The sequence below is a fragment of the Diceros bicornis genome, chromosome 29 (assembly GCF_020826845.1).
Source record: "Diceros bicornis minor isolate mBicDic1 chromosome 29, mDicBic1.mat.cur, whole genome shotgun sequence".
NCBI lineage: Eukaryota > Metazoa > Chordata > Mammalia > Perissodactyla > Rhinocerotidae > Diceros > Diceros bicornis.
In genome coordinates, this window is record NC_080768.1 from 27,196,205 (window position 1) to 27,268,079 (window position 71,875).

General features: G+C 46.5%; 1 protein-coding gene across 1 annotated transcript; it reads right to left on the minus strand.

Moving 5' to 3' along the window:
- Positions 1-2,453: 2,453 nt before the first annotated feature.
- Positions 2,454-17,241, minus strand: DUSP4 (dual specificity phosphatase 4). The gene is made up of 4 exons (XM_058525142.1): positions 16,348-17,241; positions 6,255-6,400; positions 4,973-5,192; positions 2,454-4,339 (listed from the first exon to the last, which is right to left on the minus strand). The coding sequence occupies exons 1-4, from the start codon at positions 16,778-16,780 to the stop codon at positions 3,954-3,956; spliced, it is 1,185 nt and encodes a 394-aa protein (XP_058381125.1). The 5' UTR covers positions 16,781-17,241; the 3' UTR covers positions 2,454-3,953.
- Positions 17,242-71,875: the final 54,634 nt, after the last annotated feature.

Genomic DNA, 71,875 nt, shown 5'->3' on the forward strand with positions numbered 1-71,875 from the left:
CAACACAGTTTTCAAGGAAAGGATAAACCAAGCCAGAGGTGGTTGGAAATGTATTTATTTTTCTTCAAATGATCTTTTTCAAGCAATAAATAAAAACAGACATGTTGACTTTTCTAAAAAACAAAACCAAACAAAAAAATTCCCTAAACTATATACATCCTACAGAAATACAAGCATATCAAATGTAGAAATGACATCACTCTGAAAGATGGGGCTATTTACAGAAGTTACAAGTATTGCATTGCTCTGTCTTGAAGAAGCCTCTTCCTCGTATGACTCATAAACTCTAAGGAAGGACACGGTGCTCCCGGGGGAGGAGGGGTATCTTCAAAGAGGTAAAACTCTCCATCCTTCTTGATAGACAAGGAAATGTTCAAGGAAAAACAACAACATCCAGACACTGTATTCAGCTCCCTAGCAATGCCCACAGATCAGCTGACTTTCAAGGAGCATGAAAGGGCGCTCCATTCAGGAGGTCACATGCTCCTTGAGCTCCTGAGAGAAAGCATCTTGTCCCTCAGCGAGGCTGGGACTCGCAGTGAGGCCATGCTGAGCCAGTGATGAGCCCCAGCTGCGGTTTCTGCGAGACAAGCCAGCTCGGTGTTATCAAGACCAGGCCTCCAACAGCACATTGCCATCCAGAAAGCAGTTTCCCAAATTGGAAAGCACTTGGGGCGCTCTGAAACGTACTGATGCCTGGGTCCCTCCTCCAGAAATCCTGGTTTAATTGGTCTGGGAGAGCCTGGTAGCAGGGTTTTCAAAGCTCCCCAGCTGATGCTGATGGGCAGCCAAGATGAACCGCTGCCCTAATACTACGGGCTCGGTGGCCAACTCCCCATCTAACGGCCCCTCCCCCTCACATGTGAATCAACCGTCCTATCTCCCTCTGTCCACCTTCCCAAGGATTTTACATTTCTTCTCATGGCTTCCCAACTTTATCGAAAACTCTGGAATCTGGCTGGAATGAGCACCTGAGGAAAATGGCCCCAGGAAGGGATGACTGAAGCTGGGAGCTCCCGGCCACCTGCTCACGGGCAGCTTCAGCCTAATACTGCTCCACGGGAGAGGAGGCCCATGTCCCTTGGTGCCCCACCAACATCCTTGGGTCACGCAAGATTCCTGGAGGGAACTGGCAGCACTCCTCAGTCTCTATAGAAAGATCCTGTGAGTCTACGGCCTTTTGTAGCCAACAGCACAGCTGATAATCAGTGCAAGTGGCAATGCTTTCTGGCCATTACAGAAATTTCACATCACCATAAGTCACTCCATGGGAGGGATGCCTATCGAAACCCACTGGCCATGTGGACTGACCCTGCAGTAGTGTCTTCATTAGAGCCATTCCAAGTCATCCAAGGGGCTTTTGATGGGAGGATAAGGACCAAAAATCCCCTTTTCCAATCAAGCCAATTTCCTATTTTATTCCTAAGAGTTTTGGGACTGATACTGTTACCAAGTACAAAGAGAATGGCTTTATAAATAGCAGTTCGACGTTGTGATAGAAGACTTGAATTGGAAAGCAGGGGAAAGACATGTCTGGGGCTGGTCCTGAGCTCCGACGGTCCGTGTGGTGGGAATTCAGTCTGGGAAAGCAGGATACGCAGGTTTTGGCAAATGTGCACTCATTCTATAAAAACTGAATCTGTTCCAGGCTTCTTGCCCTCCCCCTCGAGCAGCCCCTCCTCCCAGGCCTCTCTGCTGCTGGAACCCATAGCTCTTTCAGCTGCAGAACCCACTTGACTGCATTGATCACAAAACATGAAGCGACTTCCAGGAATCAAGGATAAAGTGGGAACATGCAACCGTCCTGTCTCTAAACAGGTCCATTGTCCAGGAACCCCAACTCCTCCACACCTCACCCCTCACTATTCGGCCAAGCAGCTCCCGGGAAAGGAGGGAGCCTTAGGCTTTTCTAGAAACAGGAAGTGGGAACTACGACCTCACCCAGAGAGAGGGCTTGACAAAGGCAGGACAAATGATGCCAACACAGGTTTATGTTTATGGAAGGAAATGTAACAAACCTAGTCCTGTCTGGGATGCTAGGATGAGAAAGAGCATTCCAACACTAATCTGACATTGAGGCTTGAAGTTATTTATGGGTGAGCAAAAATGTTCATTTAGATCTAGCTTCTCAAAGGGCTAAAAAAACACGCTCTCGTTTCTAGACAAGTTTGCAATTACCTCTAATCCGGCACTCCATAACAATGCTGTTCCACAGTACTACAAATGAAATTACAGGTGGCTTGTTCCCTCCCCCCTCCCCTCAAGCCCCACCCACAGAAAACATCCTTCTCCCTCCAAAAGCCATTCCTCCATTTGGAAAGGTCCCTTAAAATGGCGTTATCCCAAGAAAGGATGCTGCAGTGGCACCCGAGTACCCCGGACACCCATCACAGGAGCCCCGCAGCCAGCTCCCAAGGCAAGAGTCTGCCTGACTCCTCACGCACACTCTCTAGACCTCAAGAAGACCTGGGATGTGGTGTCTACTCCCTTCTTTTTATTCAAAAGAGGGCCTTTAAAAATATTCACCTAAACCAGGAATTTCAAGAACATAAGAATTTGTTGGTGTACTTCAAGTAAACCCCCTAAAATTAAAAACTCCCATTTATGCAAAAGAGAAAAGATGGCGGGCCGGCCCCATGGCGAAGGGGTTAAGTGCGTGCGCTCTGCTGCTGGCGGCCAGGGTTCGGATCCAGGGCGCGCACCGACGCACCACTTGTCAGGCCACGCTGTGGCGGCATCCTATATAAAGTGGAGGAAGATGGGCACGGATGTTAGCCCAGGGCCGGTCTTCCTCAGCAAAAAGAGGAGGATTGGCATGGATGTTAGCTCAGGGCTGATCTTCCTCACAAAAAAAAAAAGAGAAAAGATGGTGCTTCCACTTACAAAAGGATCCATTTCAGGTCTGTCTCTAGTTAGCTGGTTTCCCCAATGGCCTTGCCAAATGATTTGCTGTAGGAAAATCTGAGTTGCACCCAATTTTTCAGGAGCACCATATATGATATGGCATTTATCACAGATGATGATATACAAGTCCTCAGGCAGGCCTATGAGAAAAATGCTCCCACCACCAAATTGAATTACTGATCATCAGAGAGAAAAGGTGGCATTGCGGTTTAACATCGCTTCAGTGGTCTGTGTGCCCAGGAACCAGCTTCGAAAGTAATTAAAATGTATTCCTTTCCTTTCTTCCTCCTCCCACCCCACCTGGCCTGCTTCTCAGTGGCAACAAATGCAGGTTGCTCATCATGCTAACTGGTCCACCAAGGAGAAACCACTTGCTCCCTAACTGCTCTGACATTTGCATGCTATTGTGCTCGGCTGATGGACATCAACATATATTCTAAATCCACGGTCACTAGACTCTTTGTACTTACATACTCCGAGGAAATTCTTAATAAATATTTTTATTTATTATTAAGCATAATTATTCACCTCTTGTTGACTTAGAAAGGAAAACCAGGTCCTAAAAGATTAAAAAAAAAAATTTCTCTAACTACAACAACAAACAAGGACCAAGCACAGAGAACCAGGCACTTGGGGCAGACCTGCTTTCTTCCTGTGGCCCCTTCCCTTCCCCCTCTCCCTCCCCTAAATCAAACCGGGTGGGCACATTTGCCAGGATCTGTGGGTTTCATAACTTCAAGCCTTACTGCTTACAAAAATGAGGTAAGAAATTCCTATCTGAAAAGCAAAACTGACACATAAACCAAACCGAGGGCTTCCCTGCCCACTGAGGCAGCCATTATTGCTCTAAGTTGGAGTGTTTTGTTTGCTTTTAATATGTAGTCAAAGTCCTTATTGCCATTCTAGCGGCCCCGTGGCTGGCCAAGGAGCAATGGATGGGAAGGAGCTTGGTGGTCCGCCCCCAGCTGGTCAGTCCCGACTGGCTGCCCACACACGGCCCACCCACCCCTGGCCGGAAGCTGACCGGCTTGGGGGTCCCCAGAGTGGCTCTAACAGCTGGGGGAGGTGGTGATGGGGCTGTGCAGGTACGGCAGGCTGCTGGGGGCCGAGTGCACCCCCACCGAGACCGGGAAGCTGAAGACGAACTGCGAGGTGGGCGTGGGGGTGGCCTTGCCGCGCTCGCGCAGGGGCCCGGAGGGGCTGGCGGCCTCCGCGGCGCAGGACGTGGCCAGCACCTGCGACTCGAACTGCAGCAGCTGCCCCATGAAGCTGAAGTTGGGCGAGATGATGCTCCGCCGCTGCTTGACGAACTCAAAGGCCTCCTCCAGCCTCACTCGCTTCTTCATCATCAGGTAGGCCAGGCAGATGGTGGCGGAGCGCGAGATGCCCGCCTGGCAGTGCACCAGCACCCGCCCGCGGCAGTCCTTCACCGCATCTGGGGCAGAGAGGGGACGCGGTTAGGGCCCTCGGCAGTCGCGGGCCTTCACCTGAGGGCAGGTGCAGGGGGCCTGAGCCAGAACGCCGGGGCGCGGGGAGGACCTGAGAAGTGCGGAGGATGGGCATCCCACTGAAGGAATCGCCATTCCAGGCTGAGGAGGGGAGGGAAGAAACTCACGTGGGAGGAACCAAAATATCCTAGAATTCCACCTGGTCTAGGATATTTTTGAGACTTAACCAAACAAATGGGCTACACTTGGGAAAAGCTTGTGCTAAAGCCAGTTAAACCCCAACCCACATTCAAGGATTTCTGTTGGCAGAAACAAAACCAATGACCTGTTTCTCCCTTTCTTTGCCTTCCTCCTCATCCCCAAAGCCTTATGGTCTAGGCAGCTGGAGACACCTAAGGAAAGGTTATTGGCTCTATAAGCCAACAGTATGGGCAGGTGTAAGGAGTTTGTCTTCCTACCCCCACCCAACACAACATCCAGTGGGCAAGCCTTCCTGTGGAGGAGGAGGGGAAATGGGTACACCCTACATACAGCATCTCCTAAGTCCCTCCTTCAACACATGGTTACAAGCCGGTCCCTCCCATCCTCCCAACCCGGCACCCCAGCCAGGGCCAGCCTACCGATATACTCTATGGCTTCCATGAACCAGGAGCTGATGTCGGCCTTGTGGTTGTCTTCCACCGGGATGCACTTGTACTGATAGTGTCCTTCAAAGTGGTTGGGACAGTCGGAGGAGACGTTCAACAGGGCCGTGATCCCCAGGGCGTCTAGCATGTCTCTCCGGGCAGCATGGTAGGCACTGCCGAGGTAGAGGAAGGGAAGGATCTCCACGGGACCCCCCTGCACCAGAAAGGGGAGACAAGGGCCCCCAGACATCATGAGTGTGGGCACCCAGGAAAAGGGCCGGGGTACTTGGGACAGGGGGAGGGAAGCCAGTCTGAGGTGTGCTCTGGGGAGAACACCTATGGACATAGCCCTTCCAGGTCTCCCCTTATCCACAGGGGCTTCTGGAGGGAGCAGTGGGCTCAATGGGATGTCTCGAGCCTTTACCCTCCATTCTGCTGTGGGCAGAGAAGCCAGGACAGGTAAAGCCCTGGGGGCCCCTCTGGTTCCAGCAGCCCCCTCCCCTGTGATAAACGGAGGGGCAGACACAATGATGGCTTGCCACACCATTTGTGACATTCAGAGCTTACACCTGCTAATCATCAAGCTATCTGTTGTGTGGTTTAGGGACTGACTTGGTTGGATAAGTCTTCACTTGGCACATCAAAAACAGATGCTATGTCAGCCTCACAGACAAGAAGAGGGATCTTGGTAAAATGAGATAATGTCAGCTTAAATTAATGACCATTTTCTGAGTCACATCAACTCGAGTGATCTGGGATTTGGGGAGCAGAGTTGCTGGACCCCATAAATTCACTCCCTCTCCATCTAAATGACAGGGCTGGAAGGGTGGGCTTGTAAGAACTACAGTGGCTTGAGCTGGTTTTCTTGGGGGAGGGTTGGTTGACCATTTATGTCCACTTGGCATTCACAGTTGGCTCGTACATGGGGGGCAGCCTGACTGTTGTGGATCGGGGCTGGGGTCCACAGGCCGCACCTTAGAAGATGGGTGTTCTCTCGGCTTCCGACAAGGCAGGCCACACACTTCCAGCTTCAGCCGGCCTCCTCACTTGTCTGCACATAACTCTGGAGGCTAATCAGGGAGTTACGTCTTATATTTTTTTCTTAAGTGAGGGTAATAAGAGAGGGAAGGGGAAGAGTTCCAAGGAACAAATGGAATTTATTCCTAACCTACCTAACATCCCACCCTATACTCGTGGTTCACCACATTCTCCCCACACTGAAGCACCGCATCCAAAGCCTTTGAAAAGCTGAGCTCTGAAAAGAACCCCTCCCAACCTGGTCGTGCAGGGGGGTCCCACAGGAGCTGCATCCCAGGTCCAGGGACTCGGCGGCGCTCGGGGGCACAGCAGGCGGGATGGCTGCCAGGGCCTTGGTTTTGGAACAGAATTCCGGGTATTCGGAGGAAAACCTCTCATAGCCACCTGTAAAGGAGAAAGAAGCAGGTTAATTGGGGTCACTAAGCCAGCAGGAAACCAGAAGGAACTTGAATCCTTTCCCGCCCGAGGAGAGCAGTTGGGAAGCTGGGGCTGGCTAGATCTACATTTGCCACTTGGTGGCGCTGTGGAGCCAGAGATAATGGCCATGGAGCATTTTCCAGAGACACAATCCACATTTGGCCAGGACTGCATCTTGAAGACTGGAAGGAAAGTTTTATGGATGAGACTTTGGTCTGGGATGCAGACACACAAAGCAAGATCTGCAGGGGGGATGCAGAAGGACGAGCTCCCTAAGGGTGATGACAAGGCATGAAAGACGGAATGGCCACTGTGGGTTTCCACGAGTACTGGGGCAGCCTGCAGCTGGGCCCCGGGACCAGCAAAGCTGTCCGTCATCCCCCAACTTCAGCCCTTCCTCTGGAGAGGTCCTCCAATGTGGGAGAGAAGAAAAACATATCCTGGCACCAGCCCTTCTGGATCTCAGCAGTGGAACAGATGCCAATCTCAAGGCCTCATGAACAGCTGTTCCATCAACGAGGGGCCAAAACAAGAGGAAACGGGCTTAAATCGACAGAAATCCCTCTTGCTACATACAGGTTTGGGGCAAAGGAGGATTTCCTGACCTGAGAGTTGCTAAGCCCTGGAATGGTCATCTGTGGGATCATCTTCCGGGGAAAGGAAACTTTTAAGTAAGAAAAGATGGCCAACTTCATCTGGAATAGTGTTAGTGCCAAGCAGAAAAGTGCCGGCTGAGCGGGGGTGGGCAGGGAAGCTCCGAGAAGAGACATGCTCAGCCTGTATCTCTGATTTTCTTGTGATCTCTGGGCCTTTACTCTTCGGGTAACTTAAAATTTACTGTCAATATTTGGCCCTGCTTGTATTTTTTACTTTTCAGTTTCTGTAGGACCAAGGGTGGATTATAAATTAATTCAGCAGGTGAAGGAGGTCAAAAGGTACAAACTTCCAGTTATAAAATAAGTCAGTCCTGGGGACGTAATATACAGCATGGTGACTACAGCTAATAATACTGTATTGCATATTTGAAAGTTGCTAAAAAAAAAAAAAGTTACTAAAAGAATAGATCTTAAAAGTTCTCCTCACAGGGGCAGCCCTGTGGCGGAAGCGGTTAAGTGCGTGCACTCCGCTTTGGTGGCCCGGGGTTCGCCGGTTCGGATCCTGGGCGCGCACCAACGAACACTGCTTGTCGAGCCATGCTGTGGACGTGTCCCATATAAAGTGGAGGAAGATGGGCACGGATGTTAGCCCAGGGCCAGTCTTCCTCAGAAAAGAAAAAGAGGAAGATTGGCAGATGTTAGCACAGGGCTGATCTCACACACACAAAAAAGTTCTCATCACAAGGAAAAAAAATTTTTTTTGACCATATATGGTGACGGGTGTTAACTAGACTTATTGTGGTGATCATTTTGCAACATATACAAAAACTGAATCATTATGTTGTTCACCTGAAATTAACAAAATGTTATATGTCAATTATACCTAAAAGAAACCAAAACAACCACAAACTTACTTAATAGTTATTAATTAATTCAGTAGGGCCTGCACGTTGTGGAACAACCACTCGAATGGACCCATTCAACTAACAGTCACATATGTAGCTGGCACCTTTAAATCTCTATGACAGATCTAGGTGGTGCCACTGTTCCCTGTTACGGTTCAGCGTCATCTTCGAACACGCAGACATGTGATGGTTAGTCAATTACTTGCCCTGAATCCCAGCCCTAGAAACCCCTGCCTCAGAGAGAGGGAGTGATTCTTTGCCAGATCATAAGGCTTACAGAAACAGGGCCGACATTTTTTCCTCTCTGACTGGAGGCTCCTCTCTTCCCCTCCACTCCCTCCCTCAGGATATAAATGGCTCTTTCTCTGGTCACAGGCCCCCGCTCCTGCTGAGTCATAATGACCAGCCTCCCCGGATGGAAAACCCGCTGGAGGGACCACCACTGCCCGTTTCAGACGTGCTGGTGCCCTTAGCGGTCAGCTCATCACAGGAGCAACCCTCCCTCCCATTATCACCCTGTCACCCGCCTTATAAAGCTGCAAACACTGCTGCCCCAAATGCAGTGAACAGAGCGTGGGGGAAGAAGAGCCAGCAAAGTCCCTACCACCGGCCTCTGGGCCAAGAAACTTCGGTAAACGCTCCCCTTTGGAGAAAGTGGGAGGGGAAATGGGTTGATCAATAAGCCGTTGTTGAATACCTATATAAAAGCCCATCACTTGTTACTCTAGAGACTTCTACAGGATTTGGAATTTTTTAAAGAAAATGATCCTTGTGTTAACTTGAGCTATTTTTTTTGTTTGTTTTTTGAGGACGATCAGTCCTGAGCTAACATCCGTGCCAATCCTCCTCTTTTTGCTGAGGAAGACTGGCCCTGGGCTAACATCTGTGCCCATCTTCCTCCACTTTATGTGGGACTCTGCCACAGCATGGCCTGACTGACAAGCAGTGTGTCAGTGCATGCCGGGATTCGAACCCAGGCCACCAGCAGCGGAGTGCGAGCACTTAACCGGTAGGCCACCGGGCCGGCCCCTAATTTGAGCTATTAAAACACATTTTTTTCAAAGAAATGTAAGGCATGAGTGGTGCCCTCCAAAACTCATCCCCTAGACAGGCAGATGATGGGACCACCCAGAAGCGAATGGTGAAGGCACAGGAGTGCCAGGGCCAGGCTCCAAGGTCACAGAGAAGGAGCACCTTGAGGGCAGCAGAAGGGGGAGGAGCCTCAGAGCGGTTGAGAGAATGTTCTTCCCGCCGCTGAGCACACAGCCTTTGCAGTCAGACTCACAGGTCTGAGTTGAATCCCAACCCTGTGAATCATCAGCTGTGCATCCTGGGGCTGTCACTGAACCTCTCTGAGCCTCCTCCTCATCTGTAAAATGTGATGAAACGTCCACACCCGAGTCCTTCAAGTGCTGCCTGGAACAGCCAGCGTTCTCCGCCTGGCCTCGGGGAGACACATGATGAAGGTTTCCTTTGGCACCTACAAGGGGACTCCATCATGACTGGTAAATTCCCAGACTTTGCACAGCCGTCTCCTCTTGGGCTTCACTCATTTTTGCCAGTCAGAGTCTTGAGACCTGCTAGTCAGAAGAAGGGTAGGTTCCGCCCTTCCTGAGCTCAGCGTCCTTCCCAGTCAGGGACATCCGCTGCCTCCCGGGTCGATCACCCGTCAATCCCGGGGAGCAGCAGGACCCTCATGGAGGGATCCCCGGCTGAACCCCAGGAGTGTGGCGTGTGGCAGTGGGCAGGACAGAGGTGACCCAGAGGCCAGACCAGGCCTAACGGGGGGCGTGTGTCGTCTCCCTCCAGGCTGCTCATAACAGGACAGAGAGACAGCAACGGTCGGAAAAGACACCATTTGAACGGAGCAGGAAAAGGATTACTGAAAAGTCAGTTCTCTCTGGCGGATCTTTAAAGAGCAAGCAGAAAGGAACTAAGGCAAGAAGCAGATTAGCCCAAGGGACAGGAGACCACTGGAAGGGTCGCATCCCTGACGGTGGCAGCAGTGAACAGGGTTTTTCCTCCTGAGCTGCTGCTGGCTTCTGAGGGTCTGTGGCTACGTGTTCCAAGGAGCATCCCCAAGGCAGCTCCTCTGGTGGGCGGGCCCACGAGCGGCACTGGGGCTGGGTCCTGGAAGGACTGGATTGTGCAATGACAGAGCAGGGGCAGGCGGGCAAGGGGGTACAGATGGAACGGGCAAGTTAGGAACCAGGCAAGTCCCACCCCACAAGGCCACCCCCCGGGAAGTCATCTCCCGGTATCAGATCCATGTTAATAACAATGATAGCCACTGTCGAGAGGCAGTGCTCACCACGTGGCAGGCTCTTTCCACACGTGTCCAACCAGTAGCCCTTGAGAAGGGCCTGACCAGCCCCAATTTTACAGAAGAGGGAACTGAGGTGCAGGGCAGCCCCCAAGTAAGAGCAGGGCCAGCAATCAGCCCACTGGCCTCAAAGCCAACTTCTAACCTGGCCGTCAGGAGCCCACCCAGCTGCCTGCCCATCTCTGCCTTCCTGGTGGTCCTTCTCCAGGACCGAGGCACCACCTGCTGGTTTGATCACATGAAGACAGACTTTCCATGCCAAAACAGAAAGGATCTGAAGAGGGCACTGCTGACATTTCGCCAAACTCGGCTTCTTTCCAGTGCTTTTCTAGTCATTAAGGAGTTGTGACCAGCATTTTTTATTTAATGAAATAGAACAGAAACTACCAGAATGCACTGTTTAAAGAGGGTATAATTTCATGGAATTCTGGTCCCAGGTGTGTCTGTATCCCTATTCTGGGTCATGATGGAGACCAGTAAGAACTAGATTTAGATCACCACGTTCTACCCAAAACTCATGAGAGGGAAAGCTTATTCCCACCACATACACAGGCTCCCCACAGGTGACATGCGGGTGGGAGTCCCAGCCCGGGCCCTGGGAGCTTGAGCAAGCACATTCCCTCCTAAACCCTATTTTGCCACGCTCAAAATGTAAGAGTTTCAGACTCTGTCATCTCTACGTTCCAATATTCTGTGATCTTAAATGTCCACGATCTACTTATTTGCAAACTACAAACTGATAGCACGTGCCCAATTCTGCATTTCTGTCTTCTGAATACAATTTCATAACAGACATGCCAACAAATTTCCACCTGTTTCTTTCTACGTCCTATTGAATGTGATTCCGTAACAGATATTCTAATTTTGACCTGTTTTTCCCATGTTCTTATTTAACACTAGATTTTCTAGTCCTAAAACTCCCATTTTCTCATCTTAATTTTGAAACTTAAATCTAGGGGGAAAGAAAGAAATATAATTTTTCACCCGACTGTCTTGAGGAGTAACTACATCTACAGTTCAACTCCATGGTCTCTTCTTTTTCTCATACACACTCACACAGCAAGGCAATTTTCAAAGTTTACTGAAAATGATGACCTCTGCTGGCCATGAGTCCAGCTGCCCGCCTCCCGCCCATGCAGGGGCAAGACAGAGTGTGTGTGAAATGGTTTTGGAAAGGGCAGACTGACTAGTGCTGATCAGACCACCATAGCAGGACTCTTAATGGGGTCTGTGATGGGGAAGACTATCTTTTGGTGGTGACTATGGTCATGGGATCTTAATGTGGCTGCCACTTTTTTCCCATGATGCTCTCAACACTCAGAATATCACCCGTTCACAGACAGGGCTCAAAGCCTTCATCTCCAGGGACATCTTAACAATGAAAGGCAAGCACTGCCCAGCAAGAAAGTCTGGGCTCATTTGAAGGTCATTTGGCTTTGAGAACTTCCCTTGATGTACATGTTGACTTAGTAAGCGCCCATGGAAATGCTGAGCAGTATTTAAAATTTACCTGAGTGGGCTTCTCGCCTTGGACTCCACGCACAGACCTCCTGTAGGTCTGGGCCAGCTGGCTGACACCTAAGGCCACGCTCAAGCTGGATCTTGTTCACAGTCCCTCCCAGTCCTTCTGTGCTATCCCAGTCCTTCTGTGCTATCGGCTGCATTCAGCAAGCTGACTTCCAGCATGCTGGCTTCCGTTTGAGAGTGAACTTTTCTTCCTGTCAAACTTCCTCTTTGGTAGGCAGAAACTACCTCCCAGCAAGGAAGCCAGCTATCTGGTTTCAGATGTTTTGATTTTTTGAAGGAATTTCTTGGCTCCTTAAAAAAGCCAACTGCACTCGGTTCTGTGCAGCCCATCGTGGTGGGGACAGCCCACCCCTCCTATAAGCATCGAGGACAAGCCCAAGGCAGCTGTGATGGGCTGAATAACAATCGGGTTTTCACTCTCAATTTACACCTACACCCTCTGTCTTTAGTTCTTTTGTTGGTTAGAAGCATCCAGTTCAAATGATGCAAAAGGAATGTGTTTGCTTCATTCGTTGTAATTCCTTAGTGAATTACAATAGGGGTTAGAAATTATCCTTAAGGCCTACCATTTTTTGTAATTCTAACACTCCCAGTCTTTGGCTGTCATAGCATTGTGGCATATCTGCAAGGAGAAAAGCCAGTCCTTTTCCCTTTGGGTGGAAGAAGTGTGCAATCTTAGCACACCCCCACCCGGGGCTATGCTGTTTGATGCCACTGACCTTCTGGGGAACTAGAATGTGTTGGACAAACCGGAATAGAGAGAGAAAAGACAGAAGAGAGTCACCAGAGTTGCCAGGGCTGCTGGTTGAGCCCCACCCCCCACCCACACAATTCATTACTGGCCTTAGTGGCTGTTTTCTACAGAAAGTGTAATGTCAGAGTCTGTATGGTCAGGCCTGGGGACTATAGGGTACAGGAGGTCCAACCTGGAGAGAGAACTTGGACTATCTAGTTGATCCTCCCAATTTCTCAAAACAGCTCCAAGACAGCTTTTAAATCAGAATTTGAATAAGAACTGACAAAGGTCATGAGCTGAGATGAATTTTAGACAGGAGGAAAGTGAGGTAATGTTTTTATACCTGAAATCTTACGTGTAACAGACTGACTTGTTATTTGGGGAATATGGGAGGTAAAGAATGACTTCTTTTTTTTTTTTTTTTTTAATTTTATTTATTTTTTTATTTATTTTTCCCCCAGGAGATAGTTGTATGTCATAGCTGCACATTCTTCTAGTTGCTGTATGTGGGACGCGGCCTCAGCATGGCCTGAGAAGCAGTGCGTCTGTGCGTGCCCGGGATCCGAACCCCGGGCCGCCTGCATCAGAGCGCACGCACTTAACTACTAAGCCACGGGGCCGGCCCAAGAATGACTTCTATTACGGTTAAAAAATGCTCTTTTTGTCTTTCTCTAAATGACCGGGGGGGAGGGGGTCTAAAACCCTAATCCAAGGATTTATGAAGAAGAGAGAACAGGATTTCAAAGGAGATGTGTACCGCACTGTAATAAAATTTGATAAGCTGAAATTTCTAAACTGTCCCTAAAAATGCCTTACAGGATTTTAAATAAAATGAGCTGGGGGGAAAAAAATGTTTACCCCAATGGAAATCTTTTACTAGCAAAAAGCCCAGAAAATGTAGTGATTTGGGTTATTGCTTTTAGCAAAACTTGGGTAATATTAAGAAATGTACAAGCTAGGCAGCATTTTATTGATATTAAGTAAAGTTTACTCAACTATGAATTCTGGCCTGTGGTTTAGTTATTAACTACCTGCAGCAAGTAACCAACTGCCTGAAGTGGCAGAAATAGAAAAATCAGATTTTTAATAGAAATTAATTGGTAGCATTAGAAAGCCGGTGGCCAGGAAGCATAATCTAACCTCTGAAAACACCCTGCTGTTTTTCCTGTCCCCCTGCACCTTCCCCGCAGCGGGGTGGGAGCAGACCCTTCCCCGGCTCCTGCCTGCCCACACGAGGGACAACTTTTCATCAGAGGGCAAAGACAAGGAGCAGGAATTTTGTTAAGACTGCCTCTGCTCAGCCCAAATATGAAAATAAGCTAAGTTAAACAGAAAATGCCCCAGTTAACCTCAAATATGTTCTAGAACCCCTACAGAACAAGCTGGAAGATCCCCCCCACCTCTGTGAATTTTAGGCAGCTGTATCCAAAGGCAGGCTCCCTGCGCTCATGAAGACCCAACTCAGCCTCCCCTGGCGACTCCCGGGGTCTGTTCCTACACAGACCGAAGTCGCACCTGCAGCCCAGGCAAGATCTCGCTGCAGAGGGTCGCCCTCCCTGCGGGCCCCATGTCAGACAACAGGAGGCAGTGCAGCCTCGGGAAGAAACAGCCCTTAGAAGCAACACTCATTTTCCGTTGGCCGGGCACCTCGCCAACCGCCAGGGGACTGTCATTTTACCCGGAGGCTCCTGTCCTCCCAGCCTTGACGTTTGTATTTGCCTCGCGCCGAGCGGCTCGTCCGCGGGGCGGCTCTCGGAAGCGATCGGGCTCCGGCTCTCCGGTGGGATTCGAGGGGACCAGGGAGGTGCCACGAGCAGGAGGAGGACACCTTAAAAATATGCCTCCCTCTCCGGGAGCGGGGCCTAAGTGCGCGCCCGGAAGCCCAAGGGCCAAGGTCCCCGAACTGCAGCTCTCGGGCGGTCCCCTCCAGATTTCTTCCAGGAAGAGAAACAAAACGAACCCAGACTCCACGTGGGTCGGCCCTGCCTCGAGGAGGGTCCTGGGTTTAGAAGCCCGCGAAGGAAGGCGCGCGCTCGGCTCTAAATCAAAAGGGACTCGAGGACGGCGCGGCACGGGGACCATCCCGGCCAGCCCCTGCCACTCAAAGGGACTTTAGTCCCAGAGACATTTCTCTCGTCGTTCCCACCAGCGCCAGCACCAGGCAAGGGAGAGCAGGCGTGCTCGACAGCCTGGACCCCCACCCTGGCGTCTAACAGTAGTGGCCGCGGGAGTCCGCTGGACGTGCGCGCCGGGCACGGCTCGGCGCCCAAGGCAGGCGAGGCCGGCCGTCCCCAGCGCCCAGCTCGCCCTACTTAGCGGCCGGTCCTTCCGGTGCAAGCCCCTTCCTGGCACTTTCTCTTAAAGCGCTTTGGGGAGAAAGGAGGAGAAGGATTGGGCTCAATCGGAGGTGCAAAAGGCAGCCCTCCAAGAGAAAGAAAAATCAGCAAAATCGCCTTAGTGGTTCAACCAAAGGTCAACAGCAGCATTTCCCCAGCAGCTGACAGGTCAAATGGCCAGGAAACAACTGCCGAGAACAAAGCCCCCCGCTGTTCACCAGGGGCAAACCCGGCTCGTCGGCACTGAGCAGTTCTGTTGTGCTTTTTGGAAGGGGTGATGGGGAGAGGTTTCCGCCCCTCCTCCCTCCACCGTCTCCCTTCCTCTCGGGTGAGCAGGTCCAGAGAGGAAAGCAAAGGAGGGAGGGGGCGCGGGGCGCCTGCAGGAAAAGGAGCGGCTCTTTGATGGCCTGGGTCTGAAACGCCTCTCGGCTTTGGAGGCGAGGACCCAACGAAGGCGAAAGAATGCGCGGAATGCGGCGGCGGGAGGAAGAGGGGCAGCGCGGCAGGGGGCGCCCCTACCCCTCGCGCCCTGCCTGCTCCTCCTCCCCGCCCCCGCGCCAGCGTCCCGGAGAACCATTGCCAGACACGGCCGGGCAGGTGCGGCCGGCGCACGGTCCCTCCAGTTACTTGGATAGCGCTCTGTCCTTCCGGGGTTCTGACGTCCAGATTTGACATGACCTCCCGCTCCCCAAAGAGTTTCTCCAGGGCTCACTTCAATCAAGCATGCACCGCCATCTGATAGTCCAGAATCGTGTCTGAACAAAAGGTCGTACTTCTCCGATGCCAGAATTGAAGAGGCACCGTCCCGCCTTGCGTTTCCCAAATATTCAGATCTCCCCTCCCTACCCCCCGCCGCTCCCAGAGCCGGGGTCTAGCCCGAGGCCGGACGAACTGGCCACCTTCCATGCAGAGCTCGGAGTTGGGCAGCAGGAGACGAGATATAGATCGCTCCACTCAAGGTCCGCAACCCGATCTTCCTTTCTGCACTTACCGAGGGCTGGTTTCCAAACGAACCGGCAGGGCCGATCCCACCCCGGCGCTCACCCTCCTTCACCCTTTTCCCCACCTCTTGGGTTCTCCGGGTCGGACTCAGTGCAGGGCTGGGCACGCCAAACCAAAAGGCTTAACCTGTCCCCACCCGCACAGTGGCATTTGAGAGCACTTCCCTGGACTCTAAAGTGGGCAACGCAGATGAGTCGCTTCGCCCGCGAGGCCAGACCCTTAGTGAGTGTAAATAAACGCAGAATCTCCAGGGAGGGTGCGGAATTACAGGTGACGGAGGAAACGCGCGTCCTGACCGTCTCTGAGGACTTCAGGAGCTCGCACTTGCACAAAAACCTTGCAAAACCGTGCACACCAACAAGCACAAAGGAGTGCGCGGGGATCCCCGCAGCCACGAGTCCCTCCGGGCACTTCCTCTGCCCGTTAAGGCCAGGCCGCCAAGCCCCGCTACACCTACCCTCCAGCTCGCGCCCCGGCGCCCGCGGTTACCTTTGAGCAGGCAGATGTCGGTGCGCTCGGCGTTGCGACGCAGCGCTTGAACTACCAGAGACACGGTGCTGTCCTCGCGGAGGCTCTCGGCGCGCGGGCTGCGCTCGTCGTAGACGATGACCGCCGAGTAGAGGCCGGAGCGCAGGCGGGCGCGCACCTCCTCCTCGGCGGGCAGGATCTGCTCCAGGCTCACGGAGCCCTTGGCCCGCCGCCGCACGATGGTGTTGCAGCGCACGTTGACCGAGCCTCGGATGTAGCCCGCGCTGTGCGCCAGGAACGGTCTGCAGTCCAGCAGCAGGCACTTGCCGCCGCTCAGCAGCCCCAGGGCGCCGTGGCTGCCGCTGCCGCCTGCGCCGCCGCTGTTCTCGTCCCGGTTCATCAGCCTTTTGAGCACGCTGCAGTCCATCTCCCGCAGCTCCTCCACCGTCACCATGGTCGCCGGGAACTGCGGCTACTGGGCACGCGAGGAGGCGAAGGACACCCGGGCCAGCCGACGTGGAGGAAGGGGCAGGCGAGGGCTACAGGAGGGTGCGTGCAAACTTGGCCCCCGGGGCTCCCACGGGCGAACCTCTTTTCTCCAGTCCCCTTCCTCCCGCAGTCTCACGGTTACATAGCAGTCGGAGCGGCTTCGGGCGCCACGCAGCACGGCGCGCGGTGCTGGGGGAGGTGGCGGTGGAGGGGAGTGTGTTTACGGGAGAGGACCACCGGCTCCCTTCTGTGGTTGCCTCTATTGTATTTTGCCGGTTTGCTGCTCCTGCCGCCGCCGGCGCCGGCGCTGCCGTTCCGGCCGCCGTCCCCCACGAGCAGTCGGAGCTCCGCGCACTGCCCCAGCCAGAGTTTCCTCCTCGGCTTATAGATTTATTAATGCTCCGCGGCTCTCCCCCGGGAGGGGGCAGATTCATTACTACCTCTCAGGCCCCGCCTCTTTCCATTCTGCGCCCGGCGCCCTCCCCCGCCCCGCGCGCTCGCTCCCCGCCCTATCCCGGCGCCCTCGGCCCCGCGGGCCCCTCCTCCCACCCCCTCCCCGGAGATTGAATGGAGTGCCGGCTGCTCGCGCCTGGTCACGGGAACGCGACGTCACAAAGAGCGGAGTAAACAGGGCGCTCGGCGCTCGCCGCCAGGCCCATTCATAAAACCGAGACCGAGAGGAAGAGGGAGGCGGCCTCCGACCGGCGGGCGGGCTGCGGCGCGCGGACTTTGTGAATGGAGCGCGGCGGCGCCTCTCGCCGCGCGCCCGCCCGCCCGCCCGCCCGCCGACCCCGGCCTTCGCGGCGCGTGTCCTGCCCGGCACCAGGGGCCCAGCAGCCCCTCCACCCGCTGCGGCGTTCGGCGTCAAGAAAATAGCCAGTCGAGAAGCCGGCCTAACGGAGCCAGGGCTCGGTTTGGAGGTTTCATCCGTTTTTCCCTCCGTGCTTCCCCCCTTAAGCGCCCCACAGGTCTCCTCCCGGGACCGGAGCGGAGAGGGGACCGTGGCACCGCTGAGCAGCCGGCGGGGCTGGGACCTCCTCGTCCCAGGCTCACCGAGCGCGTTCGGCCCGGCCAGTCGTTTTTCCAGTGCGATTCCTCAGACTTTAGCTTATGCATTAGCCTGATCGATTTTCATCGTAAGCCATTAAATCAGCTTTATAGCTTCCCAGGAACGTGGGCAAGCCCCAAGTTAGAAGATGAAAGAGCAAGCCCTCCTGCCCCGAAGCCCAGTAACAGGAGTGAGGTGTTGGGTTTGTTGCTTTACGACCCAGAGGGAGGCATTAGTTGCCGGAATGTTGTGCCCATGGAGGAAGGCGGGGTGTCACTCCCTTCCACGCTTCCTAAAGATGTTTATTTACCCCTGGTGGGGAAAACCCCGACGTTTTTGCCTTTTGGAAAAGTCCTCACCCCATCTTGCACACGTGTGAATCGTATCCTCAGGAAATGACAATCAGGGTCCACATTTGGTGCGAAGCTAGACCCAGAGAAACTGACGCGTAAAGGATTTAATAAGCTCTGGGGCCGATTCAGGTTTCTTTGCATCCCACTTTCCAGGTCAGGTAGCATTTCTCCCGCCCCTAGTTTTACTTATGCATTTCAATTCCCAGAGGCTGCTTTTGGCAGGGGGGTTTGTGCGCGCCGCGGTGGGGACACGACAGAAGCCAAAAATTATTCGCCCGACATCTTGCCAAGTCTTGTTAGTAAGAATTAACCACCGAGCGGGGGAATTACAGGACTCGCTCGCGGCTTCGGGGTCGGGTCTTCCACTCTTGGTCGCGGGTGGAAGCCGCCGAACACGCGGGGTCCCTCCTGCCCCCAACTCGACCTTCCGCTCCGCCTTTGTTCCCGGCGGAGCGGCTCTCTGGAGCTGTCACCTCCGGCCCCCAAGACCACCCCTCCACTCCCTAAACCGGCCTTGGCGGGGGCCTGCGCTTCCGAGACCTACGACCCGCGCTCCCCTCCCACTGCGCCCCGAATCCCGCGACGCCCCGGGCCAGGTCGAGTGGGCCGTGAGGGGCGCCGCTCAACCGAGGGGATCTTCCTTTTACCTCGGGCTCCAAAATGCCTCAACATGGCACTGCACTGATCCTGTCTCTATTTAGAATTTAATATTTTGTTCGTCATGGACTTTTTTTGCATTAGTTTTAATCGTTTTAAAAATACATTGCATTAAGATATTTATTTTGACTGCTTTTTGGTGCCCCCTTAAATTTTGCGCCCGAGGCGCGTTGCTCACCCTACTCCCGGCCCTGGAAGGGGCCACAACTGCGGAACGACTGAGGAACGACCGAGGCCTCTGGGTGGCGGGAGCTCGGACGCCGGGCACTCCGGGTGGGAGGCTCACTGCTCGGCCTCCTCGGTGGGGAGGGGTTGGTCCTCCCTCCCGAGGACAAAAGGGGCCTCTGTCCGGTTTCTCCTTCTGCTGAGGTGGCTGTGAGGCTGTCTAAAGACTGGCTATCCTTGGTACACCAAGCGTGCGCCCTTTCCAAGGAGACCCCCACGCCCCAGTAGTCCCGGGCGCACTCGCAGCCTAGGAATCCGGCCCCTACCAGGCCCGCGGGCCGGGACCTCCCCAGCCTAAGGAACCGCCGACGCCTTTAGTAGGGCTTGGACAGCACATTTTTTGGAAGAGCCTCTCAGTGGAGGCAGGTCCGGGCCAATTTCGCACGTGTCGCAGGAGCTGGGGAGCCGTTCCTGGGCCGCACTGCACGCGCTCTGTTGGCCTTTGTCTCCGCTGCGCCGGGGGCGCCTCCCCGCCGGCCCGACCCCCGCCCGGCGCTCACGTGGCCGGTAAATAACAGTCAAATCCGGGGGGAGGAAAATGCCCATCGAACAAAGACTTGCTTTCTGCACCTGACAGTAATCCGCGGTGGCGAAGCCGGTAAATCCCGCAGGCGATTCACACTGAAGAGGGTGTGGGCGGGCGCGTGTGAGTGTGTGTGTGTCCACGTGTGCCTGTCCGCGCCTGCGCGCCCGCACCCTGGAGGGGAACCGCGGCTTCGGACTTAATGTTTTTAAGCCAAGAGCCGCTTTAATTAGGAACAAGAACGCCTGATTTTTTAGAAACTGAAAAAAAAAACCAAAAAAATCCTCTCCCCTCAACTCAGGAATTAGCCTTCAGATGTGTAAATTTCAGCAAACGAGATTTAAATTTTGTGTTTATCTGGATCCTACGTAAACACCCTAGATAATTTTATTTATTTATTTATTGGTAAGTGCGTGGGCCATTTGGTACACAGTGTAATGAATACAATGTGAGAGCTACCCAGTACCGACTATAGAGATGGTAAAACTTGTCTCCAATTAGTATACAGGCTGGAGGTGGGAAACTTAGTTTACACAGGAACCTTGTGAAACAGCTTCTCAGTAAGTAGATCCTGGAGTAAACAAAGGCATTTGGAAGGAAGATATTGTTTGAATGTCATTTCAAAGTTAATTTAATTAACGAAGGCATATCTGCAGGAGTTGGGAGGGGATTGCCCAAGGAGAGAGATTTTATTTATATTCAGCAGTAAACCTCTGGGTGAAACTGCTTTAAAAATTCACTGTGACATGTAAATCCAGCTTCGCTTTCATCAGACAGTCCTTAGACCGACCTTATTAGTCACTGTCAAGCCTGGCAAACCGGTGCTCTTGTTTAAGAACATTTCTTTCCAATTAGGAAGTTGTGTGATCTGGGAATTTAAAGCCCAGAGTAGGATCCCCAGAGAGGATTATGGCTTCTATTCTGGTTTTGATGCCAACCTCTGACTCACTGCCCTGTCCCAAAGTGCCTGAATAAAACTTGCCTGAAGAATCATTAATGAATTAATCAAGGTGACAATGGAAAGAAAGGGCCTGTGGGCTCCTCTTTCCTGAGCAAAGAGGATGCTTTGCTCATTACTCTCCACTGGAACAGGAATGATCAGGTTTGCATGGACTTTTTGGCGAGGCTTCTTGGATCAGCTGATTGGGGAGCTTCTCCTCTGGTGGTGGGAATGCTCCGAAGCACTGGGAGGCTGTCTCAGGCTCCTCCAAGCAGAGAAATCTGTCTGCTGGTTCCGAAGCACATGTGTAAATGGAATCGAGGACGGTCTGTCCTTCCCTGCCCATCACTGCCCATCAAGTCAGGACTCAAAAGCAATGGCAAGTCTTCACTGTTCAGCCTGAACATCACCAAACGATGTCAAAAACATAGCCTGAAGGGTTTTCTAGTCCTGACTTGGTCACAGATCTGTTTAGTAGCCTCCATTTATTTTCTATGCATGATACCATAGCACTTGCTAGTGATTTAAAATGCTAGGTGTCTAACCCAAGGTCTCTGCAGGAAGGTTTTAATATACTGCTTCATTCACTACTTTATTTGAAAACTATTCAATCTAGGCTGTGCCACCATCTAGCTTAGTGACCTTCGGCAAGACCATCTCCCTGGGTCTCAGTTTCTTCATCTGCAAAATGAGGAGTTTGGACAGGACGGGTCCTCAGGTCTAGTCTGTTTCCACCCCAATATGATTCTGAGCAGGAGAGCTCTCTCTCTCACCCCGGAGCCCAAGCTCCTGCAGCCATCTCCTCTCCCTCCTCAAAGGCGGGGGGTGTCACACACAGAGCAGTCTCTGGCTGCTTTCTGTCCCTCTTCTGCTCATGGAGAGCAAAGTTCTTAGTTTTTGTATGTTTAGTCAAGTGCTAATGTCCCAAGCTCCTTGAGCTTTTCAAAATCAGATTTTGGAAACAAATACTTCTCCAAATAAGAAATAAAATGGGCTCAGCCTTTTGGGTTTTTTTTGTCACTCTAGCTGTGAGTATTTTCTTACTCATTTATTCAACAAGCATGTTAAATTTGGTGGGGGAAACAAATTTGTCCGAAGTACTGACTGTGCTTTCAAAGTGTGTATAATCTAGTTGGTCTAGTCCAGGTGTGATTGTCAGTGTATGTTCCTGCAGAGTAGGATCTCGGTGTCATAAGGAAGAACAAACAAAATGCCAGGGGGGTTCAGATGAGAAGGGGATTGAACGGTGTTGTGGGATGAAGGAAATGGAAGAAAAACGCTACTGTGAATAAAATATATTACATCTACTTAAATTTTATCCTTGACTTCTCTTAGGGCGTTCTTTTCTTCTTTGACTTTTCTCCCACCTCTGACATTCATTCTGTCCTGTGCCTTATATCTTCCCCTTTCATTTGTTAACTTCTCTCTTCCCCAGTGGTTTGCCTGCTAAAAATAGATGAGCGATTGGTCTAAAGCTACAAAGAGCCAAGACGATGCAAAGGCTCTGTAGAAAATCTATGTCATGGACAGCGAGTGACCTAGATGTGAGGGGACCCAGGTGTGGGCCTGACTGACTTTCATTGTGATCTTAGGCAAGTCAGTTGTTGTTCTATGCCTTAGTTTTACCATCCTTAAAACCAAGTTAAATAATGTAATTATTATTTACTTTTCTCAGGACAACAAAATGTCTAAATCACGTTTCCAAGGATCCAGCGGTAAACTTATTTTGCAAACGAAATGTTGGAGTACGTGGTCAGAAAAGATTTTGGGGTTTGTGAAATTATTTATATAAAAATTCTTACCAAAAGTAAACATTAAATCACATTTATTTATGTATTTTCTAAATCTTCCTTTATTAAAAGCAGTAAAATGACCTGAAATTGACTATCACAGAAAATCTGGGACTTTGGGGCATTATTTCTGCATTGGTGAAACAGTAAAGGAAATGAAGTTATAGAAGACCCCTGCCATGTTGCCTGTTTGCTACCACAGCCCCAGGTCATCGTTATCCACTCATGTCTCCACATTCATTCTGCAGAGGGTCCTGGACACAGTCCTGCCTACCCACTAAGTGTGGGGAGTGTGTATCCTACCTTTCAGATGTTTTAGCTAGTCTTTGCTTCCACATCTTGGTCTCATTGGGGGCTTTTTGTGTAACAGTTGCTTAATTCTCATCATAACTGTAGGGGAGGAAAAAAATCTTTCCTCTACCCTCTTAGGTTTGTACCTGGGGCCTGCCAATTAAACTGACAAAGACAGGTTAACGGAAGAAAAAGCACACAATTTTAATTGATGTTAATAAATTTTTTACATGCACAGAGGCTTCACAGAGAAGAAATGAAAACCCAAAGAAGTGATTAGACTCGGAGGCTTATATGCTATTTTAACAAAGGGCAATATATTGTAGAGAAGTGACTAGACAAAGGAAAGGGAGTTTGGGCATCTAGGGCTGATAAATTATGGGAAGGTGACTAGGAAATATATGGGGGAAACTAATGGTAAATAAAGGTTATTTAGTAAGGTTTATTTGTGCAGACTCATCTTGGTGCCATCTCCATCTCCGGCGATTGGGGTTGTTCTCTTCCTGGTATGGAAGAAGGAGACGCCTGCACAAAGGGAGTTTGTGCCCTGCTTTTAGGCAGGCAGGAAGGGGGCAGAGAGCTCTTCTTATGTCTGCTTTTTCTCAATTGCCTTTGGCTCAAAATAATCCTTATGCCCAAGTGGCACATTTTCGGGTGTCATATTCTGATCCCCTTCATAACCATATCACAGATTGACCCGGTGCTGGGTGGGGCAAAGAGAGGTATCAGAGTTTCAGCTTGAGCGTTGCTTCAATGATGAGCAGGTCGCATTCAGCCAATCCATGGCTTTAGAAACCCTGTAGTCCTTTAGAAATGCTCAAGTCCTTACTTCTGAGTTTTCAGGTAGACGGAAGGAAGGGGCCAAGGACCACCCATTTCTAAATGGAAAATATCCACCTTTAGTTAACTATTTTAGCATAAAGCAAAAGGCTTTGACACTGCATGAGACTGATCATTCACTTCCGTTGATATAATAGTTTTCTGAAGTCAGAGCGTGAACAGCCTCGCCCAGCTGGATGGGATGCTCGGATTTCCAGCCCCGATTTCCAGCCCCGGGAAGGAAAAAAAGGGGAAGCAGAGATGAGGAGGCGCAGGACTGCACCCTGCACCTTCTTCTGAGAGGACTCCTGCAGAACTGCAACCTCACCTGTTCAGCACCCGCAGCCCCACATCTGCCTCCGTCATCCTGCCCCACGAAGCTGCTCCTCGGAGAGTGTCAATTTTCCTCTAGATAACCTAATCTTCTATGTGACCCAGTTTTTGCCTTTTAAAAAAATTATCTGGACTATCTGGAATTAACATACAAAAGGAATACAGCCAAACGTGCTCTATTCTTTTCCAGATAGGAGTTGTAGTCTCTCTACCTTTTCCGTTGGAATTAGCATAACAATCCGCAAGGGTTTACTCACTGAGGGAAATACCTAGGGTCCTCTTTAAGCAGTGGTTAATTACATCTTGCTATTCATCCCATTTGTTAGAGGTTAACTAATTAGCACCCAGCCAACTCCATTTTTGATCTATTTCTCTTTCTCCAGACTCCCAGTGTCCTGTGTCACACAGTCTTGAACCTCCCCACCAAGTAACAAGGTAACAAGGTCTGTCTTCTCTTCTAGGTGACCAGGGATTCTTTTCCAGGCCCATCTGCATCCTCCTGCCTTGACTCTGAGTCGTGTCCTCTCCAGACCTGGGTTTTGTTTGCTGCAATGAAAATAGGTACAGGCTTTGGAGCCAGACAAATGTGGGTTTCAGTGCTCGCTTGGCCATTTAGCAGCTGGGGAACTTGGGGTTAGTTCTGACCTTCACTTTCCACATCTTGTCAATGGGAATGTTACTAACACATAGACTAATCATTGGGAATGTTATCAACAAATCTTATTCTGCTTCCCTTGGAGGATTTTTTTAAGAAGCTAAGAGATGTCTATGAGGCAGCATTTCTGATTTGTACATTATGCTCTCCGTGGGGGTGCAATTGGCAAAGCTCCAGCCCCATTGGAAAGTACAGAGAGGTTCTTGTGTCATCAGGCCAGGCTGCTCAGGCCCAGCTGTTAATCCAGGTGTTTGCCCAGTTGTTTGCCCATCGGCCAACGTAACATGAAAGGCTCCTGGATTCGTCCTGCTGTTTCCCACTATCAGGACTGCTCCTCCCAGTCTCCTTGATATGTCTCCACACCACCCGCCGTTTATCCAAACTCAAATCTCACTGTCAGGGAAACCTCTGTGACCACTTCAGCAGGAAAGGCAATCCTCCCCTCTTCTAGTTTTCTCCAATCCTTACTGCCTGTCACTCATTTATTTCTTACTGTTTCCTGCATAGTGCTTATCTTTTCACTAGTGTTGTGTGAGAAGTTTCCTTGATGCAATGGTAGCTTCCAATTCCACTGTCTTAGGCAAACTGTCTTAGTCTGTTCAGGCTGCTATAAACAAAAATACCACAGACTGGGTGGCTTAAACAACAGACGTTTATTTCTCACAGTTCTGGAGGCTGGGAATTTCGTCTAAGATCAAGGTGCTGGCAGATCTGGTGTCTGGTGAGGGCTCACTTCCTGGTTTGCCAATGGCTATCTTTTTATTATGTCGCCACATGGTACAGAGCTAAGAGAGAGGAAGTCAGCTCTCTCCTGTCTCTTCCTATAAGGGCACTAATTCCATTCATAAGGGCTCCATCCTCGTGACCTAATCACCTCCCAAAGGCCCCACCTCCTAATACCATCCCATTGGGAGTTAGGGTTTCAACATATGAATTTAGCGGGGAGATGACACATTCGGTTCATAATGCCATCCCAGACGTGTTGGAACAGAAAGGCTCTCAGGCCAAATTAAGATTCTCGAACCACATGATTTATTGACTCAGTTGAAAAGCAAGGGTGAGAAGCAAGGGTGAAAAGATGAGGTGGGTTAACCCACTTAGGTCAGGGTGCAAGCGACTAGAAGGACCACACTACTTTTATTCTCATTTATGTGATGTTCGTGTGTCCTGTGTTCTCTGCCACAGCAGCCTTCCCTGCTCATGGTGTAGTTACACAGTCCAGTGTTCAGCTTTGAACAAGGAGGCTCAGCAGAGAAAAGTGTCTGAGCCACACATACTTGCTCTGTCAGAGAGATGAAGGGGGTGAGTGTGCCTGGACAATAAATAGCTTGCTGAACAGCCATGAGTTTCATCTATGTTTCTAGACAAAGCACATGTGGGGCCAGAACGGGACCAAGATGATGTCACCAGTGGTGGCAGATTTAGGGATGACATAGCTGTCATCCTAGAGGTGGCATGATCCATTCCTTATGACTCGTTCCTTCCAACCTTTTCTGTCTATTAGTAACATTCTTGTTTCATCCTTTTTTTTAAAAAAATGGCAAATATATGTAACATAAAATTTACCATTTTTAAGTGTACAATTCAGTGACACTAAGTATATTTACAGTGTTGTGCAACCATCTCCACTATCCATCTCCAGAACTTTTTCACCATCCCAAATTCTGTATCCATTGAACAATAACTCCCCATTCCCCGCTCCCTCCAGCCTCTGGCAACCTCCATTCCACTTTCTGTCTCTATGAATTTGCCTATTCTAAATAATCCATATAAGTGTAATTATACAATATTTGTCCTTTTATGTCTGGCTTATTCACTCAGCATAACGTTTTCAAGATTCATCCATGTTGTACCATGGATCAGAATTTCATTCCTTTTAAAAACTGAATGATATTCTACTGTATGTATGTACAACATTTTGTTTATCCATTCATCTGTTGATGAACGTCTGGGTTATTTCTACCTCTTGTGGATAATGCTGCTATGAACATTGGTGTCCAAGTATCTGTTTGAGTGTCGGCTTTCAGTTCTCTTGGGTACATACCCACATGTGGAATTCTAGATCATATGGTAATTCTATGTTTAACTTTTTGAGATTCATCCTTTTTTATCTATGTTCAATACTTGTATGCTCTATTTATTTTTCTATAGCTAACATGTCTCATAAGCTATGTCTTAGTCCATTCGGGCTTTTATAACAAATACCATAGACTGAGTGGCTTAAACAACAAACGTTTATTTCTCACAGTTCTGGAGGCTGGAAGTCTAAGATCAAGGTGCCGGCAGATCCAGTGTCTGTGAGGAGCTGCTTCCTGGTTCATAGATGACCATCTTCTCATTGTAACCTCCCGTGGCAGAAGGGGCAGGGGGGCTCTCTGGGGTCTCTTTTATAAGGGCATGAATCCCATTCATGAGGGCTCCACCCTCATGACCTCCCAAAGGCCCCACCTTCTAATACCATCCCATTGGGGGTTAGGGTTTCAACATACGAATTTTGAGAGGACACAAACATTCAATCTTTAGCAAACTACTTGCTTCTATACTTAGTTTTCCTCATTTTCTATAGCAGAATTAAGTAACCTTAGATATTGCAGCAAATTCACATTACAATCCTGTCCGTATTATCTGCCTAGCAACAACGTCAGATCTGTTCTTGGACCTTGACAAAACTCCTACAATCCTCAGGCCAGAGCTGTGCACAAACTCCTTGGAACAGAGATCTGTTAGCTTATTAATTGCTATGACCATGCTCAGGAAAAATGCCAACAGCCCTTCCCCCTCCCCACCTCGCGCCCCACCAGCCTCTCTGCTCCGCGTGTGCTCCTTACATTCTTTCAAACACTCTGTAGGATTTACCTGCTCCCCACACCATCGCTGTTGCTGGCTTCTCTGGCCCCCATTTCCTGCTCCTTTTATGTGGTTTGATGTTGCTGCCGGGGTCCCCAGGGCCACAGCTCACTGGAGAGACCCATCCAGACCCTCAGCCTCCAACAAGTCCACCCCGCCAACTGCCCTTGGCTCCCTTGTCTCCGTCGACAGTCCAAGAGCTTCAGGCAGTTTCCGGTCCTGCCCCTGACAGGCTGGTTTAATCCTCTCGTGCTCTGCAGGAACTTCTGACCAAACTAGCTGCTTCCGCTCACTGAGGCGCACAGAGGCAGTCACACTGCAATGAGCTTATGTGTGTAGATGGCTGTTCAGAGCAGAGCCTGAGCCAAAGGGTATACTTCCTGGCCTGAGGCATAAACACCACATATATTTTTTTTCCCTTTCAGAAGGGATATTTTTCATGCTTGTAATGAAGTGCGGTCAGAACCCATTCTCTTCTAGAATATTAGGTCAGGCAGAGGTTTTTCCTTCTTCTGTTTTATACATGTGAATAAAAATGGAATAAAGAAAGCACGCCATTAAATATTTTACACATATGTCAGTAGATGCAGTTCTAGAGCAGACTTTTTTCTGGGGTATTTGTTGTCAGTTTAAGGGGAAAGGCAAGAGATTAGACTGTGTGCCTTTAGCCATATCTTCACCGTCTGGGTTGGGAAAAACACAGAAATAGTTTCTAAAAATTATCAGGATTCCCATTTGGAAGCTATCAAGTTTGAAGAATACCAAACTGCAGAATGCTAAAAATATAGAATTTTTTTTTGTCTTACTTATGAGGGCTCCTGTTTCTGTGACTTCTTTCCAATTGACTGAAGCATCAAGAAAAATGTTGGAGACAGGCTTAAACCTTCCCTGGAGGGCAGCTCTGGCAAAGGCCTTCTCTGTGTATGAGATGCCCCAAACCCTTGCATTGCAGAAGATGAAGTGTGTGTGTGCATACATACACACGTACATGTGCACGCACATACATATATGTGTGTGTACATAAACATACATACATATACACATACACGTGTGTATAAAATTTAGTTTTTCTTCTTGAAACACCATTTCCAACCTCCACCTCTATACTGGGGCTCATTTTTGCAAAACCCCCTTGTTCTTTCCCCACGCCTTGCAATTCAAAAGGGCTTTCTTATTCTCCCTTAATGGGAGTGTTAACTCATGTTCACTCGTGACAGGATGTATTCAAATTAAATGCTTGCAAAATTCAGAGACCAATTTTCTTCCACCTCTGGGCTGGGTTTTCTTGTTTGTCGATACGTCTTCAGTTAGTTGTCACTTTGGAAGGTCCACAGCATCACTGGGTGGTGATTGACAGGCGGGAAGGGGGAGGATCAGGGAGCACCCAGGAGTGAGGCATCTTGTGTTTCGCTGTGATGATTATGGAGGATAAAAGCAGTTGCTCCAATTAGGCCACAGGGGGAAGGGCCTGGCATCCCACCCAGTGAGTGTCTCAGGTCAGCTTGTGCCTGCAGCCAGGGAGGGTCGGTGTCTGTCTATCCTACTCCCTACTGCACTCCTTCAAGTCCTGTTTTGAGCGGAGGTAGAGGCGGTTGTTGCCAGGATAATTAAAAAGGAAAGATAGTTGACAGTGACATATGCCATCTGCTGAGTTTCATAGCCAGTGTACCATCAGTTAAGGAGTTGTGTGGACACGTCCAATTCCTCCACCTCCCTGCGTACCTCTTGGACAGGACTCTGTTCTGAAGATAACTCAATGTGAAATACTCTGCACACATCTAGGTCTAGAAAACCCTAGAAAAGGGACACTCAGTAACTGGGGACTTGTCTTAGCTCTGGCAGCCGTAACACAGGACCACAGACTGGGTGGCTTAAACAACAGAAATTCATTTCCTCACAGTTCTGGAGGCTGGAAGTCCAAGATCAAGGTGTTGGCAGGGATGGTTTCTTTCTTTTTTTGTGAGGAAGATCAGCCCTGAGCTAACATCCTATGCCAATCCTCCTCTTTTTGCTGAGGAAGACTGGCCCTGGGCTAACATTCATGCCCATCTTCCTCCGCCTTATATGGGGCACCACCACAGCATGCATGGCTTGACAAGCAGTGCATCTGTGCACGCCCAGGATCTGAACCTGCCAACCCCGGGCCACAGAAGTGGAGTGCGTGCACTTAACCGCTATGCCACTGGGCTGGCCCCAGGGGTGGTTTCTTCTGAGGCCTCTCTCCTTGGTTTGCACGTGGCTGCCTTCTCACTCTGTCCTCACATGGCCTCTCCTCTGTGTGTCTGTGTCCTAATCTCCTCTTCTGATAAGCACACCAGTCATATTGGGTTTGAGCCCATCCTACTGACCTCATTGTAACTTAATTACCTCTTTAAAGACCTTCTCTCCAAATACATCACATTCTGAGGTACTGGGAGTTAAGACTTTAATGTATGAATTTTGGTGACCTAACAGAACTGTTGTTATTTTCTCAGAAAGAGGCCTGAACCCCTCAACATTGTTCTTCGTTATACTCTCTCCCCAGTAGATAGTTTTGTGTAGAGGAGAAAGCTTAGGTTCTGCAATCAGCCAAGGCTGAGCCTTTTCTGGCTCTGTGACCTTAGGTCAGTTACTTGATATCTCTGAGCTCCAGTCCCCTCTGCTGTGAAGTAGGGACAAAATACACACACCTTAGTGTACGCCCGAGGATTCAATGAGATGCCATCAAAGAGCTGGCATGTACCTAGCTCGGAACCCAGTTCCCTACCTTGGCTCTTGACTCATTCACTTCTCTGAGGTCCCCAAGGACATACCCATCCAGAGGTCAAACAGATGCATTTATTTCTGACCAGGTGAGCAGTTGGGTCAATTGCTGGGTCCTGGGTCAATTGCTTATGCCCACCTCGTGACATCTCAGAACCTCCAGGGAAGGATCTTCGTCTCCTGGGGCCTTCTTTGCTTCCTGGTTCCCACATGCACAGCTGAGCCCGCTTTGTGTTCCTGGACCCTCCTACAGCAGCTCCTTCCCCTGCTGGGTGGGGTAGGGGAAAGCTAGGGAGCCTTGTCTCCAAGGACACTTGCTTCCAGACACACAGAGGTCTCCTGGTGGAGACGCCGGAGTGCCGGAGACCGACATTAATCAGACACTCTAGTCTTGGATTGGGGCCAAGACAAAGCCACTTGCACTAGTTGTCAGATTCCCGTGATTAGCAGTTTCCCAGGTTGGAGAAGGTGACCTATCACTTGTCAGGAGAGTCAGAGGCAATCAGTAAGAGCAGCTGAGGAGAGCAGAGGAGCCGGGGGAGCGTGCCAGATTCACTGGGTGAGCTTGGCTCTCCTTGCTCTGGACGGCAGCGTGTGGAGGACGTCCCTGAAGACAGGGAAGGAGTTTCTCAATCAGAAGGAGTGTTGCAGGGCAGCTGGAATGAGTCCCTTCCAAGTGCCACCGCCACATCTCTCCCACGGCTCGCCTGCCCCGCTGAGGTCGGGGGCTCGGGGCAGCTCCTGCTGGCAGAGGACTGAGGAGAGGTCAGCCACGGGAAGGGCTTAAATGGGGGCCAGCTGGCCCATTGGTGGCCGTGGGCTCTCCTGTCTCCACGGCCTTTTCCTGCCGTTTCACTGCTGGTTCCTATCTTCTCCAGAAGGTGCGGAAAGGGGAAGAGGTGACAGAGAAGCAAGCCTGTTTTGCTTGGCAGGGGTATCTGTGTTAGAGTTATTTGGGTATATGTGCTCAAAAGCACCCCCTTTTCTACAGTGCAACAGAAAATAGACAAAGGTTAAGGAAGCACTGGCCAGTCCATGGCCCCGAGTGTCTGCCTGAAGCTGTGCGGGGAGTGGGGAAGGAAATGCTGGGTAGGAAGAGAGATTCCCAGCCTCCTCCAGCGTATTCATTAAGACACAGATGTCTCTTAGCCCCGCTGTCCCTCAGCCACACTTGGCTGTGGGTCCGGAGCCCTTTCCCCACCAGCTGGTGGGCCCTGTGGTTGGGTTGGTAGCCTCACACTGGGTCTGCCCGGGGCCCAGGCCTGGCCTTTCACCCTGGATTTCTTGATTTCTGCTCCAAATATCTCCTGAGCCTGGGCTCTTGCTGCCTGAATCTTATTTCCCTTGGCTGGGACTGGTAGTAAGGTCTTTCGCTGATGGAGCTAGATGCTGCTCATTGAACCCTGACCTCCTAGATGGGGGTCACTCCATCTGGTTGGACCCTAGAGTGACCCCCTTTGCATGTCAGTGCCGGTTGGGGGTGTATTGGAGCCAGCCACACTGTCCGCTGACCACTGGAATTCACATTTCCTGCCCTTCCCTCCACCTCCACCCGCTGGCCAGCTAAACCAAACCGGGTTAATCCCTCCAGGCCGCCTGCCTGCCACTGTGGAGTCATGCATGCTCCTGGCTGAGCCCACAAGCCTTAGGATCTGGGAGTGTCCACACGAGGAGGCACACACGGCAGTGGACTTTAGACTGACCGTGGACTCTCCCAGAGCCATCTGTGACCTCTCCCGCCCCCGTCTTTGGCCACCTCCCTGGTGACTTGCTCGCCTGTCTCACTGTCTCCAAGTCTTTCAGCTCTTCCTACCTCTCACCCGGAATATTGCACCAGCCTCCTAACTTGTCCCCCCATCTCTTCTTGCTTCAGTGAATCCTACACTCTGCTGCTGGGTTGATCTTCTTAAACACTTCTGATCGTATTTCCCGATTACAAATGTTTTGTGACTCTCTATTGCTGGCCACATTCAAGGAGTCTGCAGTGGAACCTCTACATCCTCTCCCACCCTCTCTAGCCCTTCGTCTGGAATCACCCTTTGCTCTGTGTCTTCCCTGGATGTGTTCCGTATTTTCTTTCCTGAGTGTTTTGGCTCACACTGTTCTCTCTGCCCCAAATGCCCTTCTCCTGGATCTCTTGAGACAGTTTAAGAAAGACTTTGAGCACGCACAAACGAATTTGCCCCAGTCCACTCCCACCAGAGACTTACGCAACCCGTCCTGGATCTGTTTGAGAATTGCCCCACGCCAGAGTGATGCAAAACCAGAATAATAACCCGTCTGAAGAGAGATTTCAGACTTCACTTTTGAATCAGTTGGAAATTTGGACAAAACTTCTTTTCCACGTCGTGTCTGTCCCTTTCACTTTCAGTTCAGGGAGACTAGCTGACCTTTCTTAAAGGTTGTGACTCTCCTTGCATGGCAAGCAGTAGATTCGTGTCTATACGTTTGGATTAGACTGGTTGTCTTTGTTCCATGACATGACCAAATTCTATGTTTTCTAGATTTTCCAGCCAAAAATAATCCTCTTTTCTTTCTAACATTTTATCTGTTCTATCTAAGTACTTTCTTATCTTCTTTTATTCATTCACTTAACAAATATCCAGTCATTGTTGTTATATCAGGCACTGTATTTGCATTGGGTTATGGTTATGAACAAAACAGACAAGTATAAAAAATCCCTGACCTCATGGAGTTTAGGTCATCTACAGGTAGAGAGAATAATAGACACAAATAAGTCACATATATAGTTCATTAGATGTTGATAGGTCATGGAGAAAAATAAAACAAGGATGGAGATACAGAGCATGGGAGGATGGCAAAAATTGAAAATAAGAAGTTCTTGTAAACTTGACTTAAACCCATTTGGATATGCTCCATTCTTCAGTTCTTTTTGGTAGATAATGGTAGCTGCTAAGAAGTTTGAGGCAGGTGAGGGTTAGTCATTCCCCCATAATGTCACTATTAGGGAATAATCAAAGCACATCTCAAACCAGATTCTGCTTATGGCGTTTATTAACCAAATAATTGTTAGCATAGCAGGCCCAAAATTGTTCATACATCCTGTTCTGAATTCCCATTGACCTTTATACATTTCCAAGATTCTGTGCCCTCTAGGTGGGATCACGCACCCCAAATCCTTCCAAACCAATGTCTGGATACAGGACAGAATAGGGAACAAACCTCTCCTGATGGGATAGGTGACAAGCCTTGCTGCATTCTTACACCCTGTTTACGTAAGAGTAGGCAGTGTCCCTAAGTCCCGAAATGATTGTAGCCAACTACTGGAGAATCCACAGAAATAATTTTAATTTTACCTAAGAAAGCCAATTCTTTACTTTCTCTATGCTAATTAACATGTTTCTAGAATTCATGTTTCACCAAGAAAGACTAATTTTTTAATTTAGTGTGCTAATTAGCAAAGTGTTGGTTGTTGCTTGAGTGGCAGATGACAGAAACTCTTGGAACAGCAGCCCCGGAGTGTGGCCTTTTCTGGTAGAATGCCAGCTGAGCATTCCTGAGCTGTGCCTTCTCGACTGCACATGAACTGACCATCCCTAGAACTAAAACTTAAGTGAGCTGGCACATACATAACACCCCACTGACTATCCTGAGGTATTTTAAAGTAAATTACAAATACTATAACAGGCAGGCGGGAAGACCTCGCCGGGAAAGTGACTGATGGAAAGACTGGAAGTTGGTGGAGGAGTGAGCCTGCATCCTTCAGGAAGCATTCTAGGTTGGAGGAATAGTAAGTGCAACATCCTTGAGGCAGGAGGGTGCCTGACCTGTTTGAGGAACAGCAAGGAGCCAGTGTGGCTGAAGCTGAGTCAAGGAGGGAGGCAGAGGGCAGTAGCAGATGGTGCCAGAAAGGTCATAGGCCCAGATCACGTGGAGCCTTGCAGGCCATTGTAAATGAGACGGGAGCCCCTGGAGAGTTTTGCACAGAGGAGTGACATGATCTGTGTTAGGTTTTCACGGGATCCATCAGGTTGTCTTGTTGAGAATAGACTGACGGGGACAAAGACCAAAGCAAGGAAACCAGGGACCCACTGAAGGAGTCCAGGTGAGACTGGCCAGGGTAGTGAGAAGTGGTCGGATTCTGCATGTACATATAAGGCAGAGCAGCAGGATTTGTTGATGGACTGGAGGTGGGGTGTGAGAGACAGAAAGAACTCCAAGTTAACTCAAGATGTTTGGGCTGAGCAAGCAGAAGATCAGAGTTGCATTTCGCTGAGATGGGGAAGACTGAAGGAGAAGAAGGTACTGAGTGGTGCGTAAATCCGGATTTCAGTTTAACAAGTTTGAGAGTGGTGATGTGGAGCATACAGTTGGATATAGCGGCCTTCCGTTCAAGAGAGAAGGATAGGCAGGAGTTATAAATTTGGGAGTAATCAACATAGAGATGGTGCTCAAAACCATGACTCTGGATGCGATAACTCAGAGAGTGAGATAGAAAGTAGATAGAAAAGAGAAGAAATCCCAGGACCAAGCTCTAAGACTCTCTAGCATCAAGAGGTTGGGGAGGTGAGGAAGAACTAGCAAAGAAGTCTGAGAAGGAGACCATGATGAGATGGGAGGAACACCAGGAGATTGTGTGTCCTGGGTACCAGGGGAAGAAAGTGATTAAGGAGGAGGAGAAATCAACTGTGAAGATGAGGACAGAGATCTGACCGCTGAGTTTAACAACATGGAGGTCACTGGTGCCCTTGACGAGAAGTAGTGCAGGCAAGCAGGTGGTTGGGGTGGATTCCAGAGAGAATGGGATGAGCAAAATTGAAGGTATTGAGTATAAACCACTCTTCCAGTCAGTATTGTTGAATAGCACAAGAGAAAAATGAGAGGTAAGTCCTTGTAGGGTGCTATTTGCATTAGGTCAATCCCATATTTCTTGATCATCTAATACTTGCTAGGGATGGGTGCCAAATGAATAAGGCTGAGCCATGCCTCCCCCTGGAGCCACCACTCGGCAGAGGAAACCCATCTACAAACAGGGACGGGTATTCTAATAACGGATTGTACCAAGTTCTATGGGAGCAGAAAGAGGCAGAGACAAACTCTGGGGAAGTTCAGGGAAGTGGCATCTGATCTGGTCTTGAAGGAAGGGTGGTGGTTGCCAGGTAGAGTCGTGGAAGAAAGTTGTTCTCAGCAGAAGGAAGAGTGTTGTCAAGACGTGAACATGAGAAGCCTGGAATGTGTGCAGCAAGGATGGTGGCAGCTGAGTCTGTTAGGGTTGTAGGGCACATTGATAATGGCCTTGTGTGGAATTTGAACTTGTATTCCATAGACAATACACTGACCGTTTCTAACTCTCCGAGTGACAGGATCTAATTTGTATTTTGGTGAGATACCTCTGGGATTTCAGGAGTAGAGACTGGAGGCAGAGAGACCAGCGAGGAGTTTCTCTAACAGTCTAGGCAAGGAACAGAGGGGCCCAGATTAGGGCAGTGCCGTGAGGAAGTTCAGGAGGGGAAGGACGCGGTGAGAGCTGCAGGGTCTGCTGACTGCTTGAGGTGGGCACCAGGGGAGAGGGAGGCACGCATCGACTCAAAGGTTTCTGGCTCGAACTGAGCAGATGGCTTCGTTAATCTTTCTGTCTCCACAGTATTGAACACATAATAGAGTCATGGAAAATATTCCTTGGTTGTTTGAACTTAAATATGGAAACCCTAAAAGAGAGTTTTGAAATCAGTTTGTAAGAAATCAGGGGCCCCCACACCTCATGTTCTAGTTCATGGAGACTGTCAGCCGCTGCTCGGTGTCATTGGCGACCACAAGAGAGGCCTTCCACTGAGCAGGCGCCGACAGTCTTCCTAGGAGCGAAGATGACCACGTGGAGTAACTGGAACAAGATTGAGTCACAAAAACCTATTGACAATATGTGATCGATAGAAAGCATTACCTTGTGTGATTCAGATAAGACATACCCTGGGAGTTCAAAGAAGAGCAAGACCCAGATGAAACTTCCAGTTGGGCCCTGAAGGGTAGGCAGGATTCGGACGGGTGTGATAATAATTACAAATATTTATCAAGCATTTGCCATATGCCAGGAGCTGTTCTAGGTGCTACGTTAACCCAGTTTGTCCTCACAATGGGCCTATGAGGTGAGTCCTGTGATGACGCCCAATTTACAGGTGAGAAAAGTGAGGATGCAGAGCTTTGGGCGCTTCTCAAGGTTCCCTGGGAGGAACCCTCCAGTGGCAGAGTCAGGATTGTGACTCAGGCATCTGGCTGCAGAGTCCTACTCCAGACCCTCCTCGCTACTGCTCTCGGATGTGTACAGGTGGAGGGGGACAAAGATAGCACTTAAGGGGGCTCAAGAGTGGGTTAGGGGTGCAGTGAGCCTCCTCGACTGGCCTGGAGGAGCCATGCTGGGCAAAGCAAGAGATGAGCTTTGCTAGGCTGTTGCTGGGACGGCTCTGCCAGGCAGCTCTCCTCACCCCTGGACAGTGATTGCCAAGGGAAGGTCGTTCCTGACTACAGAAACCCCGAGGAGAAGCAGAAGGGAAGGAAGCCGAGAGGGGGCTGCAGCTGGGGACCACAATCACCAGACTCCCACACACCAGGGTGGGGTGTAGGGAGGAGAGGTGATAACTGATAATGGGCTTAGCAAACAGGGCAGCGGGGTGGAATCCGCCCCTCCAAGGGTGCCTCCAAGGAGAACAAGTGCTCTGGGGCCTGTCAGCCTGGCTGGGTGGAGATGGGGCTCCCTCTCAGCCCCCGAGGGGCCTGAGCTAAGATGTGAGCTTGTCTCCCAAGCTCTGTGAATGAAGCTTCTTTCAGCGGCAGGTTTTTTTCCTCCTTTTCATCACATCCTCTGGAGTTGAAGGAAGAAAAGAAGCCCAAGAATAGAGCGATGTGGGAGAACGCGCTGTGCAGAGGCCTTTGATCCCTGCTTCTGTCTCTTACATAACCATCCTGCTCTCCTTCCGGCGCTCTGTAACTGAGGGCTCGTGTGTGTCTGTTTGTGTGTTTCTGCTGTGAGCAACTGCCCAGAGGGGCCACCGGGCCCACGTCACAGCCTCTGCAGCTCAGCGCTGAAGGCGGAGCTCCTGACTCATCCTGGGCCCTGAGCACTGCAGGGCGGCTGGCCAGCTGCCTGGCCCGGTCACTTGGCTGCCCTGGATGGCCTGGACCAAATGGCAGAGGTGCCTTTCTAGCCCCTCTCCACCGGCAGGCCAGCCACTGGGGGAGAAGATCCCAAACCAGTTTTAAAAAAAAGGCAAAGCAATGTTACCCATTCATGCTGCAAATACTTCGTGACTCCCAAACCAGGGGCTGCTCCAGGCGCTGGAAGCACAGCTGTAAACACAGCGAACGAGGAGCTGCGCTCTGGGAGTTCACATTCTAGTGGATGAATGAGTCAAGTTAACCAGATTCTTCAGAATTCCAGCCTTAAGCTGGTGTTGCTCCATCGGGCATTCCATCATCCTGTGTCCTCCGGTCCCCCGTCTGCCTCCTCCCCTGACCTTGTCCTGCCTCCTGGTCCTGGCCACCTTGGGAGTCAGCACGGATTATGAGGCAAGGCTGCAATTAGATTCAGACCTGTGAGCCTCTTCTGCCTGCTCCAGTCACGGCCTCCAGAAGGCACAGACTTCCTTAAAGCCTGGTTTGGGGCTGGGCTTGGAAGGTAAGACTTGAGACTTGCTCTGCTTGATGGAGACAGAGGTGACTCAGAAAGAGCATCCTAATACTCACTGCCAGTGATGGCTCCCACTCAATCTGTGCTTGGGTTGGTCCAAGCTGGAGGTCCTGGGAAACTCACATTTGTGAGCGTAACTTGGCGGGTGGATTTGGAGAGAAGTACATTCTGGAATCCACAGTATCCACTTCCTCTGCTTACTCTTTGAGATCCAAGCAGGGAGACTGCAGGGGGAAGGACTGGGGGAAGGCTGTGGGGGAGCTGGCGCATTCAGACACAGCGTGCCACGATGCTCCCGAATATCACGTCACCTGGAACATGCCCTATGGCAGATGAGGACACACAGCAGGCACTGAGGGTGATGCGATTATGCCAGGCATTCACCTGCCCAGTATTCCTTCTTTCGGCCACAGCACCATGATTTTCCTTTGGGGAAATATGCTTTCTCTCAATCTTGGTGGGATTGTCAATCAAGCTGCCCCACCTGCGATGGACACAACCCCAAGGCTGGCCCAGCAGACTCTTTCTCTTGAGCAGACGTGAGGTTGGCTGGCACGGGTTTGTCCCAATGGGCCTGTAGATGTGATTCTGCCACTCAGATTCCAGATGGCCCTGGTTCCTGTCCTTTTCAAGCTTGTTTACTCAGTTCCCTCTCCTATTCTGGGAACTACTCTGTATCTGTCCAATATATCCATTTTCTTGCCTAGATTACCCAGAGTTGTTTTCTGTCGCCGGCAACCTCAGAACCCCTAGTGATAGGAAAGTGAATCTGCAGCTTACCCTGATCTGATCCTGCACGTGGAGAGGTTGACGTAGAACCAGTCAGGCTTACAAAGTCCCCAGAACCCTGCTTTCCTCAAGGATGGTGAAGCCCTGGAGAGAGGAGGGTTCAGGCAGCAGAGCCACTCAGCTGCACTGTGATGTCAGAGGAATAGCTGGCCTGCCCCCACCCTTCTGCTGTGTGGTTAATGTTGCCATGAAGAACATTCCTTCATATTTTGGACTGCAGTTTCCAGAGTATTCTCTTTACCTTGCCTGAGTCCTGGGTGGAGGAGAGGGAGGTCCTCTCAGCATTTTCCCAGCGTTCAGCCTGGCCTCCCAGCTCTGACTCCTTACAAGGCCAGGCTCTAAGTTGGCTGACTTCCTTCCTGCCCTTCTCCTCTCTTCTAGCTCACCCAAAAGCCCGGAGCAAGGTCGGTGCTAGGACACAAGGAGAGTGTAAGGCAGAGAGGAAAGAACCAGAACTTGAAGTCCAGCAAACCTATTGGCTGCGGGTCTGCCACTTGCAGGGACGTGGTCAGCTGTTGCTGACTGTTGCATCTTCACTGCTGTCTCCTAGGAAGTGCTCAATGGGTTGTGGTTCTCAAACGAACCTGCTCCGTGGAGGGGGTACTCTTTAGGGGTCCTTCTTTTCCCCTCTGAATTTCCATAGCACCCTATCTCTGTACCTCTCTGGCTGCTGCACTCATCATTTTAGTTTTGGAATATGCTGCCCCAAGAGGTAGTAAGCGCTCTCCTTCTCTCTCTCTCTCTCTCCTGTGTTCGAGTCGAGTTAGGAAGACTATCCAACAGGGATGTTTTAAGGGGGCTTAAGTTGGTCTAAGCTGGGAAGTTGGGCTAAATGAATGCTAAAATCCATTCCCACTTGGGATTTGATTATTTTATACCTATTTTTTTGTTTTTTAACTTTTCAAATATTTTTTATTACAAATTTTTCAGGCATACAGAAAAGTACAAAAATAATACAATAAATAACAAATGCATATGTAACCACCACTTAACTGTCAAATTGTAACTTTTTGCCATGTTTGTTTTGGATACAAATGAACCTTGTGCAGATTTGTGAGTTTTTTTTAAATTAAATATTTATTGATGTATAATTTACAGATAATAAAGTAGACAGATTTTTTTTTAATTGATGTTTTAATGGTTTCTAACATTGTGAAATTTTGGGTTGTACATTTTTGTTTGTCCATCACCATATATATGACTCTCTTCACCCCTTGTGCCCGCCCCCCACCCCCACTGCCCCTGGTAACCACAGTCCAGTTTTCTCTGTCCATCTGTTGGTTTATATTCCACACATGAGTGAGATCATACAGTGTTTGTCTTTCTCTTTCTGGCTTATTTCACTTAACATAATACGCTCCAGCCTCATCCATGTTGTTGCAAATGGGACGATTTTGTCTTTTTTAATGGCTGAGTAGTATTCCATTGTATACATATACCACATTTTCTTAATCCAATCGTCAGTCGAGGGACACTTAGGTTGCTTCCACTTCTTGGCTATGGTGAATAATGCTGCAATGAACATAGGGGTGCATAAGCCTCTTTGGATTGTTGATTTCAGGTGCGTTGGATAGATTCCCAGTAGTGGGGTGGCTGGATCATAGGGCATCTTTATTTTTAATTCTTTGAGGAATCTCCATACCGTTTTCCATAGAGGCTGCACCAATTTGCATTCCTACCAGCTGTGTATGAAGGTTCCTGTTTCTCCACATCCTCTCCAACATTTGTTGTTTTTTTGTCTTGGTGATTATAGCCATTCTAACAGGCGTGAGGTGGTATCTTAGTGTTGTTTTGATTTGCATTTCCCTGATGATTAGTGATGTTGAGCATCTTTTCATGTGCCTATTGGCCATCTGTATATCTTCCTTGGAGAAGTGTCTGTTCATTTCCTCTGCCCATTTTTTGATCGGGTTGTTTGTTTTTTTGTTGTTCAATTGTGTGAGTTCTTTATATATTATGGAGATCAACCTCTTGTCAGATGTATGTTTTGCAAATATTCTCTCCCAGCTGGTGGGTTGTCTGTTCATCTTGATTCTGGTTTCATTTGTCTTATAAAAGCTCTTTAATCTGATAAAGTCCCACTTGTTTATTTTTTCTTTAGTTTCCCTAGTCTGGGTAGGCATGTCATCCGAAAAGATTCCTTTAAAACCAATGTCAAATAGTGTGTTGCCTATATTTTCTTCTATGAGTTTTATAGTTTCAGGTCTCACCTTCAGGTCTTTGATCCATTTTGAGTTAATTTTTGTGAATGGTGATAGCACATGGTCCACTTTCATTCTTTTGCATGTGGCTGTCCAGTTTTCCCAACACCATTTATTGAAGAGACTTTCCTTTCTCCATTGCATGTTCTTAGCACCTTTGTCGAAAATTAGCTGTCCGTATATGTGTGGTTTTATTTCTGGGCTTTCAATTCTGTTCCATTGATCTGTGTGTCTGTTTTTGTACCAGTACCATGCTGTTTTGATTACTATTGCTTTGTAGTATGTTTTGAAGTCAGGGATTGTGATGCCTCCTGCTTTGTTCTTTTTCTTTAGGATTTCTTTAGCTATTCGGGGTCTTTTGTTGCCCCATATAAATTTTAGTATTCTTTTTTCTATTTCTGTGAAGAATGTCATTGGGATTCTGATTGGGATTGCATTGAATCTGTAGATTGCTTTAGGTAACATAGACATTTTAACTATGTTTATTCTTCCAATCCACATGCATGGGATATCTTTCCATTTCTTTATGTCATCATGGATTTTGAGTGTACAGTGTGGTACGTTTTGACAGCTGTGCATGTATGTGTAACTACCACCCAGACGAGATATAGAATTTTCTCTCATGTATCTTTTCCAGTCAATACCCCCTGCCAGAGGCGACCAGTGTCCTGATTTCTCTCACCATAGATTAGTTTTGCCTGTTCTAGAACCTTATATAAATAGAATTGTACAGAATGAACTCTTTTGTGCCTGGCTTCTTTTGCTCATCCTAATGTTTTTGGGATTCTTCCATGATGCTGCAAGTATCAGTGGTTCATTCCATTTAATTTCTGAGTAATATTCCATTGGATGAATACACCACAATTTACCTATTTATCCAATAATGGACCTTTGGATAACACATTTACCCAAGATAAATGAAGAATATGTCCACAAAAAGAACTGTACAAATATATTCAGAGCAGCTTTTCTCATAATAGCCCCGAACTGGAAACGACCCAAATGGGTGTTCTATTTTTACGTGAGCATCTTCCCTCCTGGACAGCGAGGACAGGATGCTTACCTGATTCATCTGCGGCCCCTCATGGTGTTTCCAACGTGGTAGATGAATCAGTAAGTCTTTGTTGAATGGATGAAAGGCCGAGGAGAATGCCGAGTTCTCCAAGCCTAGTTCAGGAGATGAGGGGTAGGACCAGCCTGGTCCACTCACCAGGAGTGAGACATGACGTTAGCAGGGAAAATGTAGGTGTTAGTTCTTACCACAGCCTCAGTGCTAAGCATAGAGCCTAGCATAGGCTAAGTGCTCAGAGTGTACATGTTGAATGAATGACATGGAGTAAATAGGCTGTCAAGTGTTGAAATCACTAAGTCCTCTTGCTTTTGGACGGTCCTAGCTTCCACATCATCCTTGCTTCCTGGAAAGACACACCTTCCAGGGTATAGCGACAAAGGGACAGTGTCAAACAGAAAGAAAGGTCCAGGGGAGGGCTCTGGAGACAAGGAAAGGAGGTTAAGTTTCCAGAGTAAAGTTAGAATAAACTGGGTTCTCTCTCTTGCCCCCAAATCCTGTACCTAATCTCTTTTATTCTTGTACACTGGTAGACCCAAGCACAGGATTCCTCCCATTTAGGATCAAGAACTTCACCTGGAGAGCCCCAGGGAACCCACCGTCATGCCTAGGATGCCCTGCCTCTCTCACTTTCCGTTGCTGCTTCAGGCTGATGCTTTCAGATCTTCATAAAGGCATCAAACAAAGCCAGATGATGGATAGCTTGTCATTCACCCCAGCCAGGGCTCTGCCTGTTCAGCTCTTCAGGAAACCAGCCCCTTGGCGGTGGATGGGAAGTTGATTTTACGAGGGATAGAAAACGTGGCCTCACTTCAGTGTGTTTGTTCCAGCGTGGGATAAATACATTTGCTTAAATGACCAGGCTTAAAAACTTCAAGTCCTTCCAGGCAGGAACTAAAGGTTGCAAGAGAAGTCTGGAGAAGAGGAGGTTTCCTGGGCCCTCTGACCCCAGTGTGACTCTTTATCACAGAAGGATGAGTATATAAGGATCTAGAAATTTTTGTCTATGATGCCCCAACTCCATCACTTGGCCTAGAACCCACAGGCACTTGAGTTTCTAGTAAGTGGTCGTGGAACAAGGACAGCAGGATGCCAAACTCCTGCATCCTTCTGGTTCTACGTCTAGCTCTTTCTGGGGCCTCAGGTTTCCTCATCTAGATAACAAGAATGCTGGGTTAGACAATCTCTAAGACCCCCTTCCAGCTCTGAAAGCTATGCTCCTGGTCTCACAAGCTCGAAGCCGTGATCCTGTTGGTCTCACCACTATGGGTGCATTCAGGGGAAGCATTCACAGCAGTCTCTTGCAGCGAGTTCTCGTGTTTTTAAAGACTAAGATGAATGGTTTAACAACTACAACTCACTGTTCATTCCCACTGAGGCGATTTTCCTCCTCACGATGTTTTCTTTTTTGGGGTCCAATTTGGAAATGCATTCAGTCAACTGTCAGTGTCGATGGAAAAAACATCTGGAAGATTTTCTGCTTTATATCCTTGTTGATAATCCTCACAAACAAGGCCCCACCGCCTTCAGAGGATGGTGGAAGGATAGGAAATTCTCATCCTTTCAGGTCTAAAAATAAGTGTTTGTTGATGATCTGGACAATCTGATTGCTCGAAACAGCAGCAGCCTGGAGCTTACCACATGAAAGAGAAGGGTGCGTTTCCCTGGCGGGGCCCGGGGACAGCACAGTTAAAATAAAGTTGACCTTTTGAAAAGGAACACTGAGAAACTATGTCCGTGGTTTCCACTCCACCCCCACCCTCATTTTATGGGCCCGGGGCTGAATTTTACTTGAGATATGCTAAGTACGTACTTCAAGCTGAACATCGTTTATTTCCTGTTAGGATTTAAAGTGGATTATATATTCAACCTGACCTTTAAAGGACTTATGACATGAGTAGGATTTCTGAGGATTCACTTTGTGGAAGATCCTGGAGATTAAAGATAGTTCAGTCAATAGAAAGGATTTTTTTCCTGCTTGTTGCCTGACAGACAGTTGGTCTTGAATGGTTCTGTTGGTTCACTTTGGCCTCCATCCTTTCCTCAAGAGGCAGCTGGCCCGTGGGCTTTGGAGTAGCTGGACCTGGCCCCAGAGTCTGGCTTTGCCCCTCACAGTTGTGGGGCTGCTGGTGACACACAGAAACCAGTCTGCACACTCAGCAAATGCAGGGACCACCTGGCAGAGACGGTGGGTCTCTGGAGAGCAGAGGTAAGTGGGCTGATGACCCTTTCCCCACAGCGATGTTCCTGGTGACAACGAAAGGCAATCTTAGGCTAAATTCTGCCAAGCGTACAAACGTTTACTAGCCGGCAAGGACCATGCATGGAAGGTTTGCTGAGAGGTGCAGGGCGTGCCTTCTGGTAGGTCAGCAGGGAACTGCAGGACCAATGGAGGTGCCCTTTGGCATTAAACTGCTGGACTTGCCTACTTTTTAAGCCTCATTTATGCAAGGGCACTGGAGGCTGTATCATATTTCTAACTAATGACCTATTTGAGACTACATCACCCATTCATTTCACCAATAGAAACATTGCTAGCATCCCTTATGCTAATGAATAAACTCTTTAGTGTAGCGTTCCCCACTATAATTTAAATCCTGTGTCATTCCCTCTGAAAGTATTGATTCTTGATTAGGGCACTTCATCTGTTAACCACACCTGGAGGGCTGCTGCCTCCTGATTTGTCCTTGAACACTCACTAATTTCCCCTCTAATCACACAGTCTCTACTGAAGTTTTTTTTTTTTTTTTTTGCTTGAGGAAGATTCACCATGAGCTAACATCTGTGACAATCTTTCTCTATTTTCTGTGTGGGTCACCACCACAGCATGGCTGCCAGCAAGTGGTGTAGGTCCGTGCCTGGGAACTGAGCCCAGGCCGCTGAAGCAGAGCACGCAGAACTTAACCACCTAGGCCGCGGGGCTGGCCCCTCTACTGAAGTATTTTTTAAAGTACTTACTATACAAGCAATGTAGCAGTGACCAACTGCAAACGACTTAAGTTCTCTAAGATTCAGCTTCCTCATCTGTGAAATGGGATGATAATACCCTCGAAATGTTTGTTGAGGATTAAAGGAGATAATGTATGCAAAATAAGCAAAATTGTGTGTATGTGAGTCTGTATCCAATGACTGGCACAGAGAGCTTCAAAACGTTAGACCCCTTACACTTTCCTCGTAAGGTGTCCAAAGAATGGACAGGGAGAAACTTGACAGGGCAGAAATAGAAAGCAGAGATACCAAATAGAGGGCATTATGGGGAACAGGGAGTATTCTTTATGTTTTAAAGAAAATGAAGGGAAGTCAAAGTCGCGTTCCCACCCTGCTCTTAGAAATGTTCCCTTGTAGAAACTAACATAAAAAGAGAGAGATCCAGAAGTTTTCCTCGAAGATGTGTTCCCAAGAGTTTTTCAACAAAGAGGCCCATTACCTAAGACCCTCAGAGGGTGCCATTCCCCATAAGATCATCATCAAATAAGATTATCCTCTTATGGAGGATCTTATTTGATGAGGTTTTCTATCTCATGGTTTAGAGATGTCCAAGGCACTGCCTTATCTGGGAAAGAGGCACACTCAGGGTCCCCCAGACTGAGTAGTGGGGGCAATCTAGCCCACTTCATCCTACAGACAGAATGTCAAGTGAGGGTGACGAAGAGGATGGAGGGGATGTGAGAGCTGGCTGCTTGAGAAAACTGGTACTTGGAGGAGGAGGAAGCAGAAGCTGGGAGGAGGAGATAGGTAATCACAGAACCACGGGCTCCCAGACTGTCTGAGCTGGGCCTTCGAAATGGCGGGCCCACCTTACACATTGCAGGCAAATGCAGCTCAAGCCATGAAGGATTATTTTGAAATTAACAAAAGGATCATCATCTGCTTCAGGCAGTGGGTGCTCAAGTTAACAAACTGGAACCTGGAACTTGGGTCAGTTACCTTGACATCTCTGGGAATCCTGTTAACCAGCCCCTAAACTAGCCGTGGGCCTATAACCCACTCTCAGTGGCTCAAAGTAAAAGATCCAAGTATTTCACAAGAGACTAAATATATCTTGAGTGCTAGATGTTTAGTGGGTTAGTAAGGACGATTGGAAACATTTGAGATTATTGCCTTTGAGATTGTCCAACAATCTGGCCCTGGTATCACTGTGGAATGCCCTTACTCATAATACTTACCAACACGATGTCAATCTTCTGCTCTCGGGTGGATCATGAATCTCATCCAGCTCTCACATTGGGGGGTATCGCGATAACACCATTGAGGGTGTCAGAATATGCTGTGAGTCCAAGTCTGTACAGTTAACAAGTTAACTTGCATGTTCTGACATCCTCTGACAACTCAGCTCTACCATTTATTATGCTGTGCGACCTTAGGTAAGTTACTTAACTTCTCTGAGCCTTAGGCTCCTCCGGTAAAAATAGGGAATAATAAAACTTCACAGGATTGTAGCATGTAGTGTTAGAAATATCTGGCTTTCATAAACTGTTATTTGAAGTTTGTTAAAGAAGTTTTTTTTTAACTGATTTTTAAATTTTCATGAGAAAAAGTCAAGATTGTGTCAGCCAGCTGGATAAGACCCCTGGTCAGGACCGTCATTTAGAGAGGAAGCTGTTTCTAAAGGTGATGCATGGGAATAGAAAGTGGAAATAGCAGGAGAGGACATTGGGAGTGATAAACAGCTGGAAGCTTCATTCCTGAGCCATCTCCCTCCCCCCTAAAACCTTCCCCAGCGCCCGGTTCCCTCTCTCTGACTTAAGAGAGGCGGAGGCCTTTATGTCGGCAGGTCCCTGAGCAGCAAGCGTCGAGAAGTCCCTGCGCACTGCTACAGCCTTCGCTGCCACAGCATCCATCCCCCGCTGGCCAAGGATGCACGGCCTCTCCAGGCTCTGGCTAGGCCTGAGCCCCCTGCCTCATCCCTTGCCTTGCTTCCAGAAAGAGAATCTTGTCTGCTGCAGAGGGTTTGCAGGGCAATTCAGATTTCTTCTTTTCCTCCTTCCCTATGGAATTCTGATGACGCTCTCTCTTTTAGACGCCGTGAACTGATGGAGTTAATTATTTTACACTCACACGCAGACACACACAGACACACACCAATTTCCTGTCCCCTCTCTCCTTCCCTCTTTCTTATTAAGTCGTGGGCTTTAGTTGCACCAGGTCTTCAGAATTTGGGGTCTACCTCTGCGTCTTCAGTCTTCAGCTGAATGAAACAACCCCCCCAGCCCAACTCAGGGTACGAGGGTCTGCCTCTGGTTTTGTTCCTGTTTCTTTCTCTTTCTCCCTGTCTCCCTCACCCCGGGTCGTTCACCTCCTTGGAGAGGTTTGAGCTGCCTGTCCAGGTCTTTGCCTGGGGACATAGAAAGTATACCATGCCACCACCCGGGGAGAGTCTTAATTTAAACTGCTCGGGGCCGGCCCTGTGGCTTGGCAGTTAGGTGCGCGCGCTCCGCTGCGGGCGGCCCGGGTTCAGATCCCGGGCGCGCACCGACACACCACTTCTCCGGCCATGCTGAGGCCGTGTCCCACATACAGCAACTAGAAGGATGTGCAGCTATGACATACAACTATCTACGGTGGCTTTGGGGGGAAAAATAAGTAAATAAAATCTTTAAAAAAAAAAAAATAAATAAATTGCTTGGGGTGGAGAGAAAGAAAAGGAAGGCGATGTTCTCCTTTTCTGTTTTACCTCAAATAAAGACTTGCCTTTTCTCCTCTTTGTGCATCTGAAACCAGAGGTTATCTTCAGATCCTCTCTTTTATCACTCGGAACTTTATTCCAGGGAAAAATGATACAGCACCCAAATTCAGATTAGTGTATGTGAGGTTGGGGGCTTATTTTATTTTTCCTTATGTGTAGTTTCTCTGTCTCATTTGCTGCTTTTATTTTCCTCTGAGGGGTGACCAAAAATCACAAATCTTCAAGTCTGTTTCATAAAGCAGTTGGGAACAGAAGCAGAATCCTGGGAGCTTCCTTCCTCCCAGGCATCGGGAGGCAGCCACGTGCTGCAGGGGGGGGACCGGCACGTGTCGCCCCATGCGCTGGTTTGCACAACACGTGTGCTCCGGGGCACAGCTGTCGGGGCTCCCACTGACTACCGGGACGGCAGCCCAGGCTGTGCTTTCTTATAAATGAAAATTGATTTTGTGTGTGTTTCTCTGTAAAATGTTCCAACAATAAAGACATTCCATATATAAAGAAGAATCCCGCCACCCAGCCATCATTACCATTAACATTTCAGTGTGTATTCTTCCAGTCTTTTCTATATAAATATAATATAGAAATAAATTTCTTTGCAAAAAATTAAATCACACACATATGTGCTTATCTTTCTTAATCCAAAACGTGGAATCATACTATAAACTCCATTTGACAACTTGCTTTTTTAACTTACATATGTAAACATCTAACCATGTTAATGTGTGAATTTACAATGTTGTTGTTTTTACAATGTTGTTTTTAAATGGCTCCATAGTATTTCATTCTATGGATATATCACAATTTGTTCAACTTATGTCCTAGTGATAGACATTTTTTCCCCATATTTTTGCTATTTTAAATAATGCCAAGATACATATATTTACATCTATATATTACATAAATATGTGTGTGTGTGTGTGTGTATATATATATGTATATTTGTCCAGTTATTTCTTGGAACACATTCTGAGAAGTGGAATTGCTGGGCATACCATATTCTCAGAGCCTTCCCTCCACCTCATCCCGTATCACCACCTGTTTTCACAAATTTCATCTCTTTTTGGGCACTTCGTGTTTGTGTGTATTTCCCAACTCATTCAGGGGGCTGTTATATTGTGAGTAAAACACGGGAGAAAGAGAAGCCAATACTCTGGGTAAACTGCTCGCCTTCCTTTCTTCCATTGTCCATATTTAAACACTTGTGCTCTTAAAGCCCCTTTAAAGGCCACTGTGCACCCAGGCCCCAGGTATCTCAGGGGTCGACTGCAGACAGATCCAACGGGCCCTCTGACACTCTGCTTCCTTTCCCCACGTTAACCTTTCTCTCGCAGCACACACATTGCTTTCTAGAACCAATACCGTGCTTTGGGTATTGAGGGACATTTTGTGATCTGAATTTTCTTCTTCAAATTCCAGGAATGAAGAAGCATGTGTGCTGATCAGCTATTCTGATTTCCCAGTCTTGACTAACCTTTAGGTGAACTATCTGGTCTCGTCCTCTCCGCTATTCTGAGGCGTTGTTCTGTCCTACCTCTTGAAATCTGATACGGTGAGAACCGAGAATTTGTGGCTAGATACGGTGGAGGAAGGGAGAATTGGAAGGGGTAGGTACATGTGGGACGAGGGGAAGACCTGCCAGAGAGACCCTGTTTTCTTCTTTTTCCTGTTTCTTCTATCTATTCACTCTTTCGACCTGACCAAGAGGTCAAGAGAGAGAGCACAGGGGGAGAGAAGCTTTTGACCTTCAGGTCACCCAGCAGCTCCAGTGAATGGATGGAAATGGAAGTTGACCTTGTGGTGGGAAAGTGGCCTGGAGAACCTCTGTGGGAGGCTAGTGAAACTGTGTATATCGAATAAACAGCAAACCTGAGTCCACACCACTCCTGTAAGACAGAGCACACCTGGGTTTCAGTTTAGTCTCGTTGTCGCCTCAGATTCCTGATAAGAAGATCAAAGGGGATGACATTTATTTGCTTTGAAAATAAGTTAGAGCACCATTAAACTCAATACAATAAGGTTTCAGGTCATCAGACTATCTCTAGCCCTTACCAACATAGATAATTAGAAAATTGACAAGTGCAGACAGAAAATTGACAAGTGCAGACAGCTGTTGGAAAAATAACTTCTCAAGGTGCACAGTAGGTACAAAGCTGTCTTGAGAGGCCAGCATTACAGTGTCTAGATCTTGGTTACTTTATTTGAAACAAAGCTGTTTCATTTTAAACTTCCTACTTCTTCCAACTTACTGTATTTATAGATATCTTTCTTTAAAAACAAACATATTCTTCTTCCCTAAAGTATGGCAAAGCTCAGGTTGTGGAGACAGTAAGTGCAGGCAGGAGATGTGGGGCCGACTCTGACTGCCCTCACTGAAAAGAGGGAGGAAGTGGGCTGGGCCCAGGGCTCAGTGGTTAAGTTTGGTGCACTCTGCTTCAGTGGGGCAGGCCCAGTTCCCGGGCGCGGACATATACCACTCGTTGGCGGCCATGCTGTAGCAGTGATCCACATACGAAATAGAGGAAGATTGGCACAGATGTTAGCTCAGGGCAAATCTTCCTCAGCAAAAAACCAACCAAACAAACAAACAAACAGATGGAGAAAGTGAAGTAAAACAATTTACAATCCCTGATACCTTAAACCAGACTTTTTCCTCCTGAGATCCTCGGATAGTAGGTACTTGAGGGTCTAACCAGCCCTTTTCCTATCGTTTTCCCAGCACTAAAGGCTTCATGAAGATCACCGCTCACCCTGGAGTGGGGAGAATTCATGAAGAGTCAGTGTGAGCTGGAGGTATGGGAGACCTCCCACACATGGGGGACAGATGGAAGCTGGAGACTCTGCTAAAATCCTTCATTCACCTCGGGCCAGAGCCTCTTGTTTTGTAAATTCTTCATCTGACATCACCTTGGTTTGCTAAAACAAATTTTATCTGCTTTGCAGGTCTCTACCTCTGGCATCTCTCTCTCTCTACGAACTCTGGGCAATAACAGCTGTCAACACCCCAGCTCACACTGTCAGCTGCTGAGCAGTTGGAGCAGCTGAGGCTGGGGAGGGGGCCACACCTGTGTTTCTGGTGTCAGCATGGAATGAGGCAGAGGGGGGGAGGGGGCAGGGACATAGGGGTGGAGGGCTGGGGTGGAGGGTGTAGGGTGTGGGGTGTGGGTTGAAGCTCCACTTTGCTATTCCAAACCCGAAGAGTCAATGTGGCCTTCACAAGTCATGAATAATAAACCAAAGTCAGACATAGGGATTGCTAATTATCAGATGCTAATCCAAGACCCATTTAACATTTTTTTTCCCCCCAAAGCCCCAGTAGATAGTTGTATGTCATAGCTGCACATCCTTGCTGTATGTGGGACGCGGCCTCAGCATGGCCGGAGAAGTGGTGCGTTGGTGCGCGCCCGGGATTCGAACCCGGGCCGCCAGCAGCAGAGCGTGCGCACTTAACTGCTAAGCCATGGCACCGGCCCCCAAGACCCATTTAAAGTCTTTTAGCATTTCATAGTCCCAGGACCCAAAGACAATATCCGGAGAGATCCAAATTGTGCTTTGAAGTGAAATGGAGCTCTTTGGTGCTTTATTAGTTAAAGACTCTTCTGGGTCTGATTGGATTCTGTCTAATGGTTTCTGGTCCCTACCCACTATCAGCTGAAATGGGAGCCCAAGGCCTTTTTATTTTCATACCTCTTCTCCTGGGTGGAATGATGTATTGTGGATGTGATCATCTCAGAACTCTGGTTCTGCCCTTTAAGTCTGGGGGAACCGTGTGTGTGTGTGTGTGTGTGTGTGTGTGTCTTTCTCTTTCCCCTTCTTCTCAACCTCTTGTGAACTCCAAGGAAAGCAGCAGTCTGGCACTTAACCTACCAAAGGCTGGTTTTGTTATGTCAGTTATTGGAAATTCTAGAAGCTTCTGAGTCTCTTCCATAATGCCTGGATCTCTTTCATAACACCATCATTAAATATCCTACCACTGAAGGAATCTAAGTCTTCCTTCTTAAGTCTGCGTGTTTTACCTGGAAGGCTTTAACTATTTTTCTGCCCTTGATATCCACCCAGAAAGCTGCCAGGGACTTTTAGAATTGGTTAAACTGTGTGTGCTAGGTCTCTTGGTAAGTGACTTACAAGAAAACAGGATTTAACAAACACAAGGAAAGTGTTTTACAAACAATTTGCCAGATGGCTCCTCTCTGCTTGTCATATTAGCTTGGTTTTGTGACTTATGAGCAAATTTCCTTGTACAATTCCCACTGGAGCTACAGAGTTAGCAACAGTGTGTCGGAGGAATATCTAAATAAATCCTAGGCAAAGGGGAGTTTTCAATCATAAAACTTCTTGGTGGCGTTAATCACATGGAAGAAGCTCACAGGCTCTGAAGGATAGCATTTATGAAATAAGCCACAAAGCCTGTGTTGGAGGCAGGACTGTCTTTCCACCACAAAACTAATTTGAACACAAGTTGTGGTTAAATCTCTCCTTGACTTGGTGTAATTGTACTTTTTCAGCATTGGGATTAGATGTACTGAAATAGTATGTGTGGCACTGGCTTTTCTCAGGCTGCAGGATCACAACCAGGAATAGGAAAATGCCAAACGTTTCTCAGGACAAAATATTTTCTTCATTTTCCATGTGGAAAAGTTGGGAATGGCTTTTCAACTCCTTCAAGGCCAACGAGTTTTAACGGCTACTACCATCTGATGAAAATAATGGAGGGAATCTTCTCCCAAGAGTAAGAAATACTTCCACTTTAAGGTCTCCTGCTCAATTGCAGAATAATTATTTATTTATTTTAGGTTTGAGTTTTCCAAGTCTGACATTGAATATGCAGTAAAACTTCACTCTCCCAGGCCCTTGATAGCAGGTGGAGTTGGGACAGGGGAAAGACAGAGGCAAGTGCATTCATGGACTCTCAGATGGTTCACAGAAGACGCTTATGCAATTGTCCTGCTATTGTTTGTGATTCTATTGAACTTGAAATGGATGAGAATAGTAAATGTCCTTTCCTAGTCCAGTTGAGTAGACTAATATTGGTTGAATGCTTGAGTTTTTCTTAAAAAAAAAAAACAAAACAACTGGCAAGAGCATTAAACTGGGATGTCAGGAGACCTGGCTTCTCTCTGGTTCCAGCTCTGCCGTTGATTAGTTTGTGACTTAAACACTTTGATCCTTGTTTTTTCCCTCTGTGAAATGAGGATGAAGGGGAAGGTTAGACTAGACCATTTTTAAGATTCCTTCTATTCTGGATATGAAACTGTTATTTTCCTTTTTAATCCTCTTGAGCTCATACATTATCAACCCTGACCTCCTTTCTTGGGTGGCTGGATAGGTGGTGGCGTAAGTCAACTTTCTTCAGAAAATTCTTAAGATAAACATCTTAGAAGTACATAGGTGTGAAGGGTTGACGTTTTTCACGGTCAGGGATTATTTACATAAGTTTTAGTTATGTTAAAAGGTCTTGGACTGAATAGAACTTCAAAATCAATTATGAATAAAATTATGAATGAAAATTTGAATTTCTAAGCAATCATCTGAGGGGTCAGGCTAAGTGCATCCCCCCTCACCATCTTTCCATTTGCTTTGTACTCTGCCTGCAGCCTCTCTCCTTAGAACCGTACTTGGCTGCCCCCTTCGCTTTCGGTCGCAGCAAAATGTCCCCTCCCCACTTTAGGGCTGTCTCTGACCACCTGTCTGAAGAAGGTTCCTCCCCCTCCCCGTTGCATTATTCTGTTTTGTTCTCTATCTAGCCCTATCTCTATCTAAAATCCTCTTACATTTTTCATTTGTTTCTTGCCTGTCTTCCCCCATTAGAAGGTAAAACCACGAGAGCCTAAACTTTGTCTTGTTTTCTGTTATATGCCCAAGGCCAAGAATAAAATTCTTAACAGGTCTCTGTTGAGTGAATGAGCAAATCTCTGTTTCTCTTTCCCCCTTCATGTTACCACCATACTACACTTTTTGCAGTTCTTCAGACAGGCCATGCGATCACCTCCATGCTATTCTCTCTGCTAAGAAGGCCACCTTTCTCTGTTACATTTCTACCTGTCCTCGAAGACCCAGCTCAAATGCTGTTCCTCGTCTGGGACACACTGAGACAGAGCACCTGGAGTTACTGTGACTCTTACCACACTGTACTGACTTCATTATCTGTCTATCCTATAAGTCTGAAGAGATCCTTGGTGTCAGGGACCAAGCCTTACTTGCCTTGTTGCCCCAGGCTTCACGCGGTGTCTGACACCTAGTAGGAACCCATCAGTGTTTGTGAATGAAGGATTTCCTCCAAAGCTTTTGGATAATCAGACTTGTGTATGCAGACACTGCCTGGCAGGCGCTTGTCTTTTGGGAGCCCCAGGTTATTGCCATTGTTGTGTTTCTGTCTGAGGGGAACCTGGCTAGGGGAGACTCAGGTAATGACCGTCTGGGTAGACAGACACTGACCAGCACGAGTGTGAGCAGGTGCTGCCAGCTGCCTTTTGCTGAGGGACACCAGGCGCTCAAAAAAGTGTAAATCCCTTTATGACGTTACATTTGGTCGTTTCTCAATCGATTTGTCAAACAGATTCCCATTCCATAGTCGCTTGCAGCCTGAAAGCTGTGGAAGAAGTGGGAACATGTTCAAGTACTGTCATCTGTGTGGCAGAGTCTCCTGGGATCCTGGAGTAAACCACTGAAAGGAATGTCAGTCTCATCCACTTCAGACACCATTTTCCAGGATCGCTTTACTGAAATCTGGCTAGAAAAAGGGGCCGCCATAAACGATCAGTTGATAGAAATGCAAAAATCTTGCCTAATTACCACAGCCTCACTTACAATTCTACAGAGAGAGAAACATTAAGATATCACTTTCTTTTAAATCTGTTTTTGATTCTCTAGTTAGTTAAATGTGATAACACACATAACAACTCCTCTGTTAACTGCAAGTGGGCTGTGTAGTGGTTAGTCATTATTTATTTATTTATTTATTTATTTTTTGTGAGGAAGATCAGCCCTGAGCTAACATCTATTGCCAATCCTCCTCCTTTTTTCCCCCTTTTTCTCCCCAAAGCCCCAGTAGATAGTTGTATGTCATAGCTGCACATCCTTCTAGTTGCTGTATGTGGGACGCCGCCTCAGCATGGCCAGACAAGCAATCTAGGCCGCCAGTAGCCAAGCGCACGCACTTCACCGCTAAGCCACGGGGCCGGCCCCCAGTCATTTTTTATTAAGAGTAGTTATTACAGGGCAAAACGTCCCCGCACGTCAATGCTAACGTTCACTTAGAGAGGACATTATTGAAGACTTGTAGAAAGCAGAAGAGATTTCCTAAGAGTGAATGGGAAAAAATAAAACTAGTAGAACCACACAGCATTCTATGAATATTTATTGCTTGAAAAATTAAATTTTTTTCTGGTTTGCCAAGGGCATGGAAAATATGAAGGCTAGGATAATAACATTTGAGTGACTAGCCCAGTCTTTGGGTTTTAAAAGTCTCAAATTTGGGAGAATTTGATGGAGGGTTTGATTAATGGACCAAGACTACCTGGAGGGCTTGATGTGATAGTTTTGATTTTTCTAGATGTTTAAGTCTCTGATGAATGTTATCATGGGGTAATATTCTTCTTGGGTTGTTTTTTTGATTGTCTTCTCAATCGGATGTGACTCCTTACTCTTAAAGCCTCAGCCCTGTTTGCAGTCTTCTCTTTCTATCTTATAATATTTGTATCTTATTTCCCCTGTTAATTTTAAACTCTTTGAAGGCAGGGCTTATAGCTGACTTATCTCTATAGCACCTACGTAACTCGGCATAGAGGTAGGAATTCAATACATTGAACTGAATTCAGAATTTACGTATATAACCAAGCTCCCATACAATCAAAAGCAAGGAGAAAAAGAAAATAAACTCATGAGAGAGTGATTTAAAAATCAGAATACTAATTTATAAGGGATTATGCTAATGCTGCTGGGCAAATATTTCTGGTTCTTCCCACTTCTGGTCACATTTTCAGATTATACTTCCCTGCCCCTCTTTGTGGTTGGGTGAAGCCATGTGACTGGTTCTAGACATGAGTTATGAATAGAAATTATATGTGTCACTTCTGGGGTAGAGCTGAGATCAACTGTCCGAGTTTGTCTGAGACTGAGGGGTTTCCCAGGACGTGGAACTTACAGTGTTAAATGAGGACAGTCTCTGGCAAACCAGATCACTTGTCACTGTAGCTGAAGCATTTAATTGCTGGTTTGAGACCCTCCACAGCTCTCTTTTTCCTTCTGGCAGAGACTGGCAACATTTAGGTAGTGGGTACTCCATCTTTCTAGATCCTTGGATCACACAGTGAGCAGAATCCACCTGTGAGCCCATGATGGGCATGTAAGCAATAGCAATAAATAAAACTTTATTCTTATATAGCACTTAGATTGGAGAGTTTTTGTTATTGCAGCAACAACCTAGCGTTTGCTGACTGACACACGGATACAAATAACAATTGAGTGCACATGCATTGGTGATTAAGTGCTTCTTTTTTTTTCTTCTAATAGGAAAATCTGCTTAGGAAATCAAAGAATATCACAAGATTGCTTGGTGAAATCAGAAGCAGAGCAAAAGGAGTTGGAGAATTCTAAGAGGTTTGCATTAATCTGTGCCATGTTTGTCACTCATTCTCTTCTCTAAAGAGGTGCGTAAGCCAAGCAGACTTGGTCAGGAACAGCCTTTCATTAACAGCGTCAGAGAAGAACTGATTAATACACTCTATTTTTTTCCTTCCAGACTCAGCTTTATCATATTACTTTAATTTCACAATAGGTTACAATTCTAAGTTAATAATGCATATAGTAATATCTAGGAAGAGCCTCTTAATCTTATCGGTAAATTTTCTCTCATACACATTTCAGGGGGGCGATTTTATTCATTAGTTCAACAAATAGTCATTAATGCCTATTTCCTACCAGGCACAAACATGGCAGACAAGATCCCAGACCTACTGGAATTTGTATTTCTATTAGCTCGGTTAGGGCTAGCTATAATGATAGAGACTTAGTGATAGCTCAGTTGGTTAAGGAAGATATTTATTTCTCTCTCATGTAACAGTCCAATATGGCAGGCAGCCTTGCCCCACCCAAGCTATCAAGGACACAGGTCCTTCCACTGGGTTTTCTTCACCATCAACTAAGGTCCTACTATTACTACATGGTTGAAGCTTGGGTGGCGGGTGGGTTTGCTGGTAGGAAGGGACAAAAGAACACAGAACAGGCACAGCTACTATTTTAAGGCTCAAGTCTAGAAATGACACATATCATTTCCATTCACATTCTGTTGGGGAAGAACTTAGTCACAGGGCACTCCTAACTGCAAAGGAGTCTGGGAAATGTGGTCTGCTAATGTGCCCAGAAATAAGGATGAAATGGATTTTGGTGGGCAACTGGCAACCTCATTGCAATATTCAAATTGAGGATACAAGAATTTATTACATACTCTTGTACAAACCTCTTCTTGTCATTGTGTCTTTTTGTCACTGTGGAGGATACAAAGAAAAAATAAAAGCATCATCTCTACCCTAAGAAACTTACATCTTAGTAGAAGAAATACTCTGCATGTATTACAGACACATGGCTATAGTATAAGACAGAATGTTATAAATGGCAAGAATGGCATAAGAACAAAATACACAAAGAGTTCAAGGGACAAAGGGTTGTAAAATGTTCTGATGTCCCCGTGGGATAGTAATGCTCCTCGGCTCCCTTCTGTGCAATATCGACTCTTCTATATTGCTAGTTATGCCTTACAACATCCTCTGTGGAATATCAACTCACCTATGTTTTGTCTCTTCTAGGAAATTGAATCCCCTCTATCATCTCCCATGGACCACTTGACATCTTTATAATGTCCCCACTGGTAGGGTGAATATATAACTTATGCAAACAAGGACAGTTTTTTTTTTTTTTTTGTGAGGAAGATCAGCCCTGAGCTAACATCCATGCCAATGCTCCTCTTTTTGCTGAGGAAGGCCGACTCTGAGCTAACATCCATTTGCCAATCCTCCTCCTTTTTTTTTCCCCAAAGCCCCAGTAGATAGTTGTATGTCATAGCTGCACATCCTTCTAGTTGCTGTATGTGGGACGTGGCCTCAGCATGGTCGGAGAAGCAGTGCGTCGGTGCAGGCCTGCCAGGGATCCGAACCCGGGCCGCCAGAAGCGGAGCGCGTGCACTTAACCGCTAAGCCACGGGGCCGGACCAAGGACAGTTTTGAGAGTAAAAAGAGGTGCTATCACTCGTTAAACTGGGACTGTAGGCATAATCCATGATCAGGTCAGGCAAACTGGGACGTATGGTGGCCCTACCAACGGGTACTACACTGGGACATCACCCCTCCTGAGAGCCAGTGCCCTAGTCACTCAAGATTCCTCCCCTTTGTCATCCACCTGCTTTGCCTTCTTAACAGGTTTCATATAGGTGGCTGACTCCTAGTTTATAGATACATGTTAATTTAGACAAAAAAGACATTATTTCCGAGGCTTAGATGTCTTGGTTTTTGTATTGTGTTCATTGTGGGGGTTTTTCCCCCTCAAATCGTTCTATATCTCATTGTTGAGATGTTGAAGATAGAACTTACTTTGGGCCCTACAGTTCTTGTTTTATTCAATACAATAATGCCGCGTATTAATGGCCTCAGTGACTTCACTCTAATTTCCCTACTCGTAAAATAAACAGGATACCGCCTACTTTAAGGAAAACCTATCACACAAATGCAAGGCATCTTATTTATTAATTTTTCTTTTGGTTATTGTAATTTGGTAGAGGTGGGGTGGGAATGGTAGGGGTGGGGTGGGGGGAAGAGGGGAGAAAGCCGTGGGAGTACAGCGCATATTCTCATGGACTCCTTTTAGGAACACAGCGGAGGAATTTACCGAGCATATCAAGCAAGTTGGAATCAAGCCAAGCTGCATGGCTCCGTCCTTACGTCGGTGGGAAAGTGTTCTTTTTGAACACAAGTGCCTTATATGCTGACATTTCTCACTACTGTGGGATATAGGAAATGTGCTTTGTCATTTAAAAAAATTCCAAATTCTGTGACCTTGAGACCTTGAGCACAGTGACCTGGAAAAGAATGGTTAAGAGCTGCCGAGTCCTCCGAAGGCACTTGCTCGATCCTTTGGTAGCTAGGACTCTTTTCTTGTCTGGGGAAGCCAGCCGCTGATCTTAGTGGACTTTGTTAAGTGTTTTACACCGGACCAATGGGGTTTTAAAGAATCCTTACTCTCTCCTGGCCAAGCTTCCCAGACTATTTGGAGTTTTAGAAAAAAATTTTAAGCCAACATTTTATTGTTCAGCGTTGTCTTAGGGTCAGGTCACCTGTGATTTGGGTCAAACCCTAAATGATAAAATTCATCCCTTTATGACAATGTATTGTTTGCACTCATAGGAGGAGGGACATGGGGTTGGGGGATGGAATTGCATGGAGCCCAGTAAATCAGTCATTATTTTTGTGGCTCCTGAAAAGTCAAGGGCTCTAGAACACGGAGAGATAGAATGTAAGAGTTTGGATCCCTGGCAGCTTTGAGCAATGTTTACTTACAAGGTAAGCACTCTCGTTTCCACAACATGTGGACAATAATAGCAGATACTGTTGATTCAGAGTGTACCACGTAGCATGCGTTTGGTTCATTTTTTCTATATCCTCTCATTTAAACCTCACAAAAACTCCATGAGGAAGGTATTATTATCCTTAGTTCATGGATGAGGAAGTAGAGACTTAAGAGATTAAGAATTTAGCCCAAAGTCCCAATTAAATAATTGGCAGCATCAGTAATTGGATCCCAGTCTGGTTGACTCCAAAGCTTTTAATTGGTGTTCTCTACTACGTTGTGATAAACAGGAAAGTGAATCTAATGTCACATAATGTAAATACTGTGTGTGACATATTGGGGGACTGTGCCTCTAAACAGTGCTGAATAATAGACCTTCCATTGCTTCTGTTTGTGGCACCTCTGGACTTGACTTTAGCTCTCCAAAGGGAGTTTAACTCAAGGAATATAATGCAGTAAAACAAGCTGAATTTTTCTTTCTTTGGAGGGAGTGTTGGGTGGATAGTGAAGTGGTGGCAAAGGGGTGCAGATATCCTTGTTCAAGGTTGGAACTTCATCATCAGCAGGTCATGGAGAAGCCTGTGACTGATGGCGGCCTATTTCTTCTTTTCTGGAATACTGAACCTTGGTCTATCCAGATTAGGAAAAGCCAGTATATTTTCTGAAAGAATCCTAGAGAATCTTCCATACTGCAGGAATCAGACGTTTGATTACCTCAAAAAAAAAAAAAAAAAAATGTTGCCCTATTTGTCGAAAGACTTTAAATGGAAAATATTCAGAAAATCAAGAAATGGCTTTGGGTTGGCAGATTATTTTTTAAGGATTCTCTCTTTCTGGGCCAATTCTATATTGAGGTTTAGTTAGATACAACAAAAAAGTGGTCTTGTGATCTTGACTCTACCCCGCTAGGCAGGGGTGAGTACTTGAAATGGTTAATTCTGATTGCAGGATTAAATGTTCAGTACTTTTCAATATTTTCTATATTTAGTATGTGTTACTTTTATGATTATTAACATAGAAATATTATTGAAGATTTACAAATTCTTGAGTCTCAAGACTAAAACCTCTCTACCCTGCTATGCATTGGAAGTGGTGTGCGTGTTTGTGTGTATGGGTGTGTGTACCTGATTGTGGAGACTTCCCATTATGACTCTCATTTGTAAGAATTTCGTTTGCTGATAGGTTAAGTTACCTGTAACATTATACTCATTACTTCTTGGACAGAGACCACTGTTTCCTGGTCCCACCAGTTGCGAAGCATCCTTTTTCTATACATTTTATTGACATATAGCTCAAACAGGTAATGTACCCACCTTGTCCAACATTCAGAAGGTACAAGAAGTTCCCTCCTGGAAGCAAACAAAGTTAGCAGTTTCTTGTGTATTTTTGCAGAGATTTTTCCTGTTTGTATAAGCAAACACTCACATGCACACATGGATGTTTATTGCAGCAAGTTTGGGCCAAAATAAAAACAAAAACAAAGACTGTAAATAGAGTGAGTTTCGGGGTGCTCTGCTCTGGGCTGACCTATGTCCTCTCTCCTTGACCTTTTTCTTTTTTTTTTTTTATTTTTATTTATTTATTTTTTCCCCCAAAGCCCCAGTAGATAGTTGTATGTCATAGCTGCACATCCTTCTGGTTGCTGTATGTGGGACGTGGCCTCAGCATGGCCGGAGAAGCAGTGCGTCGGTGTGCGCCCGGGATCCAAACCCGGGCCACCAGTAGCCGAGTGAACACACTTAACCACTAAGCCACGGGCCGGCCCTCTCCTTGACCTTTTTCGTTGGGGCTGAGACTTCTGGCTTCTGATTCAGATTCTATTCTCTACCATTTTCTCATTCCTCCCTCTTCTAGCTCAGAGAGAAACAGCCACTCCTATTTATTTCGGATCCCAAAACACCTGTTTCTTCTTCCTTTTTTTCCCTTTGAATTTACTATTATATGATAGAATGGTACTTTCAAGCAAGAAGCAAAAGTGCAGAAGAAAAGGAGGCTGCGGCAGGCCGACGCCGCCTCCGGGAAGCCATCCCCGAGCGCCCCCCAAGCTGCATTCTGTGGAGCTCACAGCTCACAGACTGTAGAAGGCAAGTGTCCATCAAGGGGGTGACCTCGTGGCTTCTGAGGGTGCTGTGTCCCCACACTCCTACCTCTGTTGGGCTTCACAAAGGCTTATTCCTCATTTCCCTTGCCTAGAGCGCATCACGGATACCTGTGGACCTTTAACAGTCATCCACTCTTGGAAAGATGCTCAGTCACCGTGAAAGGGAATTTGAAGTGAAAAGCAGTTGCTAAGCTTTCAGCCTATTCTTAATTTGCAGTATTATTAGCGACAACAGGAATCACGGGTTCTAACTTTTTTGTTCCAAAAAGTAATTTACCCTCCTCTCCCATCGCAGCTCAGTTTTAGTCAGAATTAAATGCTGTTCCTCCTACCAGGTTTCCAAGCACGCTGAATCACGGACTTTCTGAGGAGAGAGGACCCTGGTGACGTTATGGTCTGGTCCTCTCAGTTGACAGGCCCACACATTTCTCACTGATCTGATTTGAGACTTTTGGGCCTCAATACCACCATCAGGAAGTGCGCTTGGTTTTCCCTGAGAGAAAAAGTCCCACGGACAAGGTCATCTGTTCTGATGGTGTTTGTCAGACAGCTTCAAATACGGTGACTCACAGTCACAGGTCGGAATAAACCTACTCCCTATCATTTATTAAAAGCCAGCTCCCACCACCTGGGAAGGCTGACTGACTGCCTCCTGTAAATCACGTCTCCGGAGCAGAGCTGGGATGAAATCATTTTTAATGACACAGTCTGTAAATAGCCCAGGCTAGCTTTTATTGTTGCTGTAGTTTTGTTTGTTTCTGCTGGTTCATGACAAATCCTTTGCTAATATTTCAGCCCTCAAAGGAGGTATAGAACCATTGGCTAGTGAGAAAAATTTGCATTCTGCCCTTTCCTGCCAGAAATGACCTGGGTTCCGTGAGAGGAAGGGCTGCATGAATGGTGAGTGGAAGAACCCGGGGAGTGGAGGCGGGGAGCATGGCTGACCTCGGCACGTGGCCTCTTGGGCACCCCGCTCTTCCTCTGCTCTGGTTGTTAGCTGCCTCCACTGCCAATGGAATGTTCCAGATGGACTGGCTGGCGATGTCCTGCCACAAGTGGGTCCACACAACGGTGCCTCTAGGGCAAATCCCCCTACCGGGATCTGGTTTCCTGGTTGGAGTTTCAGATCTAGATATTCTGATCAGGAATAGAGGAACACAATTATCATAATCAAATCCCAAGAAGCAATGATCAATTTAGAATAAGAGATCACCACCAGTGGACCAGAAGACAGTTCACTGGACAGCTCATTTTCTCCCTGTAGTCTAATGTACATGAGAAGCCAATGATAGTTTTAGAAAGAGCCTTGGTACAGCTAGAATCAGAGGAAAGGGAGGTGAATTTAAAAGATACATCCAATTTTATTTACCCCTCCGTTGTTCTCGTGTATGTGTGTGTAGCAGATTTGCTTAAAAAAAAAAAAAAGCTTTACAGATTATCTGTTCTTTTTATTTACTGTTTATTAGTATTCTTGGATAATAATAATAAACATGCACATACTAAAAAATTCAAATAAACAAAGAGGATACAGTGAAAACAGAATCATGCTCCCATTATGTCACCAGTTCTCCAGTCCCTATCCAGTTACCAATTTCTTGTGCTTCCTTCGGAGATATTCTGTATGTATTGAAACATACATGTGTGTATATTTCTTCCACTCACATTTTATATGTACATCTGGTAGTGCTCTAGACAGACTGTCATGTGCCTTATTTTTTCACTTAACATTATATCTGGGACACCTTTCCAAGATGTCTGATTTTTCCATTGTATGGACATACCGGAGTTTGATGGGCATATCTGTTGCTTACAGTCTCATGCTGTTGCAAAAACTGCTGAAATAAAGAGATGATTTAAGGGATATTTTTACCACGGAGCATTTGAATAAAACATCCATTTCCTCCAATGGAGTAGAACTCTCTTGTGAATGGAATGGTCTTGTCTACCAGGCCCAGTGGCTTTCTTTCCGGACACTGATAAACACTGACAGATTCTGACCCTTTTTTTCCACTACCCCCCACTACCCTGCCCCTCAGCTTTCATATTTCCCATTACCCTTCCTCTTGGGCACAATGCAGTCAGACTTTTACCTTTTTAGTTAGACTCATATCTCAGTCAGTGCCTCTCTGAGACTGTATCTAAGTTACCAAGGTTCCATTTTAGCTTTCCCAAAGCTCCTCGGCCATATCTTTACAGAAAATTGTGTTACTTTTAGGGCTGTATAGTACAGAGATGTGTGTGTGTGTGTGTGTGTGTGTGTGTGTGTGTGTGTGTATGTTCATGTCAAACTTGTTTAAGTGTGGGGAAGAAGGAGGTTTACATTACAGCAATGCAAATGACTTAAAAACGAATATTCATCATCTGTGTTTTTAAAAGTCCTGCTGGCATGTTGCCATCAGAAATTCTTTACTGGCTGTATTTCTGCGGATTCCAACCTCCTGTGTCCTCTTTCAGAACCTACTTTGCTTCCTATGGTGTATTATTAAAAGCCTGTGCTATCTAACCCTACGACTATCAACTTCTTTTCTCCCTCCAAAAAAGATTATACATCTCTGAGTATTTAATGCTCAAAAGAGTACGGAAGTGGACATGAAGGCACTGGAATGATACTATTATCTATCAGTGCCTCTTAGATAGACGCTTGACTCCCAAAAGCCATGTCGCCAAAAAATAAAATCCATTAGGGTAGGCTAACTGCTACCTTATTTATTTGCTATTTGTAACTGCTGTAACAAATGGACCTCCAAGTATACAATGGCTCTAACACACTCAAAATTTATTTCTTGCTTGCATAACAAGTGGGTGGTTGAACAGCTCAGCAGAAAGACCCTCCTTCACATCATAATTCTGGGACCCAGGCTTCGCTGGCTCTGCTCCCTCCAACATGTGGCTTCTAAGACTGACACTCCATCAGTTGGAAGGAGAAAAAAATCATAGAGGAGCCTGCATGGCAGGCTCTTATGGACCAGACTTGGGAGTGGTGCATATCAGTTCTGCTCACATTCTGCTAACCAGAACTCAGTCACATGGCCCCCTAACTGCAAGGGAGCCTGGGAAATATAGTTCCTGGCTGGGCATCTACTTCCTAGTAACAACTCTATGCTACGGAAAGGGGTGTCTGGATTTTTGTTGGACACCTAGCTATCTTTCTCTTATAATCATAATCATAATGTCTTAATATATCATCTTTTGAATACTTATTATTTACAAGGCATTGTACTGTATATATATGTACTATATGAAATATCTAATGTAATTCTCTAATTAATAAGTAGCTGTTAGTTGTAGATACTATTATCATATTTTATAGATGAAGAAACTGAAACTCAGAGATTAAATTATTTGCCCAAGGTCATACATGTAGTTCATTTTGGAATTGTGATTCAAACTTGATTCTACAGAAAGTGCTTAGGTCAAACTGACACATTTGAGACTTTAATGGCTGAAACAGAAGACGGGGACCAACCCCAGTGTTCCTCTTTATTTTTCTCATTTCTTTTCTAGTGGCACCATAGAGAAGGCCTGATGTTCTGAGTAATCTCAATGGTTTTCATACCATCCCCTTGCCTTTCCTGTCTTCATTGTCTAGAATCTGGATTACTTTCAATCATTCTCAAGGATTCTATTACTATTCATAAAAGGATGACTGCCACATATTTATCTTCAGCCCCAACATTCCATCTTAGCTTAGAGTCATATTTCTGACTGCACACTCGGCTCCTTCATAGGCACCCAAATTCAACGTGTTGCCAAACTGAAGGCTAAGACCTGCCCCTTCCTCAGGCTTGTTAGTCAACAGCTCACTGGCTTTGATGAGCTCCCCAAAGTGTGAGTGCTGAACATGTGTTTTTCCATTGCAGCTCACTTCTTAAAGATTAAGTAGACTCTCAGCTATTTTGCATGTTTTCTAGACAGTCCAAATGGCATCACTGTTGCCGGTTGGGTTGAGGGACTATTTTGAGATGGTGATGATGGTTATCTCAAGAAAACTCCCTCCATGTGCAGACCTCTTCTCTTCTCACTTTGTGTATGACACTGAGAAAGCTGGGGAAAACTTGTAGATCACGTGAATCCTTAGGCACTCAAGCATGGCCTGAGTCACGGACACCCACTCATGGAGACACATTCATGTTTAGGAAAATGATCAAGTGGCGCGTATGCATATCTTCCACTATCTCAAGTCCCTCTGTCCAATCTGTTCTCTCGGGACATATTTTCTCTCCCTGCCTCTCCCACCTTTGAGCTGATCCATATGCAGAAAAAAGCCCAATGCATCAGAGTTCCTCTTCCACCCGGTCATTCCGGCGAGTTCATGGGAAGATGGTACTTGTCCTTAGTAAGCTCAGCCTATGGAAACACAGGGGTCTCGCCGAGATGGTTTGTCTCCAAGGAAAACCCAGGCTACTTGATACAGATCTTGGACCTAGTTAGAGAGGGGCTGGGAGGCCAACTGGTATTGATTACTAAGTTAAAAAAGCAACAAAAATACCAAGAGTTCCCGATAAAGAATAATGTGAAAATGGCAACTGATAACCACAGAATTTAAATTCTTATTTTCTGCTATCTTTTCATTCTTTACCAAAAATAATTTGTTATGAATGTGAAAGAAAATATTTATAGCTGTTGTTTAGTTTTCCCCTTTCATATGCCAGGCATTGTTGCTAATCTATACAAAAATCTTGTGAGGTAGGTATTAAGTGTATTTTACAGATGAACTGACCTCAGAGAGGCTAACTGACAACCCAAAATACTTAAGTGAATAAAATTATTTCCCCCCCCCGACATTTTTATATCTGTAGCCACAGACATAGGGCAAAGGAACATGCTGCTGTCTGCACTTCTATATCCCCAGAACTAATACAACTCCTAGTACAAAGTAGGGGCTCAGTAAATGTTTGTTGAATAAAGGAATGAACGAAATTGTGATGTGATTAAAATGATGGTCTCCTCTACCTAGGGGTAGTGTAGATATAGATGGGCCACGTTACAACATGGTCACAAGCAACCCCAAATTTTCAGCAATTCATAATGACAAAAGTCTGTTTCCTGTTCTCACTTCATGTCCATCACAGGTTGTCAAGGGGGCTCCACTCACCATAGTTACTCAAAGACCCAGGCTGATGGAGCTGCTCCTATCTTGAATGTTGCTGGCTGTACTGCAATTAAATCATGTAAACTGAAAGTGATACCCATCTCTCTCACTCACAACTCGCTGGCCAGAACTATCCACATGGCCCCACTTTCCATGTGCCTGGAAGGGAGTAGACCCAGAAATATTTGGCAAACAACACTAATGAAGTCCATAGGATGTAGCAGTCTGATGAAATGAATGATATAAAAATGCTTTTTATCATGAGAGGCAGTTGGTGGTTACTGGTGATGATTAGGCCTAGGAAGGTCTCAAGTCATTGTGTTGACTTCTACTTAGGCTCCTCATCAGGAGGTCATCCTGGGTGATGATAGAAAGGCCCTGGGGCCAGGTAAGAGGGAATATCATATCCAATCCTGATCCCTTAAAGAAATGTCAGAGACTTTCTGGTTGGTTAGGAGGCTGTTTTCTCAGCAAGAAGATGGAAGCTTTAAGAAGTCTCATCACCCTGATATGCTTGGACTTATCTTAACTGTTAAATGGTGAATACTATTGTCCCTTTCTTTGATAAAAACACTACAGGCTTATGTGGATTGGAGACTTGAGCCTCAGTGGTCAGGGAGTAGGTAGTGGAGATTTGAGGTCCACTGGGATAATCACTGGGGGGCAGTCGGCAGTGGTAGAACATTTCTACCTATTTCCATCATCTAATACGAGCCAGTGGTATGTTCCCATCCATTCTTTTTGGCTGATATTGTAGGTTTCTGGAAAACAAACCAAATGGAATCCATAAGTTCACGTTCTAACTGTGTAAAGTGTTGAACACTTACAAGAGTAGTAGGTAAAGATACTCTTCAGTGCACAATGAAGTAACATTTGGTTATCTTGTCATTGCAGAAGTGAGGTGTTAAAAGCCATTTCACCACTACATGAAAGTCTAATCCAATCTCCTTTATAAAAGACAATAAACAGCCTGGCACACCCAGTTCATATCCTACGTAGTTCTCTGAACCACAAGAAGATGTCTGCCTTGTGTTGAAAGGTGGAGATGAAAACCAAATTTCCCAATAACTCACTTCCTCCAGATGTTTATCATTGATGGTATCTGAAGTGTAAAGGAAATTTCCCTCTTCCAGACATCTCATGGGAGATAGGGGTGGCGGTAATAATCCTGAAGACAAGGGTCATTTTGGGTAATTTATTGCCCTGGTTCCCCCTCTTCACATCACCTCTAAAATGATTAATATGTCCTGTGCTGTGGTCAGAAGTGTGGCTTATCAGATAGCTCCTATAGACTCAGGGGAGACAGGAGCTAGTTCTGCTTTTCCTATCTACACATTGAGAGACCAACTGTCTTTAGAAGGTCTAATAGTATAGTAACTAAGAGCGCATGGGCTTTGGAGTAAGAAAGACCTCTTATTACCTGTGTGATCTCAGTGAAGTTGCTTAACATCTCTGAGACTCAGTTTCTTATTTTGGAAAGTAAGGATGATAATAGCCCTCACTTCTAATGGCATTTATATGAGAATAAAATAAGATTATATATGTAAAGCACACAGCAAGTAGTCAATAAATATTTTAAACATTTCTAAGTTGGGCAGAGTGTGAAGGCACCCCACCGTTATATTAAGTTTATTGGGTTGCTGGTTTTTTTCTTACATATGTGTAGGGTGACTAGATATACCTTTATATCAAATAATCACTTAAATTTATTTTTGGTGTCTTGGAGTACACGTGGGATAGTGAGGATGTGACTAGTCTCCATTGTAGGTGCCATACAAAAGCAAAGTGAATTACATTCTCGGTGTTGTTAAGCATTGAGCTACTAAACAGACAACACTAGTCTATGCTATTAGAGGTCAGGTCAGTGGTCACCTTGTGGGGGTGGCCCCTTGTGGGGGCCAGTGACTGGAAGGGGCACGAGGGGCTGGTACTGGTGGTAATGAGGCTCTGGTAATGTTCTGTTTCTTGATCCAAGACTAATTACGCAGGTTGTTTAGCTCTTGAAAAATTCATCGAGCTGTACGCTCTGATGGGCCCATTTTTCTCCATATTATGCTTCAATGCAAAGTTAGAACTATAAAGCTACCAGGACATCAATCTCATCTGGCAAGATAACCAACGAACATTTAAAATCCTGCTGCAATGAAATGGAGACCATATTTCTCTCTCTCTCTCTCTTTCCCTCAGATAATGCCCTACCTAGTGTAAGAGAGAAGAAAGAAAGCAAAACATTTTGGACATTTGAATTTTATGTCTCTATCCTGTTAAGTGGTTATAAATTTAAATTTCATCTTGTCTGAAGTTTATATTTCTACTCATGTTTTCTTTTTGTTTACGTTTGCCCAGTGTTGTTTTGGCTACATTCTCTTTTTAATATAAACTTAAAATAATTATACTGGTAAATTAATGGTATAATTCTATACACACTACCCATCTTTGGAATTAGAATATTAACAATACATTTGAAGCCCTCTGTATATCCCTTTCTGATCTGATCTTCATCCCTTCCACCCTTCTTTATATGTGTGTATCACTAAAATAAGATATAATTTAGCTTTTTCTGGTTTAAAATTTTATAGTTCAACTCTACTAGATAAAGTCAAATGCTTTCTGAAGGGATTTTTACCAATTTTCACTCTCACTAGCAGTGTTTAAGAGTTTCTGTTACTTCCCATCCTACAAACAGTTAATCTTGTCAAATTTCTTAATTTTTCCCAAGTTATAAAATTTCCCAAGTTGTAAACTGGTAGCCTATGGTGGTTTTAATTTGCTTTTCCCTAATTATCAAGGAGGTTGAGAATTTTTTCAACCCAAATATTTATTTGCTGTTAGTGCTTCATTTTCTGTTAATGTTTATAGGTTCTGTGGGGGAGGGGAGAATTTCCCCTTCTTTTCCCTTTCTGGTTCTTATGGCTGGTCAAATAATGAAAAGAATGTAAGGCAGATTAGCAGGAGAAAATCAAACAAAGTTTAGTGCATGCACATGGCGAATTTACATAAGCATGAAGAATTCCAAAGACAGTCAGGCAAAAACGAGGTATATATATCTGCCTAGACTAAGGAGAGGGAGATAGAGTTCTGAGACTTCAAAGGGGGAGAAGGCAATTTACAGGAAGATGAAAAGAGTCAATATTTGATAAACAAATGTTTGCTGGGCCATCTATAGACAATGGGATCCAAGATAAAACTTGGATAAAATGGGCCTTGCTAGGTTCCTCCCTGTCTACCACACCTAGTTCGTATTATACTAGAGTTCTCTATGGTGATAGCTCCTTCCTGAGACAGGTCTTCTATCTTAACTTCTTTTAGGCAATTTGGGGGAAAGTCAAAGGTTCTTCCTGAGTCTTCTGAGCCCTGATTGTTTTCAGCTTGAAATAATCTGCATACCAAAATGGCACATCTTGGGGCAGCTTGCCCTGAACCTCATCAGTTCTTGATCTGATTTTCTTCTTTGGGGTTGTATTTTCCTTATTGATATATGGGAATGATATATATATATATATATATATATATATATATATATATATATACACACACATATATATATCATTATATATACACATAATGATATATATATAAAATAAAAGATCTGTTGCTGTTTATATGTGTTGCAAATATCTCCTTCAAGTTCTTGGCTTGTCTTTTTCCTTTTTTTGGTGGTCTTTTATTTTTTTTTTTATTTTTTATTTTTTTTGTGAGGAGATCAGCCCTGAGCTAACATCCGCCAATCCTCCTCTTTTTTTTTTGCCGAGGAAGACGGCCCTGGGCTAACATCCGTGCCCATCTTCCTCCACTTTATATGGGACGCTGCCACAGCATGGCTGCCAAAGCAGTGCATCGGTGCATGCCCGGGATCCGAACCAGCGAACCCCGGGCCACCGCAGTGCAGCGCGCGCACCCAACCGCTTGCGCCACCGGGCCGGCCCCGGTGGTCTTTTATTTTTAATTTTTTTAATAAAGAGCATACACTAAGAATCAAATAGAGCCAAAACAATTTTGAAAAGCAACATCAAAGTTGGAGGACCTACACTACCCAATTTGAAGATTTACTATAAAGTTACAGTAATTAAGTTAGTGAGGTATTTGTGTTCTGATAGAGATGTAGATAAATATAAAGGAAGAGAGAGTCCAGGAATAGATCCACACAAATATGGGCAATAGAGTTTTTAGCAGAGATGTCAATGTAATTCGATGAGGAAGGGATAAGCTTTTGAACAGATAGTGCTGGAACAGTTGGACTTTCATATGTAAAAACATAAATAAATAAGCTGACCCTTCCTTCACACCATATATAAAATTTAACTTAAAATGAATCATACACCTAAACATAAGAGCTAAAATAATAAAACTTCTAGAAGAAAACATAGAAATTTTTGTAATAATAGGTTAGTCAAAGATTTCTTGGCTAGGACACAAAAAATACAAAGCATGAAAGAAAAAATTGATACATTTAACTTATCAGTGTTAAAAACTGCTTTTCAAAAGACACTGTTGAAAGAATAAAAAAGCCACAAATTGGGAGAAAATATTTGCAGAACACATTTCTGATAAAGGACTTGTGTCTAGAATATGTCGAGACTCTTAAAATTCAGTAAGATGATAAATAATCCTATTTAAAAATGGAGAGATTTAACAAACCATGGCAAATAAGTATATGAAAAGAAACTCAATACCATTAGACATTAGGGAAATGAAAATGGAAACCACAATGAGATATCACTACACATATACTAGGATGGCCAAAATAAAAAAGACTGATCTTATCAAATGTTTGCAAGGATATGGATTAACCAGAACTTTTGCGCTTTACTAGCGGGAATGGAAAATGGTGCAGCCACTTTGAAAAACAGTTTGGCAATTTATTTTTTAAGTTTTGTTTTTTTTTTTCAGTTTGGCAATTTCTTTGAAGTTTAATATACACTTACCATGTGACCCAGCAATCCCACTCCTAAGAGAAATGAAAACCTATGTCCATCCTAAGACCTGTATACCAATGTTTATTGCAGCTTTATTCATAACAGCCCCAAACTGGAAACAATGCAAATGTTCTCTAACTGGTAAATCAATAAAAAAAATTTTGGTACATCCATATGATAAAATATCGCTCAACAATAAAAAGGAATGAACTACTGATATATATAACAACATGGATGAATCTCAAAGCATTATGCTAAATGGCAAAGAAGCCAGAGACAAAAGACGTATAATATGTGATTCCATTTATATGATATTTTGGAGAAGGCAAAACTATAGAGAAAAAGGCTAGTGAGTGCAGGAACTGGGGAATGGTGGAGGGGATTAACTGCAAAGGGGCACAAGGAAACATTTTAGGGTGATGGAAATGTTTTATATCTTGATGGTGGTTACATAACTGTATATTTTATCAAAACTTAAACTGTACACTTAAAAAAGATAAATTTTATTTTATGCAAATTATATACAGTATGAAAATTATGTGTAAATTATATTTGCATGTTATATGCAAATTCAGTAAAACTGATTTTTTAAAAGAGTCACGTAGTTCCAGAAGGCTTTTTTTAATAAAATAGCACACTTCCAATTGCCCATCTCTTGCCCCTCTAAGGGAGGGAACACTTGAGGGAATCCCTTTCAATTCTTTATCTGAATCTCACAGGATCTCTATATCACAGCATATTTCTGGTTTTTCAGTTGTGGGTATTATCATTTGAGTTCCCACTATGTG

Coding starts and splice junctions, on each gene's coding strand:
- DUSP4 (XM_058525142.1), bottom strand. CDS start 16,780: ATGGTGACGGTGGAGGAGCTGCGGGAGATGGACTGCAGCGTGCTCAAA. Junction 5,193..6,254: donor GGACCCCCCTGCACGACCAG/GTTGGGAGGGGT, acceptor TTTCTGGTGCAG/GGGGGTCCCGTGGAGATCCT. Junction 4,340..4,972: donor GGAAGCCATAGAGTATATCG/GTAGGCTGGCCC, acceptor TCTCTGCCCCAG/ATGCGGTGAAGGACTGCCGC.